The sequence below is a fragment of the Panicum hallii genome, chromosome 6 (genome assembly GCF_002211085.1).
Source record: "Panicum hallii strain FIL2 chromosome 6, PHallii_v3.1, whole genome shotgun sequence".
NCBI classification, from domain to species: domain Eukaryota; kingdom Viridiplantae; phylum Streptophyta; class Magnoliopsida; order Poales; family Poaceae; genus Panicum; species Panicum hallii.
In genome coordinates this window covers 41,223,194-41,284,141 of record NC_038047.1, presented here as the reverse complement: position 1 = coordinate 41,284,141, position 60,948 = coordinate 41,223,194, and the positions used below count along the sequence as shown (strand labels likewise).

The window sequence follows — 60,948 nt, the reverse complement described above, 5'->3', positions numbered from 1 at the left end:
TAAGCGAGAAGGCTCTGGACAGACAGAGGCTTAACCCTCCCGTCCCCGCCACGACTCCGCGGAAGAAGGCTCAGCTTTCCATGGAGAGACGGTGATGGATCGGAGATGAGGCCGACCTGTTGCCACTCGAAGTCGAAGGTGAACGGTGCAATTAGCTTCGCGTTCTGGAGGGGCTGGCCGGGTAAAAGAAGGAGATCGATCGGATCACGTAGCTCGAGCGTCACCAGGAGACGACGACCGGTGTGCATGACGAGGAGCTCCTTGTCTGTGAAGGGTTCGGAGTTCGGACCTCCCATTCTCCGTACTGATCGAAGCTGACAGGGCGATAGCGTACGGACGGAGCGGCGACCCGATGGGCCGGGAAGAAAAAAACTGCTAGGGTGACTACTCCGTCGCACGCACTGGCGAAAGAAGACGCTCGAGGAGAATCCGCCTGCAGCCTCGGAACGTTCGAGCGCGTGGCGTCTCTTCCCTTCCTTAACGCGGCGATCTGATTGACCCCCGGGTGTCCCGGCGAACCGGGCAGGCTGCTGACGATCTCGCCTCTCCGCCGGCGACGCCGACGGCAGGGACGAGCCAAGAACAGGGCGCGAATCCCTCTTGCTTAGCGCGTAAGCATCTTGCCCTGACCGGAGGCGCGCGGCGTGGAGACGAGCGAGGAGTCAACAAGTCAGTCCACTGCCGGTGGAAAGCACCTCCTCGGGCCGGACTGAAAACCCGCTCTGGTCTGGTCGAATCGTAACTGGTCTGTTTCTTCCGGCCCTGTCGTTTCGATCCGCGGCCCGCGGGCGGGCAATATCGCCCGAGTGCTTTTCGGCTTTCTTGGGCCCAGGAACGGAGGCCCACCGGAAAGAATGCTTTCTTCCGCCTCTGACCTGGGCCTCCGTATACGTCGGCAGGCCCAGCTACTCGGATCCATCCAATACGGACAGCCAGCCCGTCTCTCGCTTCATTCGGCCCACGCCGCGGTGTGGGGGATGGATGCTCTCGTGTGCTCCCTGCATCTCTCCTCCTCCGTGAGAGGGAGTGGAGTGGAGCCGCGGCCCTACGGGCTACGGGCTCGGGTAACTCGCTGGAGCCTACCGCCAGCACACCTGCTGACCGGCCAACCGACCGACGGCAACCGCACGGCACGCAGGTGGACCTCGGCCGGCGGCAACCCGCAGGTGGGCGCCGCCGCCTCGTCGGTGCCGGTACGGGGAGGGCCCCCTCATCTGCGCCGACGAGTACGCCTGCCTGCCGAGCGCAGACAGCCGGCGAGGCCCGCGCCCGAGTCCCTCTCGTACGCAATACATGCCACTATAGCCACCGAGTCAACTCAAATCGATGGCAAACCAACAGAGAAGAGAACGCAGAGGACCATGTCATAATCTGTATTAGCATATCACCATCAGAATCGATGGACGCATGTACACGGACAATTGATACAAAGCTCGCCGATGTGTTTCTTCCAGCTCCAGCCAGGGAGGGGGTCAGTACAGCAACTTCAGCAGTTCTCGAAGGCGAATCACCGTCACCTCGGCTCTCAGCCCTGAGTCGGCCGTGGGACGAGTTGGCCAAGCAAAAAAACATTGGACTTGGCGCGGCGCAGCATTCACCCGGGCCGCCAAAAGGGACGCAGGAGGACAGGAACCAGCTACAAAATGGGGAATGAAAGGAAGCAAACAGGGGGTTGCGATCTTCTCTTTCAATTTCCGAAAGGTTTCTTAGTTTTTCTTGGGAGGCGGCTGAAGTCGGCGGGGTCAAAAATGGCACTGGCAGCTTCAAGCGTCAGCTTCACGGGTGGTTAACGTCGACGACATGGTCCGGATCTGGTGTTACTCCATATCCTATGAACAGAACATCCTCTTCTGCACAAAGGAAGGGTAGATGTTCAGCTTAGCACTCTATTATAGTAGTATGTAATTCACTTCAGAGCAATCATACAACGTGGTAATAAACTGTAAAAGTATAGGTACCTTAACTCTAGATGACTCCTGTACAGATTCCAGAGCCTCTACCAATGCCTTCTGCTTCGCCACCGTGGCATGCAACACCTGACATGCAATAAGCAGTGTTAAATCTAAAGAGTTTTTTCTCGAAAGCGCAGGAGAGCTGCGCATCAATATATTAAGAAGAAAATAGGGTAAGAACCCCAGGTGGTACAGTTAAGGGCCTGTACCATACCCAAACAAAGAACCCCTGAATGCTATTACTAAAACACAAAGATGGAATCACTGCACACATAGAATCATAGGAGAATAAGTAGCAATAATAAAGATCAGGTTGGCTAAAAGCTAGATGGTCACATAGCTCTAATGGTGCAGAGTAAATAAATGTGGGTATTTAAATGGTCGATCACAATACTATGATATTCGACACATTACGCAACCAAGATTTGCGTAACTGTAAGAACTTACCCTTTTCGTCCTCTCAAGGTCAGCCTCAACAGATTTGATCCGCTCAAATGAGCTCAGCAGTACGAGATCCTTATCTTCTGGGATCTGTGGTGGTTTCGTGGCAAGATGGTTGCACAACGACTCGAGATTGTCAAGCCGCTGTAAGCAGGAACACATCTCTTCATCACTGACGGTCCAAGGCCGAGGCTTCTCTGGTGCTAGGATTACTGGTGGGGCAGAACGATGGACGTTCTCAAGCCTCCCCTCAGCTCTAGAGATGAAAAGCCGGATGAAGGTAAAGAGCTTGATCAAGCCTGTGACTACAAGTTTAACGATGTTTTCCCAACCCCTTTGAGCAACTGTACCATCCACATTAAGTGCATCGTTCCCTGCCAATAATTTTCAAAAGTTAACAATGCTTCTTGCAGCGAAGGGTCCAAGAACATAAGTCCACACCAAACAAGCCTAGCAAACTAGCACAAATGAACTGTAGTGTCCATTCTGCAATGAATTAAGTTTTTTTGGTAACTCAAGCAGTAGAGCACATGAAAATTATTCGCTGTATTTATCAATGAAAGTCTACCATGAGTCAATTCAAGATTGTAAGTTTGCATCCCAATAAATGCATCAGTCCTACATTGGGCCAACCATCTAGGCCACACTTCAGTTCTCAAGCCATATTATGTCAATACCAACCATCTAGGTACCAAAAAGTCCATCCAACATTTACTAGTGTTCTCAGTCGAGGCCCATGGTCCCAAGAAATGTATGAATGACAGTGTTCAAATAATAACAACTACTAATGTTTCAGGTAAATAGAAATTTCGTCTTGCAGAGCTGCAACATAATATGAAACGAGAAAGAGGTACACAATCTTCACTGTCCTTGCACTGTATAATATGTTAACTAGCAATTTTAGATTCACAATTCATTGGACCAAAATGATAGGAAAAGAAGATACCTAGGTGACGAGGCCTTGTGTTGGTAGAAGATTGCCTAAAATCAGCCGTTTGTTTCTGGACCATTTCAGTAGTACGCCGTGCTCCACTATAAGATACAGGACCCATGTCCGGATGACTCTGATCATCACAGCTATAGTATGTTGCACAGTCTGTACCCTTTACCTATGGCAGAAATAAATACAAAAAATCAATATGCTGAAATGTACCATTTGTACAAGGGCACAGCCCGACAAATGCAGTTTGTGATACTAAGAGAACAGGGAAAATTAAATCCAACTGTACGAAAAGAGATGAAAGGATAAACATACTTCCTCATGAACTGGAGTCAGGCAACCATAGTCTGAAAATTTCTGAACATATGATGGACCAAAATCATCAACCTCAGATCCTGATTCCGCATTTGATGTATCACTTAACATGCCCTGCCACTGAAAGAGCCAAATATACAAGATTAGAACAAGAATCCAGGGAAGCAATCTGCTTGCTGCAATACTCAGATGAAGAATGCCATTTTACAATCTTACTTTCAACTGTTCCAATCGAAATGAAGAGCAGCTTCTTTCCTCCCCCTCAGAAACAGGTTTGATTTCCCTCACACATCCAGCCTCCAAATTGTGTATCAGCTACAAATAGTACATGTATCAGTTCATAATAAAACAAGTATAGCGTATAGACGAAAATATATCCAGGTAAACACAATGCAGAAATGGCACCTTCAATATATAAGGATCATTCCATGGCCCTTTGTTGGATCCAAGACAACCACCCTTGTCACTACATGTGCATGAACCACCTAGGAATTCTGGCAACTCACTGAGAAAATAGAAGCATTAACAAATGTCAAGAACTGAAGGTTGAAAACAGCTAGAGAATGAGTTCAGATGAATGCCGTTTCCACCTACCTCGAGTCTATTACTTCAAGAAGCCTACTCTGGTAGTTCGAACCAAGAACCTACAGACAGAAGAAATAGATGAATGTTATAGCAAACAAATGACCTCTAAGGATGGAACATAATTCCTGGAACTTACATGAATCTTGGATGAAGTTTTTGGGTCAAGGAAGCCCTTCACGCTGTTCCAGATCAACTTGAACCCACTGCCAGCATTCACAACAAACATTTGGTGCAGCGTCTGCATTTCTCACAATAAACTTGACTGGTTCACCAGGCAAAATACTATCAACTGAATATCATTAAACGTGAAGTTACCTCAGGATAATAGTCACTGTCAATCTTCTGCATACGGTTAATAAGTTCCCTAGCAGTCTTAGAGAAATTCTTAAGCCCCTGCAGATAACAAGAAAATTGAGGAGACAACAACACAAGATCTGCATTCTGCAAGCACAGTTCAGAATGAGAATCATTCACATACCACACCCTGGACATCCAAGATGGTGGTGGTGGAGTCAATGTGCCTCTTAGCGGCCAATGTGCAGGCTGGGAACCTCTCCCTGAAGGCCCTCTCAAACTCCTGGACATGATACTTGATGTAGCGATCCGTTGAAGTAATGTTCATGAGCTTGTTCGGATCCACCTTCCCGAGCCTCTCGATGTACACCGGACGGCCCTCACGGTCGACACCATGGTAGCCCTGAGGGTAGTAGCGCAGCACATCATCCAGTTCTTCAAACTCAAAATCCTAAACACACGAACGAAGCAGTCGTATTAACCATCGGTTTTTTAACAAAACAAAAACTGAAGAGAATCTGGTTCCCAGGGTTGTCTTGCAGTTCAAAGTGCTCACCTCAAGGATGGTGTCAGCTCCGAAGTCCTTCCTCCACTTCAGCATATCCGCCCACATCTGCATAGCCTTCTCCGCGTCAAACTTCCTGGCTTTCAAGAACCTGTGATGAGACATTCGTCTGGCAAGTTTAGATCCTGGCATTTACCAAAAACTATCCAAACAGAGGCAATGAACGGAAGAGGAGTTTTTTCTGCATCGTAACAAGACCTTAGCATCATGTGGTAGTCGTCGTGTTTGTCGGGGAGGAGCTCGTGCGCGTTGAGGCGGTCGCGGAAGGCGGCGACAGCGCGTTCCTCCTCTGCGTCGCGGACGTCCTCGATGGAGATCGCCACCGGCGGGAAGCGGAAGTCGACGCGCCGCCTCCCACGCTTCTTGAGCGCGTGGATGGCCTTCCGCCGCAGCGAGCCGATCTTCCGCCGCCGCCGCTCGTCCTCCGAGTTGCCGTCGCACAGCGATATCTCAATGTCCTCCGCATGGCTCACTGCGACAACAGATTGGCACGGGTCCGCGTTAACCATCACAAAGGATCCGAAGAAAAAGATGCAATCTCCAGAAACCAAGAACGCAGACCCCTTCCCCTCCACCCCCCCCCCCCCCCCCCATACCCGACATCTTCGTCGTCAAATTTGGGTTCCGCACAGCTCAGACGTCGCGCTCCAATGGCCACTCAACTCCTCAACCTCCACCCTCTGCGGGAGAAATACTGGGAATGATCAGTGCGCTGCAGCAACCATAATAAAAAGAAGGCGCATTTGGTAGCGCGGCAGGAGCGAACCCTGCGCCACAGATCTGAGCAGGAAGAAACGGAGCAGAGGACCAAATCTCGGGGCCAAAAAAAGATTGCAGTTTCCAGGACCTGAAGAAGAACCTGCATTGGTTACTACTAAAAGCAGCGTCGCCATAAATTCCACCCAGAGAAACAGCATGTATCAGCGCGCCCCTCATTTATTTCGACCCAGGAACTCAGAGAGAATAAAAACGAAAGATCAAGCCTGACATGACAGCTCGAATCCGTCGCCAGAACCGAAAACAAACACACGAACGGCGAAGCTACTACCACCGCCACTCCCGCCGCGGAAACGCACCCGGTAACTCGCTGGTCAAAAACAGATCCGAAAACCACGAAATGAACGAAAACAAAACGCGGTAAATCTCTCACGGACGAGCAAGAATCTCACATTTTTGTTTTGGAACCGGTCAAGAATCTCGGCAGCTAGGGCAGGCGAGAGATTGGAGCTGTCTCTCTCTCTCTCCCCCCCTCCCGCTCCCTCCTCTCTCTCCTCTCTCCTCTCTCCTCCTGTGCCGCTCTGTCTGCTCTCAGTTTGCTCCTCCTGGGGCTGGTAACTGGAAGGGAGGTGTGGGCACTGCCTCTCGGCTCCTATATAACCGTATTTTTATCCGGAAACACACCGTGTATACGTACGCGTAGACGAGCGAGAAGACGTTGCTTTTGTTGCGGAAAGATAAATGGTAGTACTCTCCTCCATGAGAGAGAGAGGGGCCAAAGGAATGATTTTTATCGCCTGAAAATGTGGCGCGTTCGCTTTCCGGCAGATGAGGTGGACCTGGATTGTTTCTTCTTCAGATCTCTCTCGCGCCCTTTTGGGATCGGGAGGATAGAGCCCCGTTCCGCTGTTTACTGCCATCAAGATTCATGCGACTGTTTTATGGCAAAATGGTATGGTAACTGACTACCAGCCTTAATTTGGTTGTTAATCACTTTTGCCAAGGGCGTTACTAGGGTGGTTTAAGACTATCTACAACAATGACATCCAAAATACATGATTCATTTCGCGTTTGTATGACGCTACAAGTAAATAGTTTAATATCTATTTTTGTTCTTCTCCACTAATAAGATCTAAATAAAATCTAAAAAGAACGCTTTCCTTTCTAGAAATGGGTCTTCAGGAGAGAGGATGCTTAGATTTAGATTGCGGTTCGTGTTATACTAAATAGGTCTCCTGTAGGTACTCTGTTGGAGGATGAAACAGTACTGTCGAAGATCTATTTTGGATTTGGGTAACCTTATGGGTCACATGTTAGAAATAGTCTAATGTAAATTACGGATAGCTAGTGCGAGTGTAGGTAAAATAGAAGTCCGCTTTAGATATTTACAAATGATAGGAACGTAAGACTGCAAAATTTTGGATAACATCAAAGAAGAGAAACAACATTCTATGCCGAAATATACATTGTCAAGTTTTAAGTACTCTTCGCTTTACTTTAGAATTTTTAAAAATTGTTCTTGGTTGATATAAAAAACTACAAAAGTAGATGTTACTTGATTTATCAAAAAAATAATTATCTAAAGTTAAAGTTGTACTCCCTCCGTCCCACAAAGATTGTTTGTTTAGAAAATTTCAGACATATTAATAGTAGTAAAAAATGACCATGTTACACCTAATTAATTACCTAATTAATTATAGTAATTGTGATTGAAGATCATACTGTTTATTTGATTCTCTATATGATTAATAAATACAAATGCATTGGAACCTGAAAAGTAACGTTTACTTAAGCATTTGATTGGCTCCATGCTCTTCTTTATGCAATTATTTCTTGGTATTTGATATTGTTTTAATTAGATGTATTTTATTACAATCTAAAAGAACATTATTTGTGGGATAAAATTTCAAGGCTAAACGAACAGTCTTTGCAGGATGGAGGAAGTATATTATTGGTGAAAACAATATGCACGCGTCTTCTTAACTTGTATTTAATGTAAGACGAAGCAAGCCAACAAGGGTTAAATGAGCCACCCTAATAAATTAGGGCTTATGGGTTATGAGTTACGACTTACGAGTAGGGAGGTGTGTAAATTTGAAAATATAAAGCGTGTAACTAGCACGCCTCAAAGTTTATATACGCAATAGATCTCTTCATGGAGTTTTCGAACACGGCTCTTATCCGTAATAAGAAAATATGATATCTTTTATATAACCAACTGATACGGTCATCACGTTATTATTGGGTGACTTTTTTGTGAGGATAACATTTGATGGAAGACATGAGAACTTGTATCCTCGCTTTGTGTACTGGAAACGTCGAGGTACTGCATGGTTGATCGGTTTTTTATGCATAGTGCCCTACGTTGAAGCTGCCACGCCATGAAGTGGATCCAAAACCTCTGCTCTCTCTTTCTATTTTTTTAATATAAAAAAAGTAGTGGATCCAAAACTCTTCCTTAAGAGAGAAGGCCGATTAAAAAAACGCAAAAGGAGCGACTTTAGCGCTTTGTCGGGATAGAATTTGTCTCGCGAAGGTTCGTTTCCCACATGCCGATTCCGGTGGCCTCTAGCCGTCGCCGGCCACTTTGATGAGCCGTGCCGCAAAGCTGAAGCAGCCGTGCCGCCATCATGGCGCTCCAGCTCAGGCGGCCGGTGCTAATCGCCGTCCGTCTCATCACAACGTTATCGGCTGGACAAACAGCGATGGCGTGCGCGCGTCATGTGCTCCGGCCACCTCGCGTCATCACCGTCGCCGGTGCCGCTAGCATACATTGTACGCGTACACGTACGTAGCTATCGTCGCCAGTACAATGTGCTGTACAGTCTGATCCCAAGGAGAACTACGAATTATTTCAAAAGAAAAAAACATGAACGAATGAAGTGACATCAGGCGAAACCACAAACTTTTTTTTTAGTAAAAAAAAGGTAAAGGGGAGGATGGCAAAGAGCGTGCGTCGCTGGAGGGTAGGTGAAGGAGAGCTCCGTGCGAGCTATCCTCCCTCCTGCGCCTCTGCCTTTGTTAGGTCGCGCAACAGCGACCATCAGCGCCGCCCCTCGCTTTGGCAGCTCGGCGCGCGACAGCGCTCGCGCACCGGCTCCTCTCCCGTCTGCACGGTCACCGCCATTAGCCCCCATCACGACGGAGCAGCGGAGGACGTAGCTACCAACGCTAAAACTTTCTGAGATAACATTGGAAGGAAAAGCTAAGAAAAATGTGCTACTGATAATGCAGGAAAGAGCAAGTAGATAGCAGCAGTACAGTACAGTGGCGAATCTGCCATCTTTATCAAAAAAAAAAGTTTTTATTCCTTTTGTTCGATTCTGATTGATTTCCGATTCCCTCCTTTTGCCGAAACCGGAGGAGGCAAGGGGCAAGAGGGCGGGGGTGGACGGTAGTGGCGCGGGAGGAGCACCAGGAAGACGCCGCGCGCGTACGCCCAGAACGGGCACGCAGGCGAGAACGAAACGCGCGGCCGGCGGCAGCGGTGGGTCGAGAAAGGGCGGCACAAGGGACACCACCATTTGGTCGTCAACAAAGAGCGTGCGCGTCGGCTGGACCGGCACTAGCGGCCGTCGACGTGCTGTGCTGCACTGGTGGTGGTGGGAGAGGACGACGAGCCGACGGGACGGCGCGCCGCGGTGGTGGCCTCCGAGGCAGCAGCCCACCACCGGCCGCGGCCGGAGGCAGAGGCCGGCAGCGCCGGGTGGGTGCGCGCCGCCGCGGCGGCCGCGCGCTGCGTTCCCATCCCACCGCTCTGGGTACGGCGGGCAGGGAGCAGATGAGCCGTAGGTTTCGCGCGTGGGGGACGGGATCCGGACCGGCTCGAGACTTCTTCGGATTAGATTAGGTTAGGTGGTTACTCCAGATTAGATTACGCGTAGATTAGCGTTGGACAGCGATTAGATTTGGGGCTTGGCGTTGGCGTCGATGATGGGACGGGGGAGGGAGCTTGTCGCGTTGCGGTCCGCCCTCGGGACCGTACGTCAGTTAGGTGCGCGCGCAGGCCCGGTTTCCAGGCCCCGCCGTGGCGCGCGTCCCCACCCGACCCCAGCGCGGCAGTGTCGTGCCAGCGGCCAACCTAACCTCCCCGGCCGCCGTCCATGGACCGCGCCCTCGGGGCATCTGCGTTCGTCTCCCTCTTGCTGCGCCTCTGGCACAGCCTGTGAGCCTGGCGGTGGCAGGTGACCAGCGAGCTTCGCCGTGCTCCGTCTCCGCAGACGCACAGCGGCACAGGCACCTTCACCATGGACGCGGCGCACCCACCACCGTCCACCGGCGGAGGCGTGGTGGAGCTGGGCAGGCAGGCAGCGGCAGGGCTTTCGGCGCAACAACATTCCACGAATCATGGGCCCGTGGTCATCGCCTGACGGCTCCGCATCGGGGGTGGAAAATGGCCGGCAGGCCAGTCTCTGCCGTGCTTCTTCCACCTTCACCAGAGGCTCGGCGTGCAGCAGCATTGCAGTTGCAGCGAGGAACCATGGCTGGGCACAGCGTTCTCTGCCCTGCATCGATCTTGTTTTGTTTTTTCTACACCTTCGTTTGTTCCTTTGTTTATTTATCATGCCCATGGCCGACTTCCATTGAGCGTGACCACACGAGGCTCTGTACACAGCTCCGTCTCGTGCACAATCATGGCGGCCGTGGACGGGAAATAATCTCTTCAACGAGCGAGCGAGTCGGTGATAAAAGTATTCTTGCACGCCAGTGTGGTGGACGCGTGGTGACTGGTGACAGCACGAGCGCGTTCGTGTTGCGACGCTGCTGGAGCCCCAGACGGCCGCCGCCCGGGCCGGGCGTGACGACCAGGCGCGGCGACGACGTGGGTGACTGAACAACGCAGGCGGAACGTGGCTAGCTACTGGCTTCTGCCCCGCAGGCTGCAGCTGCATGCACCTGCAAGGGACGGGCCGGACGTGCCTGAGCTTAACCATTCGGCCACCTGCCCCGCCCGGCCGCATGTTACCTTCGCCGCCGGTCCGGCCCGCGGCGACCCCCATGTGCCGCTGCCCGCTGCCGGGACACGTATCCATCTCTCCCCCCTGCGCGCTCCTCGATCGTGGCCGGCGAGACACGTGCACGCGCGCCTACGCGACGGTGTACTAGGGATCGATGGAAGGCTCCGGGCCGGCGATCGACCGCGTTCGCTTTCAGGTTCACGGCGTGACGCCCAGCTCCAGCGGGTCATGCAGAGTTGCAGTTCATGCGTGCGTGTGCAGGCAACTTGCCTCGATCGCGAGGAATGATGGCCCCCAACCACATCACCCGCGACCAAAGAGGCCAACACGCCACTTGCCACGGGTCTATCAATGCCGCCGCCGAGCAGCACGCGCGCCGGCTCCGCGGCGGCGGCACCGGCGGTCCTCGCCGGGGACGGCCGCGGCGCGAGTAGCAGCGTGCGTGCTCCGCTCCAGGCTCCAGCTCGGGCCCGGCCGGAAAAGGCGTCTCGCCGTATTCCCAACCTGCCTCCGGGCATAACGAGCGAACAGGTAACAACAACGTCTCCCAGCTGACAGGAGCGGCGCTCTCTGAATCTCGATGCCGCGCAACGCAACAGAACGAGCCCTTGTACCGTTCGCCGCGCGGGGAGCAAGCGCACGTACGCGGCCGGTGGTCACCAAGATCCGCCACGCCCGTTCGATCTCCCAATAATTCGTTCATTGGAGCGGTACAGGACAGAAGAGTTTGCTACCAGCAGGCAGCCCAATAATTGGGGGACGGCGAGAGAAGCCAGGGCAAGGTGTGATTAGCGGCGTAAGCCTGCTCCTGACATCACGGTCAGCGCGTCATCACGTCCGTCCTCCCGTCACGGTGAACATTTCAAAGACCGTGCGGTCAAAACCCAGGGCACGCTAGGGACCAACACGACCGGGATCCGCCGGCCGATTTCCAGCAGTTTTTCAGTTCGATCCACGGGGCCTCGAGATCCGAACCCGATCTGGACCGCCCGGGCGAGCGTGTTCGCTCTCGCCCAGCCTGGAGTGGAGCCGCTCGTCCCCGGCGCCCGGCGTTGTCCCGGCGCGCGCGGCCGCAGCGGTAAGGCGGTAACGCTAACGCCGCGCCGCCACGGCCAAGGGGAACACGGTCGCCGGGAGCTCCAACCGCTCCGGCGCGCGTGACCGAGCCGAGCGGCGCCGCCGGGGGACCACCGGCCGCGCCCGTGCAGGTGGGGTGGAAAAACTGATGCGACCGGAGAGCAGCGCGCACCGGCGTGCCGGAGGGCCGGGGCGGATCTAACGGTGGTGCGCGGTGTTGGGTGTGGGGTTGGCGTCACCGTCCAATCGGGAGATCGGGGATACGGCCGGGGGATTCTTTCCCATCGCGTGTGGTCTCGCCGGACGATCGGTCGGGGCGGGCTGTGTGGCTGAGTGCCCCGTGAGAAGTTTCGGCAATAATGGTGCCGGGCGGGTGCTTGCTCATTCCAGTAGTGGGAGTTGGGTTTGTACTGTGGGGGGACGGCGGGTGGTGTCAGTGTCGCTGCATTTGCAAATCTGAACTGTACCACCACACGCATGATTGCCAAATGATGCCTTGCCTGGATCGAGCTGAATTGCAAATCTTATGGCTGGGTTAATTTTTTTAAGTTTTTTCTGGATATAACAGAATTAAGCACAATTCCGGCCTGTTGCATGTGGGAGGCGCCCACCCACGGTAACAACATTCATCCTCGATTAACGGTATGTTTGGATCCACCACAAGATAGCTATAGCTATGGTGGATCCAAACGGAGCCAATTAATGCGCAGCTAAATATCTTCTAACAAACTAAATATCAATTATCTAATTAGCTGGTTCAACCCAACTAATCAGCTAATGAATTAGCTCGGTGGATCGAAACGGGACCTACGACACAAACATCTATGTCCTAATATGGGAAGTTGATCGATATGCTGAACCATTTGGTCTGTCAGTTGGTGACTCCCAAAGTACAAATTTGAGTTTATGTATAAATTTCGCATCCAGTCATTATTGACCATTTAAAGTAGGGGCGAGTATAGAGGACGGGATAAAAATTACGGGTTAGGATTTTTTTCGATATTGCCGAATTAAAAATTAATCCCGTCACATCAGATGTTTGAACACCAATTAGAAGTATTACATAAATATTAATTTAAAATTAATTACATAAATAAAGGTTAATTTACGAGATGAACCTATTAAACCTAATTAATCCATCATCAGTATATGTTTACTGCAGCACAACACCATTAAATTATGAACTAATTAGATTTAATAAATTCATCTTATAAATTAGCCTCCATTTCTGCAATTAGTTTTGTAATTATCTTATCTTTAATATTTTTTAATTAGTATCCAAATATCTGATGTGACCGGAACTAAAATTTAACCCCCCTCCAAACAGTCACTTAGTCCATGCGGTGCAGGGTATTTTATCGGACGGTTCCCAAGATTGTCACACCATTTAAATCGATTTTGTTAATTAATGGTATCGGAAACAACGTGCACCCGGTTTCATCATGATGAAACATATATTTTTCCCAACTTATAAATACTTTGCATACTATCATGGAACATTTGTCACACCATATATTTTTCCCTCAGAAACATGCTCGATCTGCACCTGCAAGCCATGGAAAACCTAAGATCGGTCTCAGAAGCGACATGACCGATTAGACCCGGCTGGCTGGACACACAAACCTGGTCCAAGTGCCCATCCAAGAAAGGACGACGAGCAGAGTTGCAGAGGCACAGCCGCACAGGCACCCCCTCCGCCGCTTTTTAACCCTCCGAGGCTGGCTGGCTGGCTCCGAGCCGATGCATCTTTTTGCCGGCACGGTCTCGCGCAAACGACACGCGCATAGGACCAAGGGAACGCTGCTCTCCTTTGCCCCCACAGCTGCATGGCACGGTTCAGTATCGTTTCAGTAAACCAGTCGGACAGCCAGCCGGTCGGTCAGGTCATCAGCGTCCGTAACTCCCATCAGCCGCCTCGTGATTCCCGCCCCTGGAACTGTAAACACACGCCGAGGGTTCCTTTCGTGTCAGCTGTGCGCCTGCGACCCCCCGAAGTACGTACAAAAGTAGCCAGGCCTGTACGTGGCTGTGGCGTGCGTACAAAAGTGGGCTACGTGAACAGGAGATCGACACGGACGCGTGACTTGGCCCGATCCGCGGACGCGTCCGTCCACCGCGCCGTCGTCTCGTTCGCGCGCGCGTGCCTCCTGCTTGTCTTCTCACGGGCTCTGGCCCCCCTCGCTGGCCGCGGCACGGATCGACCGGCGAGCGAGCCGGGCCTCTACCGGCGATCTACGGGCGGCCAAGCGAGAGAGCTCGGCATGCATGGATGCGATGCGACACAACTTGCAGCAGCCAGCAGGTCTGTTGGCATGGCGCATAGCGTTGGTGCCCGTGTGTGTGGTTTGGTCAGGGCCTAAGGGGTGCTCGGCTCTCGCTCCCCATTCTCTTTCCTGCACACGGAGCTCTCCTCCACAGTCCGCACGGGACGTACGAGGCCCCGCCTGCCGTCGTGTCGTGTACCCCGGCAACAGTGCGGATCGTACAGCGTGGCACCTCTGTCTTTCCATCTCTTCCCCTGATGCTGCGGTGCACGCCTCGCCGCAAGCTAGCCGCTGCACAGGCCACAGCGTCGCGTTCCTGTCACCAACACAGACACCAGCTGCAACATTACCGCTTCGCAAAACAGTAACAGGACGGGACACCGCTGCGGCCCGGCGCAGGCGCAGGCGCCGCAGGTAAAGGAGAAGCCGACGACCCCGTGCTGCGCCCGAACAGCAGGCCAACTTGGCAAGGCCTCCCTGTCCCTGGCCTCTGCGGCTCTGCGTCGGCCTCACCCTGGACCCTGGTGGCTGATGCATCGGCGTCGCCTCGTGATGCCCTTTTGCCGCCAGCTCCGCTGCCAAAAAGAGCGCGCCGGCGCGGCGGGGCCCGGCTCCCGGCGTGGCGCCGCCCCCGTAAATCCGAGCGGAGGCTCCGAGCCAGCCTGGCCGTGGTAAAAAAGACGCGCCGTCGCGCGCGTGCTCCGTCTCCGCTGCCACCGGCGCCCCCACCGGGCAGCCGGCGCCATCATTACCTCGTAATTTCTAGCGGTTTGGCCGGCACGCGCGCGGGCGGAGGCGTGCGGCCGGCCCGGGTTATGATGGTGGATCCATGGTGGTGGCTGATGATGGCCTCGTAATTGGTCCAGGATCACCGGCGCCGGGAGCGAGGGAGGCCGCTCACGAGCTGGGTCGCCGTGTCATGAGCTCATGATGCGCCACGGATTGGCCGGGGGCCGTACGCCCTTCGCGTGACCCGGCGCGGTCGCGGCGGGAACAATACGAACGAAACTCTAACGAACTGGCGCAGGTGCAGTAATGGACTCGCGGCCGGCCGGCGGGGCTGCTTTGTGGGGACGGAGCCGGATCGGGAGGGAGATGCCGCGCGGCGAGGAGAGCCGTGGAGGTGGGGGAGGGCTCCGGCGACGTGGGAGTGGGGCTGCGTCCAGGCGCCTCGGCGCGCCATTGATGCCAAGAGGCCAACATGGGCGTGTGGTGCCGCGGCAGGCATGTGAGGCGGCCGGGCCGGCCCGGCAGCCGGCTCCCCTGCACAGCCTCTCGCCATCAATGCTGCTGCCCGGTAGTCACGTACTTCACTTGCAGTGGTAAGTATTTGTTTGTTTTGAGAAACGGAGTCGTGGTAGTACTAGGAGCATGCCATTTTCAGTCCGGGCGACCATTTTTCAAAAACTGGAAACGGAGCAGCTGGTAAAAACTCCCAGAGCTGCCTGCCTGTCGCTACGGGACGCCACTAGGCAATGCCCACCTTCTCACCCAATCTGGCAATCTGTGTGTTACTAGGTGCGCCACTTGTCAGAGTCGGTAACCGTTCGCACGATGCCCGGACGCGGACGGGACGCAACGGAAAAGCTCCACCGTGGTAGCGTAGCGAGACGAGACAAGGCACGGCCAGTCGTGTCACGGGTCGGCGTCCACCGGTTCACTTTGACCGCTCCGCGCTGCTGCTCCCGCGAGCGTCCCCCGTCCCCGCCGAACGTCGGGGCATCGGATGCCGCGGCCGGCCGCCCGGCCCGTCTCTCGGCCGCAGACGAGCCTGGCGAGAAGGAAGCCAGCAGCGGCCGAGGCCGGCCGCGACGCGCGGGGCGTGCATGTGCCGCGCTGCCCGGCCGAGCAGCTGGCGACGCGACGCGACAGCGCGCGGCGCGGCTGGGACGCTGGGTGATGGGCTGGGACGCTGGGGGGCACAGGACGCGCGGCTGGTGAGAGAGATTCTTCTTCTGTAGCGCCGCTTGGCCGCTTGCCCCGCCCCTGGCCGCCCACTCCGCGGCTCGCGCGCTGACGCACGGGGGCGCGCACCGCCGGATCAACCCCACCCGCACCCAGTGCTCATGCTTGGCAGGCAGCGCGTTAACTCTGATCACTGTGCGCCTACGTTCGTTCTGCTTCTGCATCTGCTCCGCAAATTGAAAGCCCCTCCCCGTCCCCCGTGCAGAAGGTAACAAAGGGCACGAGTAAAATCGCTCGGACGCAGGCAGCATGCTCCTTCAATTCATTCCCTGCACGGTTAAATTCCTTGCCACCGCCCGCCGGCTCGTGCCCGGCCGGCGAGGTTAAAGGCGTCGCGTCAGGGAGGCTTCACCTCACCTCCGTCCCTGCAGCAGGAATGTAGAGCCATTTACTACGCCTCCAGCGATCCTGTCAGCCCAGGGTCCATGCAGCACGATCAATGAACGAATGAACACGTATACACAGGCCTGGCCCAGTCGTCGCGGCTGCGTCGGATCCCGTGCCGCGCACTGTTCCGCGCGTCGTCCGTGGCCGTGGCGGGGCGGAGGAGGAGTGAATGCGTCCACGGTTCCACCGGTGGCGCGCCGGAGGGGAGGACGCGGAACGTGCGCGGGGGCCCCCGCCTGCCGTCCGCCTCCTGCTTGGGCTGCCCGGCACTTGGCGCGCGCGCGCCGCGGCGGGCGTAAATTCGTCACGCGCGCGCGGGGGCGGGCGGGCGGCGAGAGCGCGGGTGGCGGCCGCCGTACGCAACCGTCGGCGGCGCGTGCGTGCGCCGGCGGGCGGCAGCTAATGCGGCCGGCGCACTGTTCAACGTGGTCGCTTTCACGGAGGATCCGCAAATGGAGCTCCTACAGTCCTGCGCTCCTACTACCACGTAGCATCGGAGGAGCTTCTCCATCTTCATAGATCGGGTAGGGGGGGGGATCTGCATCAATCGCGTCTGCTGCTTTGATGCCTCGGAGTGGTCGGCGAGTTGGAATGTGGATGTGCGAGTGTGTGGGGTGCAGCTTGATGGAAGTGAAAACGTAGGCCGACATGGAGTCGCGCAGCTCAAATGGGCCTAGTTTTGATGGGCCTAATAGAATCTGGCCTGCCCCATCCAGCAGCTCGCGCTGCTTCTTTGAGCTCATTGCTAATTCCGGCCTGCGAATGAATGTCTCGGCCCGGAGTTACAGCATCGGTCTAGTTTTCTTCCTGGGCCCGAGCCACAGTCATTTTTGGGCCCTAACGTCGAAGACATTCCGAGGTCAGCTGTACGCCGCGTTATTGTCCCTTCCGTTTTCTATCTACTCTCTAGTCTCTACTGCTTGGCTGCTTGCTGTTCGGCTCATCAACACTGGTCAGCTCTGCCACTCTCGACTGGTTTTGGTAACTTTCATGAGTTGAGTGGCTCGTTCGGCATCCAAGTTTACCAAGATCTCATCATCGTATTGCGATGTCCCAGAATAGCAAAACGTGGCGCACCACGGAAAGGAGGACTGTTACGTTCCTTTTGGGGTAGGATTCACCATAGGGGCAAATCAGAGAGGGAGGAGGAACAGAGCAGAGGAGGGGAAAAACTCAGGGAATGAGTTCAGGGTTCTGTAATTGCATACCGGCTTAACTCGCCGCAACGGGATTTATAGTCCGTCCCCTTGCATGGCCTCAGGCCCAACAATAAGAATCAGACACTCGCGCTCACTTGGTTCCCCTGGTACATAACACTCTCTCCCCCTTGAAATCCAGTTTGCCCCCAAACTAGAGCAGTAGAGAAGCGGCGGCGCAGATCGTGCAAACTCTCCCAAGTGGTCATGGCCGTCGGCAGATCTTGCTACTAAACCAGCACCTGAGCATGTTCAGAACAGCCATACCGCACAGATCGCCGATCGACGAAAGCCACCGGCATAACAACCAACTCCGAATCAGATGGAATTGCCGACAGATCATTGCTGACCTGAGAATAAGGAGGAATGTGTCTCTTCAGCTGTGACACAGGGACGACCAGATGTATCTTGCAATCTTGTGGAAGATTCAGACGATATGCCTCTTTCCCCACCTTTTGCAACACACTGAAAGGGCCGAAGAAGCGAAAAGACAACTTCTGACTCACCCTGGTTGACACACTCGACTGGATGTATGGTTGGAGTTTCAAATACACGAGATCCCCCACTTCAAACGATCTCTCAGAGCGGCCATTGTCCGCCTGAGCCTTCATGCGCTATTGGGCTCTAGTCAACTGCTGCTGAATGAGGTTGGTCAGCAATTCCCTATCCTACAACCATTGCTTCAATTCTGGTACAGAACTAGCTGACAGATTCTGTATGCCAAAGTGTCTCGGTTTGTGACCATAAAGGACCTCAAAAGGTGAATGCTGCAGAGCTGAATGGAATGAGGTGTTATACCAAAACTCAGCTATAGGTAACCACTTGGACCACTGTTTAGGGCAGGAATGAACTGTGCACCTAAGGAAAGCTTCCAAACACTGATTAAGTCTCTCGGTTTGCCCATCTGTTTGAAGGTGATAGGAGGAACTCATCATCAGTTGTGTATCTGACAGTTTGAAAAGCTCTTGCCACAGGTGACTTGTGAATATCTTGTCCCTGTCAGAAATAATAAATTCAGGTAGACCGATGTGATCCATGAAGGCTCGGGCCACTTGTAGAGCTGAGAAAGGATGAGCCAATGCAATGAAATGGCCATACTTGGTGAATTTATCAACCACCACCATGATCACATCTTTTTTGTTGGAAACTGGCAACCCTTCAATAAAGTCCATGCTAACAGTAGTCCAGGGAGCCACTGGTACTGCTAGGGGATGCAACAGACCGGGTACCTTAATGTGTTCAGCTTGCTGACATACTGAATATTTCTGAATGTAGGTTCTGATAGCTTCCTTCATCTTAGGCCAGGCAAATAGTGATTTAATTCTGTAGTAGGTAGCATGAAAACCACTATGGCCGCCAATGCCACTACCGTGTAGGGCTTGTATGACATGCTGCTGTGCCAAAGGGTTGTTGCCCACCCAAACCCTTCCATGAAATCTTAATATTCCATCGTTGAGAGAAAATCCCTTACTGTTGGGAGAGGCAACAGCTAACTCAGTCAATAACTGCGTCTGAGTCTTCCTCATAACCTTGTATCAGATTATCTTGCCAGGCAGGTGTGCAGGATGAAATAGCTAGCACAGTAGGTGATGTAGGGCACCTGGATAGTGCACATCAGCAGCAGCATTTGTCACCCCTTTCTTGTAAACAATCTTGAATTGTAAATCCATAAGCTTGAGTAGAGCTTTATGCTGGAGCTTTGTGTGCACCCTTTGTTCAGTCAGATATAACAAACTTTTATGGTGTGTCCTGATGGTGAACTCTCTTACTTGTAAGTAAGGGCGCCACTTCTCTACTGACATGAGTATTGCCATACACTCTTTCTCATAAGTGGATAAAGCCTGATTCTTAGCACACAAAGGCTTGCTGGCTTGCTTAAGTAAGCTATAGGATGTCCCTCGTGCATTAGAACAGCTCCCAACCCATAATCACAGGCATCTGTTTCAAGGATAAATGGCTTGGTGAAATTAGGTATTGTCAGCACAGGAGCTTCCACCATAGCTTTCTTCAGAAGTAAAAAATGCTTCTTCTGTGGATGAAGACCACATAAATGGAGTGCCCTTCTTCAGCAGTAAAGTCAATGGTCGAGTAATCATACCATAGTGTCTTATGAATTTTCTGTAATAACCAGTTAATCCCCAAAATCCTCTTAGCTCCTTCAGATTGGTTGGCCACTGTTGAATGCTGTTACTTTAGATGGCTCAGTAGAAACTCCTTTAGCAGAAATGCAGTGACCCCAATACTCAATCTCATGTTTGGCAAAGGAACACTTAAAGAATTTGATGAAGAAGTGGTGCTGTTGTATGATATCAAACACTTGTATCAGCAGTTCCACATGTGATGCTAGAGTTGGAGAATAGACAAGAATATCATCCATAAACACCAAAACACCCTTCCTCAGCAGTGGCTCAAATATCTGATTCATGATGCTCTGAAAAGTTGCAGGGGCATTGGTAAGCCCAAATGGCATTACCAAGAATTCATAGAGGCCATTGTGCGTTCTAAATGCAGTTTTGTGCTCCTCTCCAGCTTTCAGCCAGTTTGGAGAACCATTTTGCCCCAGCCAGTTCGTCAATGAGTTACTCCACAGTAGGTAAAGGGTGCTTGTTTTTCACTATGATACTATTCAAGTGTCTGTAGTCAACACAGAAACGCCATGTTCCATCTTTTTTCTTAACTAGTAAGACAGGTGAGGCATAGGGGGGCTTTGCTGAATCTGATGGTTCCTTGTCTCAGCATCTCAAACAATTGTTTCTCAATTTCAGTTTTCTGAGCTAGAGCATACCTATAGGATCTGACATTCACAGGCTGTGCTCCAGGGATTAGTGGGATAATGTGGTCACACTGTCTTGCAGGTGGAAGAGAGGAGGGCTCCTGAAATAGGTGGTTGTCGTTGGATAGCACAGACTTGATTTCAGGCAGTTCACTCTCAATGTTGGGCTCAGAAACTGAACAAACTAATTGATCGTCAGACCAGGCAGAATCTTGGGTCTTCTGTATTTTCAGCTCGTCCATGGAGGTCGACATCAGGGTCTCGAACTTGCTCGGCTTCCGCGGCGCTAGGACGAACCGGCCGGAATCGAGAAAAATTTTTGGTGGAATTTGTGGTGGATAGGCTCTACATTCCAATTATTACGTTCCTTTTGGGGTAGGATTCACCAGAGGGGCAAATCAGAGAGGGAATCGAAGATGAAAAGAGCAGAATGGGGAAGAATAGGAAGAATAGGGCAGAGGAGGGGGAAGCTCAGGCAATAAGTTTAAGTTTCTGTTACTGCATACCGACTTAACTCACCGCAACAAGATTTATAGTCCATTCCATTATATGATCTCAGGCCCAACAATAAGAATCAGACACTCGTGATCACTTGGTTCCTCGGGACATAACAAGGACATGCCGAAAGCAGCAGAGAATCAGATCCACATCCACCAGAGCAGAGAGAGAGGCACCAGCCGGCCCAGGCCCATCACCAAGAAGATTTTGGATGCGCCACCCCAGCCCCGGATGGGCCCCACCCCACCAACGACAGCGCCTGCGCCTGCGCATCCCCTCCCCTTCCCACCTCACCTCCCCGTGCCCTCCGACGCCACGCCCGTCTCCCAGCCACCCTCCCGCTTCCGCACGCCCGGCGCGCCAGGTACGCTTCCTCCCCTCGCGCTTTCGTTCTAGAACCTTCTCGGCCCGCCCGCCGCCCGCCGTCCCTTCCTCTCGGGGCTCGGCCGTAGGAGCTGCGCGGTGGTGCGGTTTAATCTACCGGTTCTGGCTCTCGCGCGGTTGCTTGCTGTAGATCTCTGCGTTCGTTTAGACAGATCCTCGAGCTTCTGGACAAATTAGGCAGCGCTGCTTCGTTCGTGGCGCGGGGGTTGCTGGGGATTCTTGCGGGAAGAGGAGGCCAGGAGGGTTGGTGGTTCAGTTGAGCGGGGTTTCGTGCGGGTCGGTAGCTTGTGAAACTGGCGGTTTGGTGTTGGATGAATTCTGCGGAAGGTTACTTCAGATTCCCAGAGGGATGGTTGCACCTGTATTAGGCCCGCCCTCGTTCGGGTATTGAACTTGTTCTATGCGCTCACTGCTTTATGGCACTATACCTTGCTTGCTTAGTGGTTTGCAGTCACATAGTGCCTCAATTTCTGGCATACCTTACATTTTTCGGCTTGTTAGAAACTTAGGATAGGACTTAAAAATGGCATGCCTGTTCGTTTGCTGGCTAACTAGTGCCTAGTTAGGTTTTTGCATGAAGTTTTGCAATGTCTTAGCTGCTGACAAGTGCCTCAGCATGTATACCTGTTGGACATGTTACTGCAGAATTTGCATATTCTTGTGTGTACAAATTGCTGTGCTAGTTTGGCTCTATGTTTTATGCAGGCTGTCCAGTTTCAACCTTGCAGAAAATATTAATGTTCTAGATTTTTCTGGGAGTAGAGGGGTTTTGCGATACCCTACGCAAGAAAGTTATGTACTAGATTTCTGCAATTGCATTATAAGTTCAGTTCAGTTCAGTTCTGTTCTGTCCAAACGATGGCGTTTGAGGTACCATGGTTTGGGAGAATATTCAGTCTACTGATCTATATAACATTTTCATTTTCAGTTACAGGTTGGCTCGCGCATGTTCTAGGTGTTCAGATGGCTGGGGCGCCGCACAATTCCTGTTTTATGGCTCCACTGTTATGGATTGTGCTGTTACTGCTGGTCTCACCAGGCAATGCATTCTACTTGCCTGGCAGCTACATGCACACATACTCCCAAGGCGAGTCAATATCTGCCAAGGTGAACTCGCTCACGTCCATTGAGACAGAGATGCCTTTCAATTACTACAGCCTGCCGTACTGCCGCCCCCAGGGTGGCATCAAGAAGAGCGCCGAGAATCTGGGTGAGCTGCTGATGGGTGACCAGATCGACAACTCGCCCTACCGGTTCCATGTGAATGTTAATGAATCCCTCTTCCTCTGCACCACAAAAGGGCTTAATGATAATGATGCAAAGCTCCTTAAGCAGCGCGCCCGCGATCTTTACCAGGTCAACATGATGCTGGACAATCTGCCTGTCATGCGTTTCACTGAGCAGAATGGTGTCACGGTACAGTGGACTGGCTTCCCTGTTGGTTACTCTCCAGCTGGTAGCTCAGAGGATTATATCATCAACCATTTGAAGTTTAAGGTCTTGGTCCATGAGTATGAGGGCAGCAATGTGGAAATCATTGGCACTGGAGAAGAAGGATCTGGTGTCATCTCAGAGATAGACAAGAAGGGGATGTCTGGATATCAGATTGTTGGATTTCAGGTTACACCTTGCAGTGTGAAACGTAATGCTGAGGATTTCTCTAAGCTTAACATGTATGACAGCATTGACCCGGTGGACTGCCCTGTGGAGCTTAAGAAGGCCCAAGTGATCAGGCAACAGGAGAGGATTACATTCACTTATGACGTCGAGTTTGTGAAGAGTGATATCAGGTGGCCATCTAGGTGGGATGCTTATCTGAAGATGGAGGCTGGATCTAAGGTCCACTGGTTCTCTATAATGAACTCCCTCATGGTGATCTTGTTCTTGGCTGGAATCGTCTTTGTTATATTCCTCAGAACTGTCAGGAGGGACCTGACCAGGTATGAAGAGCTTGACAAGGAAGCACAAGCACAGATGAATGAGGAACTATCTGGGTGGAAGCTTGTAGTAGGAGATGTATTCAGAGAGCCAACTTGCTCCAAGCTGTTATGCATAATGATCGGTGATGGGGTTCAGATTTTGGGCATGGCAATCGTAACAATCGTTTTTGCCACACTTGGGTTCATGTCTCCAGCCTCAAGAGGAATGCTGCTTACTGGGATGATTGTTCTCTATCTTTTCCTTGGTATTGCAGCTGGTTATGTCAGTGTTCGGTTCTGGAGGACTATTAAGGGCACATCTGAAGGTTGGAGATCAGTGTCCTGGTTGACTGCCTGCTTTTTCCCTGGTGTCATGTTCACAGTCCTGACTGTCTTAAACTTTGTGTTGTGGAAAAGCGAGAGCACTGGGGCTTTACCTATCTCACTATTTTTCACCCTTCTGGCTCTATGGTTCTGCATTTCTGTACCGTTGACTCTTGTTGGTGGCTTTCTCGGTACAAGAGCAGAGCAAATAGAATTCCCTGTTAGAACCAATCAGATCCCTAGAGAGATCCCTGCAAGGAAGTATCCATCATGGCTTCTTGTCCTTGGTGCAGGGACGCTACCATTTGGAACCCTGTTTATTGAGCTCTTCTTCATTCTATCGAGCATCTGGCTTGGAAGGTTTTACTATGTGTTTGGCTTCCTGCTAATTGTCCTGCTGCTGCTTGTTGTTGTCTGCGCTGAGGTGTCCGTTGTCCTAACATACATGAATCTCTGTGTGGAGGACTGGAGGTGGTGGTGGAAGGCTTTCTTCGCCTCAGGTTCTGTTGCTCTCTACGTGTTCCTCTACTCCATCAACTACTTGGTCTTTGACCTCAGAAGCCTGAGCGGACCTGTCTCTGCAATGCTTTATGTCGGCTATTCATTCCTCATGGCATTTGCAATCATGCTAGCAACTGGAACCATTGGCTTTTTGACATCGTTCGCCTTCGTGCACTACCTCTTCTCATCAGTAAAGATTGATTGATGTATTCCACGGACTTCAGATTCGTACACAAGTGTGCATGCCACGCATTGTTCACCCTGAGATATGCACAGTTACCAGTTGAGGTGAATTTTGATCAACTAGAGATGTTTCAGTTGCAAGTAGATGGAGTGCAGTACCCCCCGCTAGATGCGGTATCCTTTTCCAGTTCCTTGAGTTGTAACTGCTACACTCAATCTAGATATTACAATTTGGCTTGTAACGGTTTGGGTGCAAATGTGCAATGAGCATACGTTTACTCAGTGTGTGTTCCACAAATTGTATTCGAGTGGAAATGGCATGCTTGCTGGCTTGCTGCATGTTTTGAACAATTAGTGAAAATTGCTTAGTACTGTAGCTTGTAAGTGCTTGATCAACTTTAAATACGATTGAAGTTCTACTGGTATTTGCTATCTATGTTCAGATTGAGATGATGATCACTTAATGGCACATTGCCATATTTGCTACAATAGATCTACTGAAGGACTGGTTTGGATGATGTGATTTTACGATCACGTATAATGGGAAACCATTCTTTTGTAACAATCATTTGTGGTTCCTTTGCCTATTCAGTTTCAGTTCTTTGTCAATAGTGTCACACGTTTACGAATATGCAGATTATAGTGTGGTACTGTGTTCCTGGCTTAGCAGTAGGGTAATATGAAGTGTTCATGTAAACACAAAGCACAATTAGTCCTTTTATTGCAGACTAGTGACCAGGAACCGCAGAGGTACAGGAGGAGACTAGGTGGCATGAACAACACCACATAAATAGATACCGCATCAATCAGAAATGCTACGGAAGAATGGTGCTCCGCTCCTTAAGCCGGCGAGCGCTTCACGCTCTTGGCCCAGATTATGTGCCCGTACGGCATGAGGTGGCAGATCGGCGCGCCGCCGGGCTTGGTGCCGAGGAGCTTGAAGGAGACGTGCTCCGGGTTCCACCGCGACGTGTCGGTGTGGCAGACGGTGGCCACGGTGACCGCGCCCTCGCGGGCGCCCTCCATCTCCACCATGTACGCCCTGGCCGGGCCGGTGCTGTGGCACCGGTACACGGTGTACGGGTACGCCTCGTCGTGGCACGCCACGAAGCTGGCGCCGTCGACGGGGCGCACGGCGCGGACGGTGTACTGCTGCAGCGGCGCGCCGGCGCGGGGCAGCGTGGAGGTCACCGCCCGGACGCGGCGCGTGCGGAGCGCCTCCATGGCGCGCTCGACCAGGGCCTCCAGCGACGTGGCGCAGAACTTGGCCTCCCCGGCGAGCGGGGGCGACTCGCACGTGCGCAGTGTCTCCGCCATGGCGGCGGCCTGGGCGGTGCCCGGGGCGACGCCGAGCAGCGCGAGGATGGACGGCAGCGCCGGCGTCGTGAACGGGATGGCGTCCGCGACGTGGCGCGGCAGGAAGCCGAGCGCGGCGGGCGCCGCGGCCGGGAAGCGGAACCGCAGGCGCTCGCCCACGCGCACCGCCTCCTCGTGGAAGAACACCGTCGTCGTCGTGGCCGCCTCCCCGCGGCCCGCGTGGTGATGCTCGCCGGGCGCCGCCTCGCCGCCCTCGCTCGGCGCCTTGTAGTCGTAGCCGTACGGCGCCGACGAGGGTTTGTAGTCGTAGCCGTACGGCGCCGACGAGCGCTCGTAGTTCTGGTAATCGAACGGAAGGTTCGGTGCACCCGCGCCATCTGCCTCGGCTTCGCTTACGAAGTTGTTGCCTGCAGTCCCTGCACCATCCACGAGACCATGACCATGAACCGTGCACGTTCCCTTCACTTCAGGCGCGCATCCGTGTCTGATGCCGGCGGTCAGGTAAAATCAACGGAAGGAGAGGATAACCGACCGGGGCGGAGGAGCTGGAGAACGGCGTCCGGCACGGCGGAGCTCGGCAGGACGGCGCGCCAGAAAACCCCGGCCGTCGACGGCACCGCATGGGTCAGCTGTCCAGCCTGAACCAGAGGAGAAGAGACCCGTCATTCTTTCTAGTCATGTGTTTGAACTATATGACCAGGCAGATGATTAAAGCGCGTGCATTGACCAGTGGATTCCCCTGTCATTACCGCTAGCAGGGTGGCGGCGGCGGCGGCGAGGAGAACGGCTGCGAAGCGCGCCATGGATCCGGAAGCGGAGTCGAGCTACGTCCCCCGTTCTTGTGAGGTAACAAGGCGGCCCGGCAGGCGGATACTTATAGACGGTCTATCGCGAGGCCGGGAATCACCTGCCCTTGTTGCCCGGCACCTGCACGACGGCCTGCCAGCGTTCGAGATGCCAGCGGTGCTCGCCGTGGAGGTTGACGATGACAGATAACGGAGCGGCCACGAGATGCCCGGCGCGGCGTGTTGCCGGGTGCCGATGCGTTTGATGAGGGCCCGCCGGAGAATATTATCCTGGCCGTGACATCCGCCGTGCCCGCAGCATCGTGGTGTCGCCGGGGGTCATCCGCCGCGCACGCCGAGCGCGTCGTCGGATGCTGGTGACGCGCGCTTGATATCCTCCTCTGTCCTCTCGAATCTGCAGCGCTCGAGTTTTGGGCCATTTGTTTTGGACATGGGCCTGCTGCTGCGCTTTGTGGCCCAGCTCCTCAGGCCCTTTGCGATCCGACGAAAGTTCCAGGCCCGCACAGGATCTGACCGTTGCCTGCCTCCTCCCTCGCAAAAGCGCTCGGCCACCCGACCGTTGGACGCAGCACAATCCTCCTTGCCTTAAGCCGCAGCGCCGCGCCGCGCGCAACCACCCAACCCAGAGATCATCGTGCTTCGACCCTCGCCTTACCATCTCTGCTTCCCTTTCCCGACTCCAATCTCACATCGAACTCAGATCTTTCCCCAAGAGATCGTCTCTTTCCCTGTTTCCTCCCCACAAAGATCCGTTCTCGGACAAGAAGCCAAGAAACCTTTGCTGTCATGGCGGAGCCGGCCAAGAACGACGCCCACATCGTGGAGATCCCGGTGTCCGTCGACGGGGGCGAGGCGGAGGCAGCCGGGTCCCTTGAGAAGGCGGCGGCGGGCGGAGCCCACCCGCTCGGGGAGATCGCGACGAGCGCGGGGCACCTGCTCCTGCTCAAGCTGTGGCAGCGGGAGGAGGACCGCCTGGGCCGCCGCGCGTGCGCGCTGGAGGCGCGCATGGACGCGGCACGACGGGACGCCTTCTACCTCTGCGCGGCGTTCCTCGCCTTCCACGGCCTCTCACTCGCGGTCCTCTTCGCCGCGTCCGTGGCCGCCTCCGCCTCCTCGGCCGCAGCCGGCCCGGCGAGCGCCGCGTGCAGGAGGTGGTGGGCGCCGTCGTCGCTGTCCCTGGCGGCCTCCCTCGCCCTCGCCGCGGCCGTGCAGCTCCGGGTCTGCGCCTACTGGCGCGCCGCGGCGCGGCTGCGCCGGGAGCGCGGCGACGCGCGCGCGCTGGCCCGCGCCGTGCAGGAGCTGCGCATGAAGGGCGCCGCGTTCGACCTGTCCAAGGAGCCGCAGTACGGGGTGACGAGGGCCAAGTGCGCCAGCGTCGAGGGCACCGGCGCGTGGGCGCCGCTCCGGTGGTGCCAGCAGAACGTCGTCACAGCCTGCCTGCTCGCCGTCGCGGCCGCGGCGTTGCCCTCCGGCAAGTTCATCCTCTGCGCATAGGATGGACGCCGAAGTGCTGAGTGAGTTCTGAATCTACCCAGTCTGTTCCGATTTCCATTCCTTTTTAAGTTGCAAGTTCGATTGCTGTCAAGTTTTCGTCAAATTTTAAAGGAAAATTCAAGAACGTAGTGACAGAGAGGCGAGAACTTTTAGTTAGCATGACGCGTTTTGTGCAATTCAGTGCTAGTAAATTTTGGAATCGAGCTGTACATGAACGAAATGTTGTTCTTGACGCAGTTCTGCCTGCTTGCTTTGCAGGATCGCCGGCTTCTTCGGCAGATCTGGGACAACGGAAGAGGGGAACTGCAGAGTGTTCGTCGCTGCATCGGGGACAGATCACTGCTTGTGCTCCCATGCAGAAGAGACCGAGCCGAGGGAGATGATGATAACATCGTAGATTGTTTTCCCCTGCCCTGAAATGATGAAAGGGCACATTCTTTGTAGTCATTTTTACGGTAGCTGGAGCTTCAGTTGGTATTCTGGCATGAGAACGCTTAGTGTCTTGTTGGGCCTTCTAGCATGGAAATTTTATGCATTTTCGGCCCATTCAAATACATACCCCAGTGATCTTGCCTGCATATGCCCCCCTTGTTCAGGGTTCTCAGTTCTCACACTTTAAACCACAAATTAAATCGGCTACACTTTCTACGAGCCTTAGCTTATGACAAACATGCCCTAGTGCCTCAAAACTTCTATAAGCCTTAGCTTATGACAAAAAAATGTACTCTTTTCTAGATGCAGAAATTCCATGACAGCATCACATTTTACCATCCTCCATTAGTGCTGCACAAAAAATTGCTGCAAGCCAAGTACCTGGATTTAAATATGTATTACAAATCAATGGAGCAGCAGCACCAAGTACATGGGTTTAAGGCGTTTGAAAATGAAATTTCTATGCTCTGATAATCGTTCAACAATCTGAAAGTGCAATCAATTAGATTAAACAGCTCTGACAGTGAGAGGTACCACGTGAACGGTCGAATGCTAGTGCTAGTCATGATTACTCCATAAATAAGCAACTAAAACAATTGCGTGTTTGTTTGCAGCACATGCTTAGCTTAAGATGCGCACAAGTTACAAAACCAACTTGAGCAAAATAAAAATACCCCCCACCCCCCATTTCAGCACACCAAATCCAGTGTAGCAGTATATATTCAGAGTAATACATAGAGCCAAAGTAAACCATGGATATTGGAAGCTTGGAGTATTCAGTAGGAAAATGTTTTACAAAATGGTTACTGGCTATACAGTGAACGGTTACCCAAATAAACTATCAGGAACCGTTGGTTATTTGTTCAGAAACAAGTCATTTCATCCAAATACCCTGAAGAATCAGAGAGACATCAACTTAAAAAATAAGTATGAACAGAATCACCCATAAACCTACAGGAAATGTTGGGAAGTTTGCTTCCCAAAGGCAAATGCTGGACATTTTTTAAAAAAACAAATGCTGGAGCTTGCATAACAGCCGTTGCAAGGAGCACTGCAAGGTCCACAAAGAACAGCATGTCCCTACTCTGGAAATTTGGCAAAGAACACTGGCCTGAGAAACAGGACATACGTTCATACATTCATATTCTGAAAATTCCGTAAACAACACTTTCCTGAAGTTGTGCCAACTGCCAAGAGGAAACATGACATCCGTTATGCACCGCGAAACAACCAAATGATTGTACTTGATCAGCTTGAAATTACACTAAACACTGCTGGGCTACAACTGACAGACATTGCATTTCTAACCTATAAGGGGGAAAGATCTGAAGAACATAATAGGTCAATGCAATCATAACTTTAGGATATAGTAATAAAACATTTCACGGCAGTTGGAGTTGGACACGATGAAGCATAACAATAATCAGAGAGTGGCACACGATTAATAATTATGGAAGGAGTATCAGTTACGCACGCATGAACCATCACCATCACACAGCCTCCCTCAGTCCCTCTCTCAATTATGATAACTCATCTCTCCCAAATCTGAAATCAAATAACTTGGAGTACTCAAGAGGGGGCACATCAGATGATCATCACGCCATCTTAGAGTTATTAGGCGGCAACAACAGAACAGGGGGAACAAGAGCGCACTCTCAGTAATAATTTACTAAAACTCGCAAGGCTCGACCGAAGCTAAGATTAAAGGGAGATAAGGAATGGAAATCGGTTACTGCGGCTGGACGTAGTAGTAGCCCATGGGGTCGGCGGCGGGCATGCCGGCGGTGGGGTGCGGGATCCCGGCCCCCATGCCGGCGGCCGCGGCGGCCTCGGCGTCCTTGGCCTCGTCCCGCGGCACGATGTCGACGAGGAAGTCGAAGACCTCGGTGCGCGCGACGGCGGCGGCGATGTCGGACTTCTGCAGCGTGCGGCGCTTGTTCTCCTCGGCGTGCGCCCAGCCGCGGTGCGTGAGCTCGAGGATGAACATCTCGCAGGCGCGGGCGAAGACGACGGGCGCCTCGGCGGCGATCATGCGGACGTCCTCGTCCGCCTTCATGATCTTCTTGATGCGCGCCAGGGGCAGGTTGTGGTTCTTGAAGTCGGTGGTGGCCTCGACCTCGCGGAACTGCTCCGCCCAGAACAGGTTCAGCTGCTGCTGCGCCGCGGGGCCCAGCTGCTGCTGCTGCGCCGCCGCGGCGGAGGGGTGCGGAGGGGGCGGCGGCGGCGGCGGCGGGTAGAGCGCGGCCGCCGGCGCGTGGGCGTAGGGCCCCGCGGCGTAGGCGGCGCCGGGCGGCGGAGGGTACGCGACGGGCGCGCCCATGACGGGGGCCGGCGGCGGGGTGTTGGATTTGGGCTCCATTCCTAGGGTTTCGGGGGTGGGGGGAGTGAGGGAGTGGCGGATTGGGTGGAGGTGGCCTGGCTCCGCCGATGCCGGGGGGAAGGGGAGGAGGGGAGAGGGAGGTGATGGGCGTCGCTGTCCGGATAAATAATTCTCGAGTTTAATTAATTAAGGACTTGCTTTCGCGAACAGCGCAGCCCAGCGCGGCGGCGGAGTGGTCGCCGGTGGGTGCGCGGCTTGCGTGTGGCGCAGGCAGACACGTGCACGATATACATACTCCTCGTGACTTTTCCCAGTTCTCTGCTTACTCCCCATCCTAAATTATTAATTATTTTAACTTTTCTTGATATTAAGCAGTACATATTTTCTGAGAAAACAAAGCTTGTCTATATAACTTTATTCTGTCGTTGCTAAGAGTGACATTGAATATACAGTGTTGAGTAAATGGAATTATTGTTTTACATACGAAGCTGATTTTATTCTCAGGGCTTGTATATATATATCTATATAATTTTGAGTAAATGGATGAAAAAAATCTTCCGAATGTATAATATTGTTTAATTATCTTATAGGTGGTCATAGCATTTGATACGAGATAAATAGGATTTAGAGAATTATTTGGTGAAGTAAACTTTTAATAATGCAAGTGTGGAACGGCTTTCAATTTGTAGAATTTTATCTAGATGCACACATGTCTTCTCTCTTCCTAACTCTAGGGCAGTAGTGCTATATCATTAGATATGCTTATGTGGCATCATATTTAGTGACACTCAAAATAGACTAAGATAGAGTATGAAAAATAGGGATGAAGTTGGATGAAGACAAATCAGTTGAAGGTATTGGTCCTTTCGAGTGCCTTGATCTTTGACAAAATATTTTAGTTGGACAGCTCACAAAATAGACTAAGGCAGAGGTTGGTGTTTTCAGGGTGATGGTATGTTTAGAAGAAGGTTTTAAGGGACGGATTGACTTGGCAGTCAAAAGGATATATGAAGGTATGGTAAGGTGGTATCAACACGGCTAGTCATAACACGGTGCAAGATGGGGTAAGAGCGATAGCTGTACAGTTAGCATTGGCGGTGGTGGTAGTCGTCGTCGAGGCCGGTGAAGGGTGGGGAACAATGGAGCGTGATGAGGAATGAATTTAGGCTATGTTTGGATCCAAGGGCAAATGGCAAAAGGGTAAATGGTAAAATTTTTGCTCCTGTCACATCAGATGTTTGGACGCTAATTAGAAGTATTAAATATAGTTTAATTAAAAAACTAATTACATAGATGAGGACTAAATGACGAGATGAATCTATTAAGCCTAATTAATCCATAATTAGCAAAATTACGGTAGCATTTGCCCTTTTGCACTTTGGGGTGTTTGGATCCAAAAGTGCAAAAAAAGTGCAAAAGAGCAAAAGTTTTGCTCTTTCTCTTTCTCTTTCCGTTGGATCCAAACAGACCCTTAGCGCGGGATTGATCCTCCGATGAAAATGAACGATGAGTATAGTTGGTTGTAAAAAAAATCATGTAAGTGAAATATAGCATCTCTCTCGTTCAAGGCTAAGGTTGAAGCTACCGACGTATAAAATCAACTTATTATCCACCAAACAGAAAACTACTACCTCTGTCTATTTTTTTAAAAAATTAAGTCAAACTTTTTGAACACTGACGATAGATGATAAAAAACCATAAAAATTGATAATATAAAAATAATATTAGTTGATTTATAATAAAATCAACTATCACAATATGTAATTGTTTCATTTAAAATTACTTTTTTTGAAGATATTTTTGATAAAAGTGAAAATATTTGATTTTAATTAGATTTAAAAATTACTATATTTTAGAACGAGCATGCTTAACATCCGTCGCAGCAAGAGAAAAACAAGGCTCCATGAATGCGAGGGCTTCAAATCTGGTGAACACCGGTAGCTAGCCAATGCTGGCGACCAAGCCGCAGATGCCGTTGACGACGGGAAGCAGCGCGGGGCCCAAGGAGCCGCCGGAGAGCACGGCGGCGACGCACTCCTCGCCGACCCCGGCGAGCACGCGGCAGCAGTCCGCGCTGAGGCGCACGGTCTTGAAGACGAGCGTCTCGAGGACGTCGCGCGCGCAGGGGAGGGACGCCTCCAGGACGGACTGCGAGCAGGCGGCCGCGGCCGTCGGCACGATCGGGGGCGGCAGGCTGGACTCCCGGGGCAGGAGCAGCTGGCGCGCGCGCGCAGGCGCCTCCGCTGGGGCGCCCGTCGTGGCGGCCGCCGCCGCTGCCGCCGCGGCGTGCGCAACGGCGAGGACGAGGAGGACGCCGCGGCAGTAGGGCGACGGACCGTTCGTCATCGCCGCGGTAGCTGTGCCGACGCGCTGCTTTCTTGGACGAGGGCCGCAGGAGGGAACGGCTCACCATTTGTAGAAGCGAGGGAGATCGATGGATCATGGATGGAGCAGCGTTAAATCTTTCATTCTTGGAATTAAACCGCAGCGTGAGCGTTTAGTTGCTGATAACTCGACATTGATTCAGCCGCGGTTTCAGAAGGCTTGCTTGGAGCAAGAATTCAGGACATTCAGATGAATATATCCAATAACGTTTCACAATTTTTCAGGTAAACTGTCCAAGCAATTTGCTATTGGGACTTCTGCAAAATTTACAGGCAAGGAGAATGATCAACGAGGCTAATCCCAGCATAAATTTCATAAATATTTTATGCGCATTAAATACAATAATATGTCAACATTTGCGATGACACGACAAGATAATTATGAATAAAGAGAGGAAAGTAGTTAGTGTATACACTATTTCCAATTTCCAAGACTATAAATTTTTTTAAAACTTTCATTGGCAGCTATAAACTTTCATTTTATGCAAAAATTGCATCCAATCATATGCCTTACAATTAAATGATATGATTAGTCTATAAAATCATGAAATAAAACTTTGCATTGGTGATCTTATTTCATTCGCGAACTTAAATGTACTTAGAGGCTGCACTGGGATGTAGCCTCCTCGGCTCCTGCGATGATCAATCTTGTAAACACTCAACGGCTCCGTGGTCTCGACGTAGGCGAACGTCCGAAGGTAGGAGCCGTTCTTGAAGTAAGCCGCCGCCGCCGCCGGCTCCCCGATCCGCACGGACCGCACCTCGCCGCGCATCCTGTGCGCGTACACGTGCTTCTGCTCCCACCCCTTGGACGCCACGGTCAGGACGTTCGTGAAAGCTGACGAACGTCCACGCGAGGCTGGCCCTGGCCGTCGCGGTGCCGCGCTACGAGCCGGGGGCGTCGAGGTGTGGGTCCTGGACGGCGGCGGCGGGGAGTGGCCGCGGTGGAGCCGGAGGTACAGCCTCTTCGAGACCGGCCGGATCCTCATGAGGCCACACCTGACGCACGGCGAGTACGTCTTGAGCACGTTGTGGGACGGGAGCCGGCTGTACCGGCGCAAGGTGGGCGGCTGCACGGACGGCGACGACGGGCCGTCGGAGGCGGCAGAGCTCCTCATGAGCGAGGTACCTGGCGGCGGGCTCGTGACTTTTGCCTACGCCGAGACTCAGGAGCCATTGCCGACTGTTCGCGGATGAAAGAACCGGCTGTCATCGCCGAGACCTGCTGGCCAGTCGCGGCGCGGCGCAATCCCCTCCCGGAGGAGAGGACACAGGCACACAGCAGTACAGCACACCCCCAAAAAAGTAAAATACAATTACAAACTTGAGTTCAGCCTGTCAATATTCAGCTTGATAGTTGATACTATCTGTTCCCAAGCTCAGCACCTTGAATAATCCTAATATTATCAATTATCACTCCCCTAAAATAAATAAAAATAACATAAAAACTGCCCTATAGAAACAGTAAAAAAATTTCTTTTAAAAATGCTTATGTTCATTTTTATGAGGGATAGTTTGGACGTTCAAGTTCACGCTTTGGCCAACAATTAATCCAACAATATGAGCCGTATCTAAAAGCACTTACTAACAATTACGATTTCCCTTCAAAAACAATTAGACTTCATAACGTGAACTTTTATGATTTCTGTAACAGGCTCAGTTGGCTGCTAAAATGCTGGGAAGAAGCTCATCAATACATTTGGGTTGTCGTCAGCAGGCTTTCTTTTCCTTTTATGATTTCTGTAATCCTTTTTGGCTGTGTGTTTTGTTGGCTCTTTGGGCCGTTTGCCGTAAGACTGATGAGTTGCCTGGGAATCTTAGCTATATTCACCCTAGGAGTCCTAGTCTGAATCAGGTTAGGGCCTCCCCTTAGCCCCCCCCCCCCTCCTGTTTCTGAACAATCCGGTATTTCCATTCTGCTAATGGAAATGGGGCTTTCCTCGTGTAAAAAAACTATTAAGGGAGCAAATTGCGATCAAAGATTTGATGGCAATTGCGACGAATCAATAATAAACTACAAGGCGAAATTCTTGATTCGTTGCACGATTCGTCGCAATTGTAACGCAGAGGCGCAAATCTTCATCAGTTAAGAAGCTTGTGGGTTGTAAACACTCAAGGGCTCCTTGATCTTGATGTAGGCGAACATGCCGCACACGCAGCCGCCGCCAAATAGGTCGGACACAGCCACCCCTAGCGTCTTCTCTCTGACACCGCCACCTCTGGTGTGCTCTCCTTGATCCGCACTGACCGCACCTCGCCGCCGCACCACCTCCCCGGAAAAAGTCTACATAACCCTATAACTATTCATGGTGGACTGCTTCACCCTCAAATTATAAAAATCGGATATTCTGCCTCCTGAGCTTTCCAAAACCGGTCAAATAACCCCCAAATGATTTCGGACGATGGTTTTGCTACAGTGGCACGATTTTATCTTTTTCTTTTTTATTTATTTTCGCTGAATCTTTGAAAAAATATAGTAAATCACAGAAAAATTATAAAATATAAAATCCAATTTTGTTGGACTCTACATGAGTAGATCTACACAGTGAATATATAATATGGTATTATTTAGTATAAAGTTTTTGCTGTAGCTTTAGATCTATGCTTTTCTATAATTAATTGGAATAATTCATAACTGCAGCTTCTATGGTACAATTGTGGTGAATTTTTTATGATGCGAAAATTATTGTATGCTTGAATTTTGGTAAAAATTTCATACTCATTGGAGCATGTATAACTTAGTTATAGATTTATTTAGATTTATGCTTGTTAAATCTATGCTTCGAATCTATGCTTTATCTATAACTAGGTTATACATGATCCAATGAGTATGAAATTTTTACTACAATTCAAGCATATAATAATTTATCAACCATAAAAATTTCACCACAATTGGACCATAGCTGCAGCTATGAATTATTTCAATTAATTAAAAAAGCATAGATATAAAGCTACAGCAAAAACTTTGTACTAAAGAATACTATATTATATCTTAATTATTTAGATCTACTCACGTAGAGTTCAATAATTCTATTTTATGATTTTTTATATAATTTACTATGATTTTTTAAAGATTCAGCGGAAATAAATATAAAAAAGACAAAATTGTGCCAGTAAAACACCCGTCCAAACCACTTGAAGATTATTTAATCGGTTTTGGAAAATTTAGGGGTAGAATATTTGATTTTATTGATTTTATAGTTTTAAGATGAAGTAGCCCACCATAAATAATTGCATAAATAGTTGATGGTTTATGTATATTTTTTCCACACATCCCCGTGCTCCCCAGCCTGTGCTCGAACACCTGCCCCCCTTTTCCGGTGACGACGTAGTCGCCGTGCGCGAAGTGCGGACGCGCTGTCAGGTGCCGCAGCCCGTCGTTCAGCTGCACCCCGCGCCGGCGGCTCCACCCCTGCCGATCTAGGACCCAGACGTCGACCTTCTCCGGCGTCACCCAGAGGTCGCTGGAGGAGACGAGGCCCAGCCGCCCGTGCACCTCCGCCAGGTGCCAGCTGTAGCGCCGCCTGGGCTGCGCCGGCAGCGCCCTGGTGGACGTGACCCGCTCCTCCCTGACGTCGAACGACACGACGCGCTCGGCGCCCTTGGTTAGCCAGTACGCCACGCCGTCGACGCTGACGACGCCGGCGTCGAGACAGCAGCTCGCGCCGGGGGTCGGCGCATCGCACCACGACCGCGGCACCGCCGCCGCCTTCCCCAGCGCGAACACCTGCGCCGCGTTGAACCCGCCGCTCCGATCGAGGTAGCACGGGAGGTGCACGACCTTGTACTGCTCCGTCATCGGCTCGTACGCGAAGGTGTAGGCATCGTGCCAGCTCGACATCTGCATCCCCCACCACACCCACTGCGCGGAGCCCGGCAGCGGCGGGAGCGTCAGCGCCTCGCCGGTTGCCGGGTTGAGCAGGGAGATGGCGCCGCCGGGCCTGGTGTTGTCGCACAGGCACCGCAGCCTGTTGCAGGTGCCGAGCATCATCGTGTCGAACGCGTCGACGCCCTTCCACCATCTCTTCGGGTGGCGGTGGAGGACCGCCGGGGGGACCGTCTGGCTCCTCCACAGCTCTCTGCCGCGCCCTCCCGCGGCGGTGTCGCCGATGACGAACGCGGAGGCCGACACTTCCCTCAGCCCCTCGTAGTTCTGGAAGAAGACGAGCGCCAGGGGCTGGCTCCACCGCTCCGGCGCCGGCGTCCGCTCGTGGATGACGTCGCGCCAGTGCCGGCACACGATGCGGCGCCGCCACCGCCTGGTCGCCGGGAGGAGCAGCAGGATCTCCACGAAGACGTCCGTAGGGAGGTTCCAGCCCTCGTCCACAACCGCGGCTGTAGCTTCGTCGCGGTCGCCAGGCGCCGCCCCTGCTGCCGTCGCCGCCATTGCCTGTGCAGAGCTTGCCGCCCCTCGCTGATCTGGATCGGGCTCTCCCGCTTCCGGTGCACGAAGGGTGTGCGTGGCCGGGATGGCGGGACATACGCCGGGGGTCATAGCAAACTTGAGCGCCAAGGAGGCGAATACGGACGGATCGGGATCGACTCAATCTCTTTGATTTTGTTAGGAAAAAGAACAGATAAAAGCAGAGCTATATTGTTACCCCTACACAATACACCCCCGTGACTGCAGCATTACCGTCACTCCATTAGTAGGATTAGACCAAAAGGATCAGAACAGCTCAACATAACTCTATCAGATATCTTATTCTACAGCCTGCTATGACTTGTACTATGATTTATGGCCGTGACACCTGACCAACGAAAATAGGCTATCTACATCACTTATTATACATCGATACAAAAAAAAAATAGAGAACTACTCTACAGCGCTAGAAGCAACATCTCACGGGTTTATGTTGCACTCGCGTAGACAAACATTATCAAAATTTACATACTTGGACCAGAATTGGCGGTATACTGGCAGCCCAATCTCAAGCCAAGGTTTTCGATTCCCGTTGTAGTGTATAGCTGCTGCGCGCTCGATATCCCTTTGGTTGACGTTCGGCTTGTACCCGAGACCCAAGAGATGCCATGAGCGATCCAGGGGGAATGTGTGGTTCCAGAATGTGACAAGACCAGCAGGAAGTGTTCCTAACTTCCACAATTGCCTGTTTGCGTTCTGCAGAAATGAGATTCCATGTCCTAAGCAAATACGATAAGATAAGAAACTAATACAAGATTAAGCAATGCCAAAATCAAATTTCTGGTTACCCGTGTGTGTATAAAAATAGTCGTCCTTATGTTAAATACTTTAAAATAAGGGTTAAGTAGCAAAATAAAGCAAGCCAGCAGCCATAGCCACTATTGATCATTTGCAAGCACTTACAGCAACAAGAATTTTGCGACGAACTTTATTGGTAACTGATAAGCTTATGAATACTCACCAGATTCTGCCAGTAGTGGTAGACACCAGTAATATTCTGCTTCCTCCATTCAGACAAATCGAACATGTTCATGCCGTATGCCCAGCCGCAGGCACGACGATCAAACTTCTTAGCGATTAGAGGATTTGAGAAGTTAAGGTACCTATCAAACCTATGGAAAGTCTCTCCACAGGTATGGACAGCGCCGTTAACTTTGCCCTTGAGATCTATAGACCAAAGATAACTTAAATCCTTCTGGACTACAATATCATCGTCAAGAAATAGAACCTTGCTAAGCTTCGGGAAGATCTCAGGAAGATAAAACCTCAGATGGTTGAGAATGGACAGGTACTTGGGATTCTGGAACTTCGGATTTTTACCCAGCTTATCCTGATTGGTATTGAAGTAGTAGTTGATCATGAAATGGGACTCCAGCTGCTTCAGAACTGGACTGTAGCTCGAATTTAGCCATGTAAAGTCTGCAATGTTCTGGACCTGGACAGCAGTTTCTCCAATGGGATTTGCCAAGAACCACATTCTCATTGCAGCATAATTGTGTTTGTCCGTCACGATATGGAAGACATGGCTTGCTGGATTCTGCATTGGATTTTTGTTAAAATGTTAGCACATGCCGACGTGGTACAAATGAAGTAACGTTGAATCTTACAATATATACAGCACTATATGTTGATTCGCAGAGATTCATAGCTGTAGTCACTACTCTCTCACATGTCAAATACTGTACCTTAGCATTTATAAGAGTTGAGTTCACAACCACTGCAGCTGCCAGTACATTATCTGAGAATAAGGCATAGTGCTGTAGCTTTGGATCTTCAAACCTTTCTTCATATGGAAACTGCTTTTTGTTGGTGCTGGAAGAATAGTACTCATTTGTAAGACGCAGTGCAAGACAATAGAGCCTTTTTGGAATAGCCTTAGCTGCTATTTGTGCTACATAGTTAGCCTTTTGCTTTTGAGCTTGAACTTGATCTTCAGTTGAATGAAGGGTTGCTAGTAGCTTATCAATAATAGCTGCACAGTTATCATGTACTTGTTTGATCTTTGCTAATGTCAACTCCATTGCTCTAATCTTTCCATGGACACTGTGTAAAAAATCAAATTGAAGTAAACAGGTAAGAGATGTTCACTTCTGATTGGAACCCAAACAACTAGGTATACACCATCATCATCATCGCAAATACCACGGTGAACTTTACAATACAACGAAGGAAAACGTACTTCTTTGGTAACCGCTTATCACTTGTTGCATCACCAAGTGCTTGTTGGATATCCCTCATCTTTCTTCGGAGATCTCTAACAAAAGCATGACGGCCTCTAGAAGGTAGGAGCCCAATATATGTTTTTGCTGTTCTTAATTGGTTCTTGATGACACGTATCATAGCATCTGGCTGACTTGTATGATGACTAGTACTACTGCTAACTGCCTTTGCATCAGGCTCTTTTGAGGTACCACCTCTAAATTGCTCAGATGATCTATCAGCAGAAATTTCCTGGAAAATTAAACCAGTAGCAACTAAATAACTACTTAGCCTTGAAAGAAAACAAGAGGGAAACTACCATGTTCAGACTGCACCAACTACAGCCTGCAGAACATCATAAAGTTGTGCACCTAAAGCAAGACATATAAGGTGCATTCGAAAGAATGATGTTACAGATAGTTTTACTAAACCTGAAGAATATACAGGGGAAAAGGTAAAACATCACCTCACTAGAGGGAAAACAGATGCAAGAACGAATTAATTATCAGCAGGATTCCACCAAGACAAAATTTGTCAACTATCGGGACCTAGCAGTGTTGCAATGGAATCCCGTGTATTCAACTATGCCGCTAGTGTAGCAAAAAAAGCTTACTGATTTTAGCCCTAGGATGATCTGCTCATTAGAAAATGGAAAAGGCATATCTTAAGATTTCTATATTGAATCCTACCTTACAAAATCTCATAGTTCAGAAATTTAATGCCTATATATATATGTAACTCTTAGGACATGAATTTGATCGGTTCGCAAGTTTATATTTTCCAATCAATCAATAGCTCACTCTCTTTTACCTTTTTCAATGAAGCATTAGCAGTGTCGTGCATTACAGCAGCTTTGTGGTGCATCGCTTCAACATCACTGGCATGGCCACTCTCTTTTCCCAACTGAGCAACACGATGATCGTGCTCTCTCTTAACTGCATCCTCTGACTCCATCCCCTGCATCTCTTCTCCATTCCACAGTACGTTATCCTTGCTGACCGTGGATTCACTTGATCTATCTGAACCACTTCTCCGATCAACATTTTGCCGACTAACTACACCCTGTCCCAATCGAGTCCCATGATCCACTGCAACAACCACGCCATCCTTGTCCCGGGCGCCGATGGCAGATGCAACCGTCTGTACAGGCTCTTTCACCACCGTACCGAATGTGTCCTGCAGAGCAGTTCGACACAGCGCCTTCAAATTCCAATCTTATACAACTGCAAATGGAAGCATCTATAATCTAAGCAGAGTACAATGAAATCACCTGCGCCAGCGCGTGTAGCCGCTTGCTCCTCTCATTCCGAGCGACCTACGAAAAGAAACACGTCGAGATCGCCGATTCAGTTCGTGTCCAGAAGCCTGATTGAAACAAACAGGTAGGGGGATGCCGAACGCGGCCGTACCGAGTTGGACGGATCACGGCGGAGCGCGCGCCTCCCGGTCACTGCGAGCACCGAGATCGCAAGCAATTTCGTCAGGGAGGACGCATAGGGGGCAGTGGGGATTGGGGAACGGGGGAGGGGGAGCGGATCAGGGAATCGTACGGAGGGGGCCGGAGAAGGGGGCGCCGCTGTAGAGCGCGAGGGGCGCGAGCACCGAGGCGAGGAGCAGAGCCAGCACCACGTCCTGGGGCCGGCACCTCCACCTCCGCCACCGGCACCGCCGCGCCGCGGGCACCGCCATGGCCGCCTTGGACGGGTGCTCGCCGGAGACGGCGCCCGCGCCGCGGCTTCAGTCCGCCGCCTCCGAAAGCGCTTCGTGCTCACTGCACAGGGCGTCAGGCGGAGTGAGAGGCCGCCACGTGTCACCGGGTGGGCGAGCGCGTGCGTTGTAGGGGAAGCGAGCGTGACATCCGTCCCAGTCCCACATCTGCTCCGTACAGGAAAGATCGAGAGGTTCAACTAACTAAACCGTGCACTAATTATCTTCGACTTAAGTTCAATAACGATTTAATACTACTTTCAAATTATTAGTCATTTTAAATTATTAGTCGTTTTAGTTTTTCTAAATTCATAAATTTTGTTATACACCTAAATGTAGTCATAATTTGGAACAGAGAGGTATCTAATAGTGATTTAGGCTACATAATCATCTGACTAACCAATATTTAGCCACATCATTTGCTGACTAATCTATGTCATATGTCTTAGTGCGAGTCTAGATTGATCAAATGATAAATCATCCAACTTTGTTTTAAGAATAAACCATCCTCCTCGCAAGAAAAAGAAGAATGAACCATCCAAATTATCTTGTGCTTCATTTGGTTTTCGCAGTTGAAATCAAGTGGTATATGTTTATATTCATTTGCAACAGTGACTTAAGTGTACTTTCTCCATTCCAAATTATAGTTCGTTTTGGCACATCAAGATATATAATTTTTTGTTACGTATGTAGATACAATGTATATATATTTAGATGTATAGTAAAATTTATATATTAAAATTTATCAAAATAATTTATAATTTGAAAAGGAAGTATCATTCATCGAGTAATAACAATTAGCCATCTTATGGCCACTTGGGTTGGTTACTTGGTCAGCATTGGCTGGGCCTTCGCTCCTCTGTAACGCGTGCTGGGCTGGCCCAACAGGCTTCACTCTTCCCCCAGAGCGACACCGGCGTTGGGTCCTATTGGTGGGCCCGCCACGTTTCCACGGCGGAGCTTCTGTGCAATTTTTAGCATTCGCGGCACTTTGTGCGGATTGTGTGAAGAAAAGGTAGGGCAGAACAGTTATCTATCGTCCAATATTCTCAGGCAAACTGGGGCAAAAACGATGGGAACTGATGCTGTGATCCGGCATGCGTTTGCATCATCCAGCTTGCACTTGCATGCATTGCATGAAGAGCTTAACCGACTCGATCAAATATGCATGGCAAAAAGTTTTTTAGCTGTATAAACCGTTGGTCGGAGGTTGCGGGGAAAACGTGGTGCTCCTCCCTGTTGTATGGTTTTTAAGCCCGGTTTCCACTCAAAAAACTGGACAAACACTTGCTCTCTTCGCTCAAATTATATATCGATTTAAAGAAATCTAGATACATCCATGCACGTATAGCGTATGTCTAGATACATAGTAAAATCTATGTACCTAGATTTACCAAAACGATCTATTATTTAGATGAGAGGTAGTATTTTCTTTATTTTTCTTCTTCTAATAAAACTTGTATCAAATCTTTTTCCGTCCTTTTGAGAAAAATAGCAATAAAAATCTTTGCCTTGGAAACTATCTGCCACCTACCTCGAAGCAAAATAAGAAAGGAAGATGTATGTAAGATCCGTCATTCGTTCACATTTAGCTAGCTATTTCAGAGCAGGGAGACTGAGACAAAAAGGTGAAAATCCTAGAACGGTTAGTAAAATGGCAAATAGTTTTGCAGGAATTTTCAATTTCCGAAATAGAGCAAACGGTTAATTTTGCTGAAATGGACAAGGCTAGTGCCAGCCCATGATGGCTAGTTCAACAGGGGCGTCACCAGATCACGCCAACTAATTCAGTGATTGATTTTCGTAGTGGTTATGATCCAGTGAGCTTTTCTCAAAATTTGTCGATTGCACACATCGATTAAAAAACATTCTTCCATTTCCCCCAAGTTTCTTGATACGCAGTAATTAGCAACCACAAACATTCTTAAATTCTTTTCCCATCTATCTCTCTATCTGGGACTATGGGGCTGTAAATAAAGCCCAGCCCTAGAAAACTAAAATTCTAAATTCGAAATTGTATCACAGAAAGCGAGGAAACAACAAAAACTATTGCTTTCTCGTTCAACTGTATCCGCGTCGCCATCTATCGCTTCTAGCATCCCTCCCTGTCCCTCACCGCCAGGTGGGGCCCGCGGCACCTGGCGACTCGGCACGTTGCCCGTCACGCGGCGGGCCTGGGCCCCTCGAGCACGGAGCGCCAGAGCGGGTCCACCTCGCCGTCGCCGGCCGCGGCGAGCCACGCGTCCACGTCGTCGAAGAGCGCCTGCTTGCTGGGCGGCGGGGAGAGGCGGTCGCCGGGCACCCCGATCGCCGCCGCGCCCCCGTCCACGAGCGACCGGTAGAACACGTCGCGGAGCTCCCACCCGGGGCCGCCGCCCACGGCGGACGCGGCCCCGTCGCCGAGCCCGCCGCCGCACTTCTGCCACGGGAGATCGAACACCCCCGCGGGGCGCTGCCACGCGCCCTCACCGCCGTCCGCCAGCGTGAGCGCCGCCGCGGCGGCGGCCGCCTCCTCGAACAAGGCCACCACCGCCGCGTCCTCCGCCTGCAGCCCCTTCGTCCTCCCCGGCGCCGGCGCCTCCTGCTCCCCCTCCCGCGCGCGCTTCCTGTCCCCCCGCCGATCCATGCGCGGCGCTAACGGCACATGCACCCACATTTCAATTTTCAGGCTCTCAGCTCCAGGAATCGCCATGATAGCCAAAAACCTTCCGATTCTCGGGCATGCATGCAAAGAACATCACACAAGAGCACATGCATTCGATTGTAACCCACCTGATCGGAGTAAGGATAGTTGGGCGGAGGCGGACGTCACCTCGGGTGTTCTTGGAGAGAGGGAGGAGGAGGCGGTGGTGGTTGGTGTATGTGCTGTGTGTCCAAGAGGCTGCGTGGAGCCGTGGATGGATGTGTGTATATATAGACGCCGTGGACTGGGCTGGATGAGAGGCCAAGGCTGATGGGCGAGCGTTATGCACGGCCTGCAGCCTGTATCAACTGGATCGGAGCAAACTACAGTATGGTTTTTAATGCAATCTTGTCAGCCTACCTTAGTATGTGATTTGTTAATATGCATGGATCGATAAGATTTCGAACTGGCAGAAGACTTGCTGATCTGTATTTGAAATTCGAAAATGAATTGGGGATGCCTAGGGTGGTTTCAATTGAATCGAAAGAATGTGTGCGAGAGAAAGGTATGATTTTGGAGGAATGTAGTTAATGCAATAAATAGTTTTTCATCACGCGGATACAGCTTTGTGCATCCTGGTTGATGCAACGGTCAGAATAATTTATATTGCGTATCTGGGGAAAATTCTGATTCTGGATATTAGTAAAAACTATACATAAATAGTATTTCGGTATCAAAAGGATCAAAAAAATACCTGTTGGCGGAGGAAAGCATACAGTATCGCATCTTGCCATCGTATCCGCATCGAGATCTGTTGGCATCATATCTGCATTGAGATCTGTGTTGTTCAAGCCCATCCGAGCGTTTACCAAGCTCGACTCCAAGATCCACATAGGAGCAGCATGGCGCTAGAGAGAATATCACATCATGACAAAGGAGTCATAAGATTCGAAGGGTGATGTTGGATTGACGACTCGAGGAGTCCATATAGGTGGAGGGAGAGGGTCGATGATGAGCAATCATCGTTACAATTGTGGCACTGGTAGCAAGTAGATCGACGACGAGCCTTTTAAATTGCCTTGATGTAGCTACACGATGTGATAATGGAGGCAAATTTAAAGGAAAGGTCGATGGCGAGCAACCACCCATTAGCAGGATCAGTCGCCGAGGAGCATGCTCAGTTCGTCTTGTGTGGCTACAAGAGATGACAATTGAGGCCAATTGGGAAGGAAGGTTGATGGCGATGAGTAGATGGCATGGTTTTAGCATAGATACTAGAATCGATCCATGATAAATTACCCAAATTGCCCCGGTACAGCCGGGGAGGGTGATGGTTGAGCTAGGCGGCGGCCGGCGGGCGGGGGGTGGAAGGTCAAGCCACCGGTAGCGTCGAGAGGTGGAAGAAGAACATGCTAGCAAAAAATAGTCGTGGTCACCGAGTGCTCAAGTGGGATCTCTAGACGAAGAGAGTGGCGTTTAAATAGAATAGCGGACCAATCGTCATGATCATTAATTCTTTGTAACCCCTACCCACTTCATGATATCAAAAACTTTCCAAGTGTTATTTTCAAAGAACCGAGCATTATTTTCTTTGGACAATTTTTTTATCAAGTAGCCAAGATTTTTCGAGTCTAATTTGGACATTTCCTAGGATAGAAAAAAATTGGCTACAAAAAATCTCCAACCAATATTTTCCAAAAAAAACATCAGTCACTTGATAAATAAGCCTCAGGAATTGCCTCAATTAAGCTAAAAAAATCCTGACTATTCGAGAAAAACATAAAAAAGACCGATGACCATCAGTCACTCGTAAAAGCACTGAGGGAATCAAGGAAACCTTGCAGCGGCTACTCATTTATTATAATTATCATTTTTGTTTACATTTCTTATTATAATTTTATCATTTTTTCTAGTTCCCGAGAATCATCACTAGTTGCTCACTTTTAAAAGAACAAGAAGGGCAACTTGGGTATTGCAAAACCAAATATTTACATCTTCACAGGCTCCAACGCACTTTGCTCTACGTACCTATATCTATCTGTCTATCCATATACCTCTCTCTCTCTCTCTATCTGTTGGAAATAAATAGCTCATCAGAAACCCGGAGCAAATTTGGCGCGTACCTACGCAAAGACATAGCCAGCGTGCCAGCATGTCAGCATTTCTGGCATCACCATGACATCCTCTTCCTCCCATCGCGGTCGGCGCAGGCCTGCATGGGCTGCGTGATGCGCCAGGTCGATGCGGTTCCGGTCAGACAAACAACGGCCACGAAAACCGCAGTGAAAACTCCAGGCGCCTGGCATCTGTTTCCGTACGTGATCACAGCTCAGGCTTTGCAGTAGTGTTCGTTCTGTGGGTCATCTTCACTCTCAAAGTTCAGTTACCATCATCTGTAGAAGCTTCAGCAATCAAGGCACGCTACAGTACGAGAGGCAGGGCAGGCCACGGCCGCCATCCGGCGGTAAGGATCGCTTGGAGCAGGAGGACGACGCTTGGAGATGGATGATCGTCTTCTTCTGCAGACTTTACACATGGAGCAGGTATGTAGTACGTGTGCACCATCCCGTTTAGTGGCACTACACGCGTACACGAGAGGCAACAATTATTTCCATCTAGCAGCTCGAATTGGATGTATATATGATCACTTGGACCAGGAGGATACGAAGATTATATTTATTGACGCCTGTCAATATCAACCTAAAACCTCTACTGGATCACACTTCCATTCTGCATGTTCATCAAGGCATGGAAACATGGATGCAATGGTTTTAATCTGCTGTTGGTAGACCCTTTCCTCTCTTATTTTTTTTAAAAAAATGCTGCATGAGCTCTGCCTTTTATTGGAGAAGATCCTGCGGCAAAGGAAACCCATTCCCCTAGCTAATCCCGGTTTTGTTCTAGGAAACATCTATGATTCACCGAACTGAAGAGATATTGTATGTATGAGGTAGTATTTGTAACGAGGAATGTGCCAGGAGAATGTGCATGTCTCGAGCATGGGTGAACCCAGTGACAACCTGGCAGGTACAAGGTTGATGCTTCAAAGTAATTCATCCTTCTCACAAGCATGATCGTTTTCTTTTCTTTTCTTTTTTGCCCAGGACAACAATCCAGCTAGCAATTCAAAAAGAAGTAAGTAGAACAGGAGCACCATTTTGTTCGCGAACGGTTAATTTGGATGGTGGTCAAGTGTACATCACTAGAAACATATGATGCGCATGGGGAAAATTTTAAAATTTAAAACGGATTGATTCGGTTAAACATGTGCGCACTATGGTTATTTTTGCACAGAACTGAGTAGAAGGTGGGCATTTGCATTTTGCAACACAGTGACTTGTCGCTTATGGATTGTAAAGCAAATAGCGTGCAAAGCGGAAAGAATATAGTTATGTTTCAAGGAATCGTGCCACCAAAAATCGTTCCGCCTCTGTGGGATCCCATTCTTCTGCAGTTCCTGGTGCTCCTATTTAAATTTGGAAATGGCACTTTGAATGCATTTTTCTTTGTCTGGAGCCGTGCTTCCAATTGTCTGGCTGGAACTCGTTCAATGTTCCATGCCAAGGTTCCATCATCCTTTCTAGCACAATGCAACTGATCTAGATTTATATGTTCTTGTCCTTTTAAATTGTCCACTAAACAAAAAGATATTTTAAACTTGCCAATGATTGTAAAGCACAGAAGTTTCATGTTCTTGCCACAGTAGTATTGTTTGGTAATGTTCTTTCTTTTCGTGAGGAAAATACCAAGTAATGTTAGGAACAAGGTGAAATCCACACTCTTTCATCTCAGTGAGCAAGCACCCACGTCGTGGGGTGAATCATGAGAAGGGAAATTCTTATCTGAAATGAGAGAAGGGTAATTATGTAAGCACAACTCCAGTGCAAACTTGCATTTAACCATCCAGTACATTTATAAGCTTTCTATCCAGGTGATTTTAACTGGAAAATGGATTGCATATTATCATTCAAGTGCAACAATACATCTAATCCATCAGATGCATTTATGAGCCGCAGAGTGAGAAGAATAACTGAGTTCCATTTCTTTGCAGTTTCATGGCGCAATATGCTTGAAAACTTGAAATGCAACCATCCGAAGATTTGAAACCAAACCTGCCTTGAGACGGTCAATTGAATTATCACCATGATACAGTACGGAGATTAACGTATCCATGTCAGTCGATCACCATGGTGAACTGAACAACATCCAAACGTACCTTGCCTATCAGCCTATGTACATGAATGTGCCGAGATCACACTTTCTCAAAATTATTTTTGGCAGATTAGCCTTGGTCTGGTACATAAGAATAGAAAGGGAACTGAGGCTTGTGTATAAGCTCAGGGTACAAATCCATCCGCTTCCATGGGCACAATGGTACAAGAGTTCACATGTCAAAACAGAATGTGTTAAAAATGCAATAATATTTCTAATATTCGGCACTATCATGGAGGACACTTTATTCAAGTGCAGCATACTTTTCTGGCAAAAAGCTTCAGTAGTCAGGTGGGGTGCAGAGAAACAATGGCACCCATGCATGTTAGTAGGGGGAACTGTTGTGTGAAAATTTTCAAGGCGTAGTATCAGGTTGGTTTCGCAGCAGCCGCAAGCGATTTAAGAAGAGTTGGCGACGGCCTTCTTAAAGTATGAGTGAGAAGAATCATCAGTGACAATAGAGTTAATGCTCCAGCTTGGTGCGCTGAGCCCAACGAGGTAGGGACGTACATCAAGAGTGTCGATACGCCCAACGTAACCTGAAATAGAATACGTAGTAACATTATTAGGTATCGTACACTGGTGTAGGTCAATGTTGTCCACTGGATAGTTCATTAGGTGTTGATTACTCTTTCATGTGCCCAAAATAAATGTATTCTTTTGCATAATGTAATAACTTCATCTGGCATACAGATTGGATTATGCATGATCATCGATAGTTACATCAGTCATGTGAAGAAACTACCAAAGTATCAACATCACATAAACTAAAGGACCTGGATTTATTACCTGAAGAGCAGCCATCCCAAGCGTGCTCCCAATCAGAGACTTGACTGCTGGATGCATGTCTATTTTTCTTGCCGCCAGCCATAATCCAGCCACAGACAATAATGTGGTTGTTGCAAGAATTCGGTGATTGAGCTACAAGAATGGGAAGAGCTTGTTAATCTACAAGACTGGAATGGATGAAGAAATCTGGACTGTTACTAGCCAGAATGAACTAGTCAAAGGTTAAGAAACAAAGAGAGTGACTCTGCAAACCCTGAGGAATAAAAACATTCAAGTCAACATGATCGTTTGGAGCTAAGGGGCTGTTTGGTTCCTCAGGACTAAACTTTAGTCCCGTCACATCGGATGTTTGGACACCAATTAGAAGTATTAAATATAGTCTAACTAAAAAACCAATTACATAAATGGAGGCTAATTCACGAGACGAATCCATTAAACCTAATTAGTTCATGATTTGACCATGTTGTACTACAGTAAACATGTGCTAATGATGGATTAATTAGGCTTAATAGATTCGTCTCGTGAGTTAGCACCAGCTTATGCGATTAGTTTTATAGTTAGCTCATGTTTAATCCCTCTATTTGGTATCCAAACATCCGATGTGACCCGGACTAAAAATTAGTCCCTAGATCCAAACACCCCCTAAGCCCGTTTTTCGTAAGAACATGAACAGAACTGTAAACTTAGCATTAGGAGAAAAAGTTACCTGCACAGTGGATGTATTCTCAAAAAAATTGCGTATGAAAGGCTCCATACAAAATACATCTTCAGGAACCCAAGTGTCACCCATCTTTGGGAATGAATTGTATGCATGCCCCTGGTCATAGCAATCATAAATAATTAGATGAATAAAAGAAAAGATATACCTAGTTTCAAGATAGAAACAGAAACACACGGAGAGTAAGACATACTGCATCATTGCCTGCAACAAATGCTCCAGATATGGCAGTAATGCCTACAACAGCACTGACAGGAATAGCCATCTTCCTAATTTTTGCTGCACCATTTACCCAACTCAATGATCCCGTTGGAGGATCTGGCATCACTACTGACAAAGCAGTCCACAATATACCACAGTATATAACAAATGCAGATGTTAGATGAGTTGCCAACCTGTAAGGGCTAACCCTGGGTTGAACATACTCGGATGTTGGTTCCTGAGGTGAAGAAAAATAGTGAAGCTCCAAACCAACAAAGTAGTGAAACATGAAAGATGTTGTATAAATACCTCAAGACCACTTTTCACCATCCACCAGCCAATCAACCCTTGAGCACCACCAAGTGCAAATAGAGCTGACAGCCTGAGCCCAAGTTGGCGGGTAACATACCCTTTTGCAATAAAGTATGCAAAAGGACCCGCAAATACAAAGCCCAAAGCTCTTCCCCACATTCTGTGTGCGTACTCCATCCAGTATATAAATTTAAAATCCTCAAGGCTCATTCCTTTGTTCACCCTAGATACGTTCATAGAATGCTGATATTGCATTAGCAGAAAATGATATGCAAAGCAGTATCTCTAAATGAAGGGAACATAAAAGGAGCAAATGAAGGAAACGCATTCGGGCATACTATTTATTGTTTAAACGAAAATAAATAAATTTTGCTGAGAGTCCATGTGAATAACTATTCCTACATAGCTGGAGAAACTCATATCGATTACTACAAAACAGTCCTCCATACCTTTTTTTTTCTTTGATGTTCTACACTGCAAAACTCATAATTTTCTACTCTTTCTGAAATTCGATAGTAGTTAATAGCTTTATAACTGTCAAGATTAGACATATGGAAACTATGAGGACTTTTGGTTTGATGCACCAGAGAGCTAAAGTTGGCCTTACTAAACTTTGGCAATTTTGAACGGGTTAGACCGCCACCTGGTTTGATGCTAAGACTTTGGTAAGGATCAATTTTCTTTGGCTCCCTAATTCCAATTTTAGCTAAATAGGACTGACATATGGGCAGCCAATTTTAGTAACAGACAACGTTGCAGCAATAAAAATAAAATCTCAAAAACAGAGGAGGTATGGATTGGACAGCAAAGCATGGTAAACCTTTCACAAGTTTATTAACAAAACAATTCCCAAGGTGTTAGCATTAAGATTATACAGTCACTTCCATATAGAAACGTAAGTTCAGCAGCACTGAAGTAGTGAGATTAAGAGAATGACGTTTTATTGAGATGCTAAAATCATCTAAACGGGTCATGATAATTGAATATAAAAGAAAAATAAGCAGTCGTGTCATGCAGCAGGCCATTATTAGTTCCACCAGTGGACATCAACAATAGAAGACAAAAGGCAATACATAAACAAATGATTGCAGTTGCATCCTTACCTCTTGTACTCAGGCGACTGCTTGTATTTCTCAAATTCCAGAAGCCAAGCCTCATTTGATACTGGAGGTATTTCCCCAGTGAACTTCCAGTCAGTCATTGACAGACCAGAACGTGTAAGCCGAGTTATTCCTCCTAGTATGACCAAGCTAAACACCCAGGCAGCACAGCCAAAAAGCCATATCCCAACTGCCTTCTGTGCTTGAGGCCCTTTTGTAACAAGCAGCTTTAATCCTGAATTCGCTGCTCCATTGGCCATCGTTGAATTCAATGCTGCTGTGGCAGTTGACATTTTTCTTGTGCATTGGCCCAGTAAGGTCTAAAAATGGAACACTTGAATCAGATGTAAATTTTGAGAATTCCTTTGAACAAGGAAAGGCCAAACAGACGAATGTTATATTGCAATACGCAGCATATTCCTTTAATGTTTAAGAAATGAGCTATGCGGGAGATGTGTGAATTTCATGTATCTAACAAAACCGCATCATGCATCAGCATATAAAATCATCAGACATTTTCAATTTTTGAGTAACTACAGCACCTGGGGCATCGTTCTCTCTTCACAAAAATTTCCTTGTGCACAGTTCAATCACATAAGCTATTCCCTTCTGATCTCAAATTCTAAATAGCCATACATGGGCAAGCTTCATTACAGCTAATGCACTATGATCCATCAGATAAACCTCCACGAGCCAGATAGCACATCCAACCGTATGCTAATTCCCTAGCAAATCAGCTAAACATCTAGAATTTCGAAGACAAGCAATGCCAATCAAATAAAGCTATCGCCCCAAATTGACCATATGTCAGTACACAACACAATTTGGTCCCGAGTCATTTCCATCGAAATTGCTCCCATCACAGAAGTGACCGCATTTCCTCGAAATAACGGCATCAACAAGGGGAAAGGAAGGCACCACGCAGGGAGAGAAGCGGGAGGAAAGCAGAGAGCCCCGCTGACCTTGGGGGCGAGGGAGCGGAAGGCGTGGAAGGGGGCGAATCGGGAAGCGGAGGAGAAGGCAACCGTCGACCCCGGCCGCGGCGGGATGAGGCATCCGCCGCCGCCGGAGCCGGATCCGATCCTGGGAACAGCGGGAGCGGGGGCGCTCCTCGGGGCCAGGCGGGGGATCATCAGGGCCGAGGCCTGGTCCCTGCCGCGCCGGAGCAGCGCCGCGGCCACCCTGCTCCCCATCGTGGCCCGGGCGGCGGCGGCGAGGTGGCTTGCGGAGGAAGAAGAACCCGGCGGCGGCTCGTCGGGGTTTAGAGTTGAGGCCTGAGGGAGCGCGTGGGCCGTGTGGGGTTTAGGCGGCGGCCACGTCGGGGAGGTGGTGGCGGTGATTAAACGGGTTTGCGCGGACAGCCGGACACGGTTTTGCGCTAGATCCGGTGGTTCCCCACGGAAAATGAAGCCTAAACCACCTCGTGGCGCGTGCGTGCGTGCGTCCACGCGCCGCCGCCGGCCCGGCGTGGTGCGAGTCCGAAATCCACGAGACGCCGCCGAGTGATTGATCTGTGTGTGTGTTTGGGCTGAGCTGGTTGCCGGGGGCGGGGGCCAACATTCGGCCCACACCGCCCGATAGTCAGACGAGAAATCTATGTATCTTCCGAAAGAAAAAATATTACATTTCGTTTGGACGTATCCGTTTGGACGTAGATATTCAGGTTTAGAATTCGGAATTGGAATTGATAGCTTCAAACATCTATTGCTTGGATGTTTTGGAATTCGAAATTGAAAATCAATCCCAATATCGAGTGGTATTCACTACACTCACATCCCTCGTCCTCAGCACCGAGGGCAGCCCCTTAGTTTTGAGATGAATTCACTGAGCGCCCGAGCCACCGCCCGTCCTCCTCCTTCTTCCTCTCGCCGACCACCCCCCGCCCTCCTCCTCCCTCTCTCCGGCCACCCCCTGTCATCATCCTCCCTCATCCCCCCTTCTCCTCCTTCCTCCCTCTGGCCAACCCCAGCTCTCCTCCTCCTCCTTCTTCCCCTCCTCGGCGGAGCTTGATTCGGTGGTGGTGATGGCGGCGGCGAAGCTCGATTCGGTAGTGGTGGTGGCGACGGCGGTGAAGCTCGATTCGGAGCCGGTGAACCTCAGCTCTGACCACACCTGCATCCACAGTAGGACCGCACCGTGTCAGGGATGAGCAGCACCGCAACATCCTCCCCGGCTGCGACCTCATGCTCGACCTCCACGACTTGCCACATGCCTCCACCCTGGTGCTCGGGCAGACTACTCTTCCGCCTGCCTCCTCATCAAGGCTGCCACGGGCAGCGCCCACATCAACCGCCCCGCCCTACATCCTCAACTCTGGTGGTGACACCCACAGCCTTGATGACGGGCTCCGGTGGCCCTGGCCTGTGTCGCCGGTGAAGGAAGGGGTGCTCGTATGGTGGGGGGAAGAGAGAAGATGGTCAATTCTGAATTCCACAATATGCACATCCAAATAAGATGTATTGGCCATCTTATTGGATTCCAACTAGTAATTTCATTTACATCCAAACAACAGAATTGGCATTGTAACGCATTTCTAATACTACTCCGATTTAGTACTGGTGCCCAATTCAATTCCGATAGCTCAATATATATATCCAAACGGAGCCTTAGACACCTTACAATGTTCAAGATTGGTACAACGGCTTAGATTTCACGGTGGACCAGTTTGCTGGCGTGCGGGTTAGTAGCTTGGCAGATGTGTTAGCTGCTCATTGGGTTAGGTGGATGGGAATCTTAGCGTTGACGAAAAAAAGGGCGATCGACTTCCTACATGATCCTACACGAGGATTTGGGAGATTTGCTTTCCTCCGACGCAGGCTCCAATTAGCTTCGCGTAGGTGCGAGTCAATTTGATCTGTAAATTGACAAGAAATAAGGCAATATCAAATTCTAGAACGCATCGGCTGATGTTCCGAATCATCCCATAGGAGATAATGGCTAGAGATCTGATGAGTCAAAAGCGAATCGGCTAGGGTCAGCCGATTCAACTATGGAAACAATATTAATTTTACTTAATAATACCCTGAAAACAACACGTAGATCTTGATCTGATCGGCTGTACTTGACGAAATAGATTGAAACAACAAAACTGTGGTAAAAATCGATAGATAACTAAAATGTAAACTGGATAACTGTGATAAGAGCTGAGCTAAACAAGACTAAACAAATTAATTTCACGAAGAAAAGCTAATATCGATAACTGGTGAATAAATAGATCGAGAAAAAAATGATGCGCCTAGATCTTAGATCTAGTTTACTCAGTAAATGCAGAACTTATTAGCAAGCCGGGGATTGAAGCGATGCATCCTGCCAACCAGAAAAACTCGTTGAAGAAAAGAAAATAGCTATGAAACTAGGGTTTTGCGAAGTCGCCGACAAACAAGAAGTAATTGTTGTATTTGATTGGATGCATTTTTACAAGCCCGCAGGCTAATATTTATAGTCCAAGTTAACAAACCCTAGTCGATCACGACACAATATGACTGTACAAAACTCGGACACAATATTTTTGCTGACGTAATCCATTAGCACCAATTCCACTCCATCGACTGCGACGCCATATTGGCCAATCTGCCAACTTCGTTTCAACATGGGCCGGCTTCATCGGCTACTTCCTTTGCCTCATCACAGACCAAACTTGTGCCAAAAAAACAGTGTCAACACTTAGTTTAAGTTCTGATTTTCTTTAAATCTATTAAACCATTTTAAATTCTATTTAAACCATCATGTTATTTATAATTAATGTAGTAAAATAAGATCCAATATGAACATATTTTTTATTCTTTTAGAAAAATACATTTACGCTGTATAATTTCAACATTTTAAAATGCTACTTCAACATTCTGGATATGTTATTTCAAATATTTTTATATGTAATGTTGAGATAATCCATCTGAAATGGTGAAATAGTTTTAAATAAATGTCAAATTCACTATTTTAAAATTTTGAATATACTAATTCAACATTGCTTATAGTTTCTTTTGAAAAAGAAGAGAAAGTCTTACTCAACTGTGGGCCGCATGCTGCTGCTTTTACTAGGCCTGTTGTGCTGTGCTTTTAGCTTTTAATGGGCTCAGCCGATCTACTGTTGTGCTACCAAATATAGGCCGTCTGCTACTATTTTGGGCCGTGCGATTTCACGGGTTCCTATCGCACGGAAGGTAGATAGGAAGCCCCATAGCTCTTTTTTTCAATAGGATATGCTTCGAAAATTTTATCGGGACAATATATCCGTAAGTTTTTTTCCTTTGAAACTTCCAGTGTTTGAGATCTATACTATAGTAGATGATGGATTGTTAAGATGGGGTGGGGAGCAAACGGCCCAAGTCTACTATCTGATTCTGATCTTCGAATTGCCAATGAAAAGCCTTATAACCTGTAAACACTGAAAAACATCTCCTAACGTCAAACATTCAGAAGCCTCTCTCTTTAATTTTGACAGATATAATCAGAAAACCATATCTGAACTTTTCTCATTACATCGATGTCAGTACTCTACCGAAACGGTCCACAGGTACAGTTCTTGCTTGGGTAGACCGAGCTCAAAGGTGACCAGACCACAGGCATCGTCGTACGCGAAATCAACCACCATGGAATCGACGGTTACACTCTTCGGCTTTGTTGAGGAGTACGCTGCCACCGTGCCCGAGCCCCGCACTTTGAGCTCGACGCCTGCGTCCTCGCCGAATCTCAGATCCCTCACCGCGCCGCCGGAGTTGAACATGCCGATCAGGCCGATCGGCGCAAAGGAGGCGCCGCTCGGCAGGTGTTTCACAGGGACGACGGTGAACACCTCGTACTCGCGTGATCTCAGTGTCACGGGCAAGGAGGCGTTCTTCGGCAGGTAGACCAACTCTCCTGAAAAAACAATGGACACCGGATTGCTTGTCAGTACTCTGAAAGACAGTTAAGATGAACAATTCAGGAAAAATGATGATTTACCTCCTACGTGCGAATACACGATCACGTCGCCGTTCCAGCTTTGATCGGCAACCTTCGCAAGGTAGTCGACATCCCGTGCCCGGATGACGCCGGTGACCGTTCCGGGCTGCTCATCATGGACAAGGTTCTTCTTCCCTACCCGGCACCAGCCGGCACCTTGGCAGTTGAAGGCGCCAATGACACCGGAGTGTTCATTCAGGTTCCAGATCTTGAGGATGCTGCAACCATAAGATGGTTTCAGAACGGTTGGGCTGTGGCATCAGCACATCATGTAGTATAAAGAAGTTGCTAGAAGGCTGCTGCTAACCTTTTGCCGTCCCTGGCAGGATCAGAGAATAGGCAGTCTCTGGTTGGTCTCCCGGGGAGTTTGGCACGCAGGATCGATCCATCGGGAAGCACAAGCTTCTTCAGCAAATTGAAGTCATGGCTTCCAGGCTTGTCACTGGAAAATCACAGATAAATTCAACATCTAATTGTTAGCATGTATAATTCAATACAATGCAATGTGAATAACTGTGTATCGCCCAAAGTTTTTTGGTTTACCTGACATATATGGCACAACCGCCGACTGCTCGGGCTGCGGCGTGGTATTCAGCCATCGGGTGAACACTCTGTTGGCATGGAAACAAAAGTCATATTAGCAGCCAAGCCATAAAAGAAGTCATTTTTGTAAACAGAGAAGAATAAAAATATGTATACTCACATGGAACATGTCCCAATCAGGTTGCATGAACTCTCCAAGAAAGACAGTGTTATACGCGACGGATGCAATGTGTATAGTATGGGAAGCCGGGTCCCTCGGCCAGAAATCATCAGAGGCTCTCACAACTGCACTCCTTTTTGAACTGCAGCAAGAATAGGAGCGTGTTAAAAACTGCAACGTCAGTTAATTGCACCAAACGCCAAGCAATGCTTTCAAGATATTTTAGCACAAGATGTTAGATGTTACCTGTATAAGTTGTCTGTGTTGTGGCTCATGCATGATATGATGCCATTGTCAGGGAAGTTCCTAGCGATGGAAGCTTCCAAAGCCTGTTGATACTTTCTAGCCAGCAGTACCCTTCCCCCATGGCCAGCACCTAGTGTCTCAAGGATGTTCTGCACGTCCACCTTAACTCCATCGATCCCAGCAGTTGCAAGATAAGAATGGAGCTCATTGTAGAAACTGAATACTTTTTCAGGGTTCACAAGGCCCAGTCCATTAGTTGTTATACTGTTCAAAGCATCACAGGGTTCGTTTTTCTGAACTCCTGGTGATGACACAGGGTGCTGCATCTTCGATTCATAGTGCTCCATTCCAAAAACACCTGGCCTGACTCCACCCCAGTATCCGGTAATCGCGTGCCACACATACACATACCTGAATTATTTGACATAATATGTCAGAAAGATGAACTTCCAAAAATTTGTCATTTGTAAACTGAATAAGACAACAAATTATCGAATGATGTCATACTTCAGCTCATGTTTTCCTTTAATTTCATTGACGATATGCGCGAGGCCATTCACTGGATCATCTTCCCTGTGACCCTCCCTCCCATTTTTCTGAAACTTGTGGTTCTCCTTAATATGAGTCAACCTGTTTGCAAAGCTGATAGACAGAACAGCCACAGTTCAGAACCTGAACTGAAACTCTCTAGATTTTGTACAGAAATCAAGTATGGCTGGCAAAGCATAATAGGTTTACTTCTTACTTGGCTGAGTTATCAGCTAAGCACGCAATTCCCACAGGATCCATACCGACCGATTGCCATCCATCGTCAATTATGACAAACTTAGGAGAAACTCCACCTTTTTGAAAGCTGAAAATAAAGAAAAGATATATTGGGTGTCTCAGTACACTGATAATGTGGTAGGGTTAAGTATTTGGGGATACGTTGTAAGATTAGTAAAGACCTCTGTAATCCCTCCTTCACTCCTTCAGCACTAACGTTGGTGTAAAATGCATCCCATGTGCACCAACCAAACCAGTTTAGAATGTCTGGCATCTGCAGCAACTTGGACGTTCAGATCTCTGAAACAGACAGAAACCAAAAATGCAGATACCATTTCTTCAAGAAACATCTCACTACCTTTTTCTTTTCCCTGTGAGAAAACGTCTGCAAGTGCCTCTCAACAGCTCTGCAGCAAGTTGATTGATGTTATTTCAGATAGCAAGCAATGCATTTAAAGAAAGTGGCTGGCAAACTGAATCAGAAACTTAAAGGAAATGAGACACGCAAAATAGTGGACTAAAAACGATGTTTATCAGAGAAGGCATTGACTTACTTTACTGAATTTGTGATCACTTCAAATGGATCCGATCCAGCACCGACGAAAACAAGATGGGTGCCTTCAAAGGATTCTACATCTGGATCACCTGAATTATGGTGACAAAAATACTATTATATCGCATGACACTGTACCAAGTCAAAGGAGTGATATTTATATGGTTGCCGTAGTTACCACTCTCTAAGCAAATCTCCAGCTCGTCATCAGCGTTCCCCTGAAGAACAGCACGGAATGAACCCTCCAATATTGGAAGGAAGACAGTGTACACCACAGGTTGCTCGGTGCTATCACCGGCGAACTGCGCTCCATTGGTGCCCTCGACGACCAAGAACTGTGTCTCGAAGGGGATATCACGGCCTGAATAGCCCATCCTCTGCGTCATCCACCACATCTTGAACCGGAAAGTGCACATGAACCGCTGGTCCCTGCAACACAAGCATAGCGTGACTTCTTCTCTTTTTTTTTTTCTTTTTGGGGGGGGGGACCAATTTTTTTTTCTTCTGCACTCAATATTTGATATTTGCATTCCCAACCACCCGTTAGAAGGTCTTGCTTCTTTCGGGATAAATTTGCGTTGCTACTTTCTTCTTGTGAGAAGAAAATACTATGAAAATAGGAAAGGGCCTTTCAAGTGACCTTTGCAAATTGCAACAAGCAGAAAACAAACAAAAGCTGTATGCAGCAAACCTACAGTCCCAAAAATCTCCTCTGTTCACAAACATCATCGGGAGTTCCACTGTTTTCCCTCACACTAAATGCTCAATGTTTACTGCGAATCAGAATTTACATCCGAACAATCACCATTTCACCAGTAGTCCAGAAAAACTGAACAGATTGGTGAACCACAAACAAACAGATTACCTTATCCAGAAATTTCAAAGAAAAGAAACATCGCAAACAGAGCAGAGCTGAAGAATGCGGGAATACATACCGGAGCTTCCCGACGGGGAAGACGCTGCGGCTGCCGGCGGGCGCGGACCGCACGCCGAGGAAGGCGCCGTTGGTGAGGCCGCCCCCGGCGGCCGGCGTGACGTGCACATTGCCGCGCACCTCCCGCAGGATCTTGGCCCCCAGCGCCACGAGGCTCCCGTCCTGGACCGCGATCCCGGCGCCCACCGTCATCTTCCTCCCGACCTTCTGAGGATCAACTGCCCGGCGGGCTCAGAGGTGTCCACAGCGGGCAGCGGCTGGCTCGGAATCCGTGGAGCCACGGGTGGGTTATCGCGACGGCGGTGAGCTCTGTCTGGTCCGTCCCCCGCTTGCCACCGATCCTCTTCCCTCCTGCCTTATATAGAGCTTGGGGTGGGGAGGCTTTTGCACTTGGCCCCCTCGGTTATTTTTGCTTTCACAGAAGAGGAGGGGACCTTGCTGATAGCAAATTTCATCGACGTCCGGCGACCCCGGTGGCTGCACGCAGCTCCGCCTCCACTGATGCTAAATATAGCAAGTAGTTAAGAGTTCTTACCCTTTTTCTTTTCATTTCCTTTCTGGTGTCGGACAGTCAGAGTTGTGGAGCGTGGAGTACAAACATAGTCGTGGGATAGCTCAAATTCCCGTAGCGATCATCCAATTCGTGATGAATGATTCCGTGTTCGGACCAGCTAGCCTAACACGCTACATGCTTTGAATAACTTCACAACTGATTGGTACAGCGTACAAACCGATGTGATAGAGTAGACTAGACTCGGAACTTTGGCATTTGCACAAGTTTTGAAAATCCTTTTCCAGACGTCCACCCGGAATTAGTTCATTTTGTTTGCATTTGTGCTATCGAATATTGGCTGATCCACTATGCCTGATTTGAAGCTTTTTTATTGCAAAAAAAAAATGTAGACAACCAAACACGCAACACAGTCACGCCAACAAGTACGGCTACTTTCTAAGAACTTAGATATTATAATCCTACGAATGAAATTACTGAAAACACCAGCACATGTGTACTAATCAGTGATCCCTCTAATTTTTAAAATCCGTGCCTTCACCACCACAAGCGAAGAACCGGTTCCGCGACCCATCATGAACGCAATCACGCACAGGCACGATCCTCCTCTGGACTTCGCAATTGCAATCAATCAACGCCGTGCAAGCCCAAGCATACGAGTTAATCTAGTCGATTATTGGCAGCAGCCAAGCGCAGGTAGCCAACACAACCATGCGAGTTTACTCCACGCACAGAGGCCACCACCGGGAGCACGCGCACGCCACTCGTGTTGACCCGTCCCGGAAATCATCGCTCCACATACGATCCGAGTCGGACGACGCCGACCCCCGGCTGGGCCGCCCCGCCACGTCAGCCCGGGCCGCGCGCGCGCGGCGATCGCGTGGCCTGCGCCCCGGGCCGCGGATTTTTTTGGCCCGGGAGCGGTTCGAAATTTAAAGAGCGCCAGTGGCGGAGCCGGAGCGAGACGTTTTTTTTACTCGGATTCGCGGCGCCACTTCGAGGCCCCCGCAGCGCCCGCCG

At 49.6% G+C, this 60,948-nt stretch overlaps 10 protein-coding genes across 12 annotated transcripts; 2 read left to right on the top strand and 8 right to left on the bottom strand.

Annotated features, from left to right (window-relative positions):
* Positions 1-1,340: 1,340 nt before the first annotated feature.
* LOC112898409 (phosphatidylinositol/phosphatidylcholine transfer protein SFH6-like) lies at positions 1,341-6,538 on the bottom strand. Of its 2 annotated transcripts, none has more exons than XM_025966732.1 (15): positions 6,262-6,538; positions 5,689-5,772; positions 5,291-5,564; positions 5,084-5,183; positions 4,712-4,978; positions 4,549-4,626; positions 4,370-4,471; positions 4,243-4,292; positions 4,054-4,153; positions 3,865-3,963; positions 3,649-3,768; positions 3,340-3,502; positions 2,400-2,767; positions 1,959-2,036; positions 1,341-1,850 (listed from the first exon to the last, which is right to left on the bottom strand). In XM_025966732.1, the coding sequence occupies exons 2-15, from the start codon at positions 5,693-5,695 to the stop codon at positions 1,830-1,832; spliced, it is 1,827 nt and encodes a 608-aa protein (XP_025822517.1). In that variant the 5' UTR covers positions 5,696-5,772; positions 6,262-6,538; the 3' UTR covers positions 1,341-1,829. The 2 variants fall into 2 exon arrangements, with proteins under 2 accessions (XP_025822517.1, XP_025822518.1); XM_025966733.1 differs by lacking the exon at positions 6,262-6,538 and adding an exon at positions 5,859-6,197.
* Positions 6,539-21,174: 14,636 nt separating this feature from the next.
* Positions 21,175-24,672, top strand: LOC112896909 (transmembrane 9 superfamily member 12-like). Of its 2 annotated transcripts, none has more exons than XM_025965030.1 (2): positions 21,175-21,291; positions 22,240-24,672. In XM_025965030.1, the coding sequence occupies exon 2, from the start codon at positions 22,275-22,277 to the stop codon at positions 24,258-24,260; it is 1,986 nt and encodes a 661-aa protein (XP_025820815.1). In that variant the 5' UTR covers positions 21,175-21,291; positions 22,240-22,274; the 3' UTR covers positions 24,261-24,672. The 2 variants fall into 2 exon arrangements, with proteins under 2 accessions (XP_025820815.1, XP_025820817.1); XM_025965032.1 differs by having other exon boundaries at positions 21,182-21,291; positions 22,246-24,672.
* Positions 24,673-24,946: 274 nt separating this feature from the next.
* LOC112896469 (protein RAFTIN 1A-like) lies at positions 24,947-26,401 on the bottom strand. Its single transcript, XM_025964441.1, has 3 exons — positions 26,305-26,401; positions 26,088-26,193; positions 24,947-25,971 (listed from the first exon to the last, which is right to left on the bottom strand). Exons 1-3 carry the CDS (start codon positions 26,356-26,358, stop codon positions 25,079-25,081), a joined length of 1,053 nt encoding a protein of 350 aa, XP_025820226.1. The 5' UTR covers positions 26,359-26,401; the 3' UTR covers positions 24,947-25,078.
* Positions 26,402-27,120: 719 nt separating this feature from the next.
* LOC112896470 lies at positions 27,121-28,433 on the top strand. The gene is made up of 2 exons (XM_025964442.1): positions 27,121-27,875; positions 28,114-28,433. Exon 1 carries the CDS (start codon positions 27,148-27,150, stop codon positions 27,853-27,855), a length of 708 nt encoding a protein of 235 aa, XP_025820227.1. The 5' UTR covers positions 27,121-27,147; the 3' UTR covers positions 27,856-27,875; positions 28,114-28,433.
* Positions 28,434-29,694: 1,261 nt separating this feature from the next.
* Positions 29,695-30,747, bottom strand: LOC112897097 (nuclear transcription factor Y subunit C-6-like). The gene has a single exon (XM_025965296.1). It carries the CDS (start codon positions 30,644-30,646, stop codon positions 30,017-30,019), a length of 630 nt encoding a protein of 209 aa, XP_025821081.1. The 5' UTR covers positions 30,647-30,747; the 3' UTR covers positions 29,695-30,016.
* A 5,386-nt stretch (positions 30,748-36,133) lies between these two features.
* LOC112898321 lies at positions 36,134-37,378 on the bottom strand. Its single transcript, XM_025966666.1, has one exon. It carries the CDS (start codon positions 37,376-37,378, stop codon positions 36,134-36,136), a length of 1,245 nt encoding a protein of 414 aa, XP_025822451.1.
* A 256-nt stretch (positions 37,379-37,634) lies between these two features.
* On the bottom strand, positions 37,635-41,417 carry LOC112897213 (probable galacturonosyltransferase 4). Its single transcript, XM_025965458.1, has 8 exons — positions 41,164-41,417; positions 41,023-41,063; positions 40,884-40,928; positions 40,424-40,789; positions 39,594-39,865; positions 39,100-39,457; positions 38,376-38,951; positions 37,635-38,110 (listed from the first exon to the last, which is right to left on the bottom strand). Exons 1-8 carry the CDS (start codon positions 41,300-41,302, stop codon positions 37,835-37,837), a joined length of 2,073 nt encoding a protein of 690 aa, XP_025821243.1. The 5' UTR covers positions 41,303-41,417; the 3' UTR covers positions 37,635-37,834.
* Positions 41,418-43,309: 1,892 nt separating this feature from the next.
* On the bottom strand, positions 43,310-44,261 carry LOC112898516. The gene has a single exon (XM_025966857.1). It carries the CDS (start codon positions 44,010-44,012, stop codon positions 43,482-43,484), a length of 531 nt encoding a protein of 176 aa, XP_025822642.1. The 5' UTR covers positions 44,013-44,261; the 3' UTR covers positions 43,310-43,481.
* A 3,878-nt stretch (positions 44,262-48,139) lies between these two features.
* On the bottom strand, positions 48,140-52,652 carry LOC112898502 (cytochrome c oxidase assembly protein COX15-like). The gene is made up of 7 exons (XM_025966838.1): positions 52,238-52,652; positions 51,279-51,595; positions 50,173-50,398; positions 49,856-50,101; positions 49,651-49,761; positions 48,945-49,076; positions 48,140-48,694 (listed from the first exon to the last, which is right to left on the bottom strand). The coding sequence occupies exons 1-7, from the start codon at positions 52,466-52,468 to the stop codon at positions 48,524-48,526; spliced, it is 1,434 nt and encodes a 477-aa protein (XP_025822623.1). The 5' UTR covers positions 52,469-52,652; the 3' UTR covers positions 48,140-48,523.
* Positions 52,653-55,674: 3,022 nt separating this feature from the next.
* Positions 55,675-59,764, bottom strand: LOC112897412 (probable galactinol--sucrose galactosyltransferase 1). Its single transcript, XM_025965704.1, has 13 exons — positions 59,419-59,764; positions 58,662-58,912; positions 58,485-58,575; positions 58,289-58,337; positions 58,113-58,204; positions 57,911-58,018; positions 57,673-57,807; positions 57,166-57,576; positions 56,920-57,061; positions 56,760-56,827; positions 56,524-56,658; positions 56,217-56,434; positions 55,675-56,132 (listed from the first exon to the last, which is right to left on the bottom strand). The coding sequence occupies exons 1-13, from the start codon at positions 59,607-59,609 to the stop codon at positions 55,762-55,764; spliced, it is 2,262 nt and encodes a 753-aa protein (XP_025821489.1). The 5' UTR covers positions 59,610-59,764; the 3' UTR covers positions 55,675-55,761.
* Positions 59,765-60,948: the final 1,184 nt, after the last annotated feature.

Bases quoted from the DNA above. Each gene is read 5' to 3' on its own strand.
- LOC112897213 (XM_025965458.1), bottom strand. From the start codon at position 41,302: ATGGCGGTGCCCGCGGCGCGGCGGTGCCGGTGGCGGAGGTGGAGGTGC. The intron at 41,064-41,163 runs GTACGATTCCCT...CGGTGCTCGCAG, and splicing joins CCCCTTCTCCGGCCCCCTCC to TGACCGGGAGGCGCGCGCTC. The intron at 40,790-40,883 runs GTGATTTCATTG...ACTGCTCTGCAG, and splicing joins GGCTACACGCGCTGGCGCAG to GACACATTCGGTACGGTGGT.
- LOC112898321 (XM_025966666.1), bottom strand. From the start codon at position 37,378: ATGGCGGCGACGGCAGCAGGGGCGGCGCCTGGCGACCGCGACGAAGCT.
- LOC112898516 (XM_025966857.1), bottom strand. From the start codon at position 44,012: ATGGCGATTCCTGGAGCTGAGAGCCTGAAAATTGAAATGTGGGTGCAT.
- LOC112896909 (XM_025965030.1), top strand. From the start codon at position 22,275: ATGGCTGGGGCGCCGCACAATTCCTGTTTTATGGCTCCACTGTTATGG.
- LOC112898409 (XM_025966732.1), bottom strand. The intron at 4,472-4,548 runs GTAACTTCACGT...TGAGAAATGCAG, and splicing joins ACAGTGACTATTATCCTGAG to ACGCTGCACCAAATGTTTGT. The intron at 2,037-2,399 runs GTAAGTTCTTAC...ATTGCATGTCAG, and splicing joins ACCTTGAGAGGACGAAAAGG to GTGTTGCATGCCACGGTGGC.
- LOC112897412 (XM_025965704.1), bottom strand. From the start codon at position 59,609: ATGACGGTGGGCGCCGGGATCGCGGTCCAGGACGGGAGCCTCGTGGCG. The intron at 57,062-57,165 runs GTAACATCTAAC...TTCTTGCTGCAG, and splicing joins AACACAGACAACTTATACAG to TTCAAAAAGGAGTGCAGTTG. The intron at 56,133-56,216 runs GTAAATCATCAT...TTGTTTTTTCAG, and splicing joins CGTGTATTCGCACGTAGGAG to GAGAGTTGGTCTACCTGCCG.
- LOC112898502 (XM_025966838.1), bottom strand. From the start codon at position 52,468: ATGGGGAGCAGGGTGGCCGCGGCGCTGCTCCGGCGCGGCAGGGACCAG. The intron at 51,596-52,237 runs GTCAGCGGGGCT...TTCCATTTTTAG, and splicing joins TCCGCTCCCTCGCCCCCAAG to ACCTTACTGGGCCAATGCAC. The intron at 49,762-49,855 runs GTATGTCTTACT...TGCTATGACCAG, and splicing joins TTGTTGCAGGCAATGATGCA to GGGCATGCATACAATTCATT.
- LOC112896470 (XM_025964442.1), top strand. From the start codon at position 27,148: ATGGCGGAGCCGGCCAAGAACGACGCCCACATCGTGGAGATCCCGGTG.
- LOC112897097 (XM_025965296.1), bottom strand. From the start codon at position 30,646: ATGGAGCCCAAATCCAACACCCCGCCGCCGGCCCCCGTCATGGGCGCG.
- LOC112896469 (XM_025964441.1), bottom strand. From the start codon at position 26,358: ATGGCGCGCTTCGCAGCCGTTCTCCTCGCCGCCGCCGCCGCCACCCTG. The intron at 26,194-26,304 runs GTAATGACAGGG...CCTCTGGTTCAG, and splicing joins CCGCCGCCACCCTGCTAGCG to GCTGGACAGCTGACCCATGC. The intron at 25,972-26,087 runs GTCGGTTATCCT...TGGATGGTGCAG, and splicing joins TCTCCAGCTCCTCCGCCCCG to GGACTGCAGGCAACAACTTC.